This window comes from Psammomys obesus, unplaced genomic scaffold (assembly GCF_907164565.1).
Source record: "Psammomys obesus unplaced genomic scaffold, mPsaObe1.curated_primary_1811, whole genome shotgun sequence".
Classification (NCBI taxonomy): Eukaryota; Metazoa; Chordata; class Mammalia; order Rodentia; family Muridae; genus Psammomys; species Psammomys obesus.
In genome coordinates this window covers 463,942-535,155 of record NW_026585580.1, presented here as the reverse complement: position 1 = coordinate 535,155, position 71,214 = coordinate 463,942, and the positions used below count along the sequence as shown (strand labels likewise).

General features: G+C 42.7%; 3 protein-coding genes across 8 annotated transcripts in view; 1 reads left to right on the top strand and 2 right to left on the bottom strand.

Moving 5' to 3' along the window:
* Positions 1–9,526, bottom strand: part of LOC129675813 (glutathione S-transferase alpha-5) — a 20,888-nt gene extending 11,362 nt beyond the window's left edge. Inside the window, exon 1 of one of the 3 annotated variants that reach the window (XM_055605916.1) lies at positions 9,385–9,526. Coding sequence is in view for 1 of the 3 variants with exons in the window: in XM_055605896.1 (XP_055461871.1) it covers positions 2,844–2,913 (70 nt within the window). In the remaining 2 variants the exon portion in view is untranslated. Of the gene's footprint in view, positions 1–2,843; positions 3,070–4,423; positions 4,489–9,384 lie in introns of those variants that run through there. The other 2 variants (XM_055605905.1, XM_055605896.1) reach the window with 2 other exon arrangements.
* A 12,570-nt stretch (positions 9,527–22,096) lies between these two features.
* Tmem14a (transmembrane protein 14A) lies at positions 22,097–36,668 on the top strand. Of its 4 annotated transcripts, none has more exons than XM_055605882.1 (5): positions 22,097–22,270; positions 28,564–28,649; positions 32,772–32,873; positions 33,434–33,521; positions 36,090–36,668. In XM_055605882.1, exons 2-5 carry the CDS (start codon positions 28,580–28,582, stop codon positions 36,127–36,129), a joined length of 300 nt encoding a protein of 99 aa, XP_055461857.1. In that variant the 5' UTR covers positions 22,097–22,270; positions 28,564–28,579; the 3' UTR covers positions 36,130–36,668. The 4 variants fall into 4 exon arrangements, with proteins under 4 accessions (XP_055461857.1, XP_055461843.1, XP_055461851.1 ...); XM_055605868.1 differs by having other exon boundaries at positions 22,249–22,327; XM_055605876.1 differs by lacking the exon at positions 22,097–22,270 and adding an exon at positions 22,334–22,591.
* A 1,330-nt stretch (positions 36,669–37,998) lies between these two features.
* LOC129677195 (glutathione S-transferase-like) lies at positions 37,999–55,559 on the bottom strand. Its single transcript, XM_055607871.1, has 6 exons — positions 55,473–55,559; positions 46,508–46,559; positions 45,373–45,505; positions 42,518–42,659; positions 40,033–40,164; positions 37,999–38,169 (listed from the first exon to the last, which is right to left on the bottom strand). The coding sequence occupies exons 1-6, from the start codon at positions 55,557–55,559 to the stop codon at positions 37,999–38,001; spliced, it is 717 nt and encodes a 238-aa protein (XP_055463846.1).
* Positions 55,560–71,214: the final 15,655 nt, after the last annotated feature.

The following is a 71,214-nucleotide window of genomic DNA, read 5'->3' as shown; positions in this document are numbered from 1 at the left end:
ACAGTGGTGCCGAGATTGGGGAACTCTGTCCCAGACACCTTTCTTCTGTGTAGATGCTTGAATCCTACAGAGAGGATGCCACTGGTGATCTACTTAATTAGTGACAAAGACAAGGTGAAAATCTGCTACTCCTGACTTTCGAATGAATTTTCATATACCAATAAATCTCAACTTGGATATTCCTAGCCTACATAGTTGTATATTGTTTCTGGCAGTGGAAGATGTGGCTTTAATGGTGCCAGCAATAGCAGCTCAAGGTATTTTCCTCAGAGACTCAACTCAGTGAAAGCTGACATTCTTGGGACTTATGACCCAGAGAAGTCTTTCAGGATATATCAGCATAAAGCAAAGTTGTAGTTCAGTTAGAGAAGGTCCTGCCTTCTACTCATGATTCAGTAAGAACAGGTACAGGGAACTCACAAGCTAGAAAATGGAAAAAGGTGCTCTGAAGTGCAGCCCTCTTGACATCACATAGCTATTACACACTTGAACTCATAGCAGCATGGTTATGTGCACAAAATCAAGCCAGTTAAAATGCCACTATTGGAGTTAGGAGGTCTCAAGGGTCCCATCCCTAATTGAAAAGCTATTGATAGCTCATGGCTGCTAAGGCAGGGAGAGTAACCTTCCCAACCCTTGCAGGGGTGGGTAGGTTGGTAGGTTGGTAGATTGGTAACAACCCTTGGTAGGTTGATCAGGACCCACTGGATGATTCTACATCCATGTATATTTGGGCAAAATTAATGGGACTCGGTAGTAAAGCAAGAAGATGACAGGGAGTCGGGAGGGCGATGTGTTTGAGAGGGGAAGCACATGGAGTTGGAAGGAGAGGTAGAGGGATAAAGTGGACAGTGAACATGGCTAGGATACTCTGCACACATATAATGAAAAAATGAAACTAAAATAAACTGAAATGTCACTGCCTAAAATGTTTTGTTACAGATTTAACTAGAAAGAAGGAGAGGAAGATGAGAGAGAAAGAGAGAGGGGGTGGGAAAGGAGGAGGCAGGGAGGGAAGAAGAAATAGAAAGAAAAGTGGAGGGAGGCAGTGGAGGGAGGAGGATGACTATTTTGGACAAGGAAGGAGACTAGCAGAAGAGAGAGGGCAAGAGAGAGTAGTAACAGGGATAACTAAGGTCAAAGTATAATGATATGCTCAACTGAAAGTATCTTAATGAACTCAGTTACTCAATTTTTCTGAAAAAGGAAAGAATAGTATGTACCCAAGTGTGGACAGAGAGCGAGTTAGGGTAGGAGGTAACTGTCTTAGCAGTAGCTATCCATACACAGTTGTGCTAGATTTGTAGTTATACCCATCCAAAGGATATAAACATTAGGCAACATGCTTAGGCATGCTCACTTTTATCCAAAGAGTTTCCCCATAAAACTAGATTGTGCGTGGCTCATGATGCATGCCGTATTGGTTTAAAGGCTGATAGGATAGAATGCAAGTCAAAAAAAGGTCAATGATCATGACACATGTTTTGACTATAAACATAATTCATAATCTTAAATGACAGCCAGTAGAGGTGAAGAGCTCATTTTTCTTCCTCATCTTTTTTAATTTTCCTTGTTCTTACTTCTTGTTTCGGCAGCACAATTTGCAGCTATGCATGAGTAACTTTAAGCCAAATATCACTCCCACCCCTCAGCTCTCCCACATCTTTCTCTTTGGAATCACAGACTGCTTTAATTCCTCAGGGTCACACCTTGTGGGCACACTGGATTCCTCAGACTTCATTAAGAGCCTCACCTGAAGCTTCTGTTTGCCACCCAGCCCCATGTCTGCATGCTCACAAGCCTTGATTCCCTTCGGCACTTAGGTTTCCGGCAGCCTTCCCACTGGGTAGTCTAGTACTTGTGCTCTGGTGTTCCTTTTTCCAAATTTAGGAGTGGTACCCAGTGAGGAACAACTGCCAGTTCCCAGCGCAGGGCTTACAGCAGCATGGCAAGCGGTGTGGCATGGCAAAGGACTGGAAAAGTGTGACTGGCTACTTCCCTAACTCTCTACTATCGGTTTTCCTCTCGGTTCATCCACAAACTCTAATGAGTGGCTCAGACCATCCTCCCCCTCCAGGGCCAATTAGACTCACTGGCTGCCTCGGTACTACACAATCGTCAGGGATTAGATTTACTAACAGCAGAAAGGTGGTCTTTGTCTCTTCCTCCGGGAGGAATGTTGTTTTTATGTCAACCAATTGGTTATATTAAAGGAGAAGGTCTGACAACTCTAGACAAATCTCCAAAAAAAACCATGAGAAACAGCTGGATGCCTTTGGCCGATGGATCACTGATAACCCAATATGAACTTTCTCCTCCTTTTCTTAATCCCCCTGGTTGTTCCCTGCCTTATAAACTTCTTGCCTAGATTTCTTCAACAATGGATCTGAAAGATTTCTAACCAGACTTTTAATCAGTTGGTATTACACAATGAAGAGTTCCTAGCTATGGAGCCAGAGGCCTGTAACTCCTGCCTATGCCCTGATGTTGAAGATTAGAATTGCCCCAAGAACGTTGGCATCCCCAATCAGCAGAAAGCAGTCTAAAGATAATGTTACCCCCTTTCCAACCTCTGGTTGTTCATTAATAATAAACAAAAAAAGAGGGAACGTAGAGTAAAAGGTCCAAACCCACTTCTGCATAAAAAAAAAACAAACAAACCAAAAAAACCCTTACCCAAACTCACCAATCCCTGAGCACAAAATCCCACCAATCATTGGCTTGCCCTAAACTCAGGACTTGAAATCTCACTAATCTCTAGAGTGGAAATGTCCACCCTTGAAAACTTCCCTCCAAAACCCAATTGAAACCTGTCTCCTGCTCAGGTCCCTGCTGCTTCTCACCTGGAGCAGAGGCAGCCACCCTCTTGTATGTCTCCCTCTCCTGTGTGAGGTTTGGGCAGGGTGACTTCATGGTATTCTGGCATAGCCATATCCACTGGAAATGGTGAGAGTCATGAAGCCAGCACCGCTGCTTGACACCGAACCAGCAAAGAAGAGCGGGTTGCTTCGATGGCTGTCCTTCTATCTGTCACTTATGGGTTTTGGTCTCTGCAGTTTGCTTTACTGGGGACCTTCTGCATTATGATTCAATGTATGTCTTTTCCTGAGAAAAATTCTGAAATTAACTTTATCTGGCCACTATTTGGAAGTCTTCCTTACACCCTGGAGATCATTAAGCACAGATAAGCACATAGCTAGCTGAGGCCATTACTACAGGAATTTTCTTGGGTTATCTGTCCCTGAGCTAACTCAAATAGCATAATTGTTGTCGGGTAAACAGACAATTGACAAACTCTGACCGGCCAGGATAGGCCTCTTTTTATTATAGGCTAAGAACTCTCTGTAAATGTAGCCCTGGAGGAATAAAAATTAGTAAATAAGATTGGCTAAAATAAACTTTTCTTACTTTATAGCACAGACGATGATACATATAGTAAAAGGAGTTAGATATTGGTATTTGCTATTTAAAAAAAAAAAAAAAAGAGTGGTTCAGATATTTTCTGTTTATCCGGAGTACTTTCAAACAGCAAACATGTCAGCCTAAAAGCAGGCTGTCATATATTAAGTGTGTTTGTTTTGGAGGAGCCTTTTTTTTTTTTTTTAAGACTCTTTAAATTGTAGTTGTGGGTAAATAATAACAATAAGAATAATAACGATAATAATAAAATCTGTTCCATTTGTACCTTTTAATTGTAACCGAACTGTAACCCTGGACATGTAATGAAAACTCGAACAATTACTCTGTACCACTTGGATAATCATTGGTATTTGCTCTGTGAATCCTGATTGCTAGAAAGTCAGAGCCACAGAAATGGCCTGATTGCTAAAAAGTCAGAGCTACTAAATTCCCTTGACCATCGCCTTACTCACTCCCTTCTCTGGCCAGATCCATACCTCCTCTGCCAGCAACCTCCCTCCTACCTGAGGACCCCCACCCCCACCCTCAACCCCAAGGGTCCCAGCAGTATTCTTTGGTTCCAACTGCCAGGATGCCTTTCCCTTCTGAGCTGCAAATTTTCCATTGGGGAAATCAGAGCTATAACACTTGCCTCAGGGAAACCTCCCCGCTCAGAGCTGTAACACATGCTTCTCTGCCCTGGACATAACTGCAGTTTGTCAAGGTTATTACCTACTATTGTCTTCTTATGAAGTTAATTTGTCTCTTACCATTAACTTTTTGTGTCTTCTAAAGCCTTCATTTTCACATGTCTATTACAATGTATCCAGCAGAGATGGGATCAACAATTCTTAGACTGCCCTGAATGCAGCACACCAAAGTCTGCACAATATGAGTATAAAATAGATGTTTTCTTGTGCTAAATTAGTTCCTACCAACTTAAAGGGTGTGAGTGTGTGTGTGTGTGTGTGTGTGTGTGTGTGTGTGTGTGTGTTAGGAAAAATGGTTTGATTTCAGTACTTACCTTGTTAAAAAGCCGTTCCCCCTAAAAAGCTCCACAACACTTAAGACTACCTGATGTTTTATAAGCATTTCTTAATTTGAATAAGCCCTTCCCAGTTAAGGGAAGACAATCCAATAAGGGAAAAGCTGCTCCCACAGGGTCCAGAGCCAGAATAGATAAGAGATTAGAAGAAAAATGCAAAGTCATGCCTGAGTTGCTAAAGGCTTAGTTAATGTGTTTCATTTTCAGTGCTGCAAAGTGGAAAGGAGGAAAAACAGAAGTGAGTCAGCTTTAACCCTTTGGTTAAAAATCCCATCAGTGAGGATGGGATTTTGTAAGAAATTCCTGTGAGTTTTACATGGGTACAGGCAAGGGCTCCTTTACTAAGCCAGGAGATGCTAAAAAGAGCAAGCAGGTGTCACTAGGGAGTATTTCTGTAGACTGAGTCACCAAGCAAGGTAAAGAACAGACAGCTGCTGCTGTTGCTGCTGCTACTTCCTCCTCCTCTTTCTTTCTTCTTCTTCCTTCTTCTTCCTTCTTCTTTCTTCTTTTCTTCCAAGCCATGGGATGGAACCTAGTACAATGTACATGCTAACCAAGTGTCCTACCACTAAACTGAACCCACAGCTCCCAAAATGTAATAAGATAGTAATGCCATCACATATGTGTTCATTAATGATAGTTCTAATTCCAGAATAGTATGCATAAATTGTTTTATCTTTTGTTTAAATCACATTTAAATTAGGATCTCAAATTGTTATAAGTCTTCTGAAGTTGTTTTAATGTACATACTCTTTGGTGAGTAAAAATACAACCATTAAATTAAGTATATTCATATATATCTTCAAACCTGAAATTTTTTATTTAAGGCATAACCCTAGAGAGATCTTGCAGCAAAAATGCTTTCCCATTGGTATGAGAAAAGTTAGATAGATTCACTTTTAGGACTAAGATGTCCCAGTCAGAGTGTGTCTCTAACATAGCTATAGCCAAGGGTGGCCAGGTGGACTTCATCCACAGCAACCGTCTCACCCTTTTTCTTGCACATGCATAAGTACGTGTATCAGTGGGCCAAACCATGCTGGCATAAATGCATGTCGTGAGGAATGGTTCAGCAGTATCAGCTCTACTAAAGAAAGCACTCTGTGTCTTCTGTATGGCAGGTTAAGAAGGATTTCTGAAATGCCTCCCCTAGTACAAACCTATTAATAGCCAATCTGAGTTTTATCAAACAAGGCTTCTGTATTTGTGGGATGAGGTATGACTATCCTTGGCAGGCTCTCAGGTGAGAGACTGTGGTAATAACGAATGTGAGGATTACTGGGATGAAAAAGAGCTGAAGATGTGGCATTTATTTCTAAACTCACCTTAATCCCACCTTAGGGCTAGGTATTTCTCACTAGTCTTTGTAAAAGTCCGGTGAACTGTAGGCATGCCTCACTAAAGATCAAGACAATTGCTACGAAATGGTCCTTGTACCCATTGTGTGAACAGCATAGAATATACTTCTGAAACCTAGGTGGAGGAGGTCAGAGATTCCACAGGGCCTCTTGATATGTACATTGGGGAGTAGTTAACTCAACATGCCACCTGCTGGCAAAGCCAGCTCAGTAAGCCTTGATTTACACAAGCAGAGTTACTCTTTAAACAACAATGAACAGTATGTTATAGCAAATACACAAACTAAAGCCAGTTGCCTACTGTCTTTGTCAAATGTTAGGAATTGGGGCTGGAGAGACAGCTCAGCAGTTAAGAGCACGTTTTGCTCCTACAAAGGACACGGATTTGGTTCCCAGCACCCACATGCAGCAGCTTGCAAACATCTATGATTCCAGCTCCAGAAGCATCTGACATCTTGAATCCCTACATGTTCCTACACACACACCCTCTGTCTCACACACACACACACACACACACACACATACACATATATATGTATAGTCATACATGGGGATGTGCACATATACATAATTGATCATAATAAAACTCTATCTTTAAAAAAGCATTTTGGAAACTGGAGAGATGGCTCAGGTGTTAAGAGCATTAGTAGCTTTTTCCAAAGATACAGGCTCAGTGTGCAGTACCCACATCCAACTCATGACTGTATCTCCAGTTCCAGAGGCTCTGACACCCTCTTGTGGACTCTGTGTGCACCAGACACAGATGTGGCATTCAGACAAACAAGCAGGCAAAACATTCACACACACAAATGCCAAACAAATCTTTTAAAATTAATGTGTTAGGAATGGCACATAATTGCACACTCTATATTTCTATAGAAAGCTTGGTGGATCTATTTACACTAAAATTACCACAAGTTTGAGCTTGATGTGCTATACTTTAAAATGACTAAGTTGTATTAACTGATCAAAAGTGTTCATCTCCACTCTAATTGAACAGTACCACTGTCAACTGAGGCTCGTCATGGGCTGAAATGTTATCAGGTGCACCGCCACAGTTATTGCTGCCTCCATCTTGTAGCTGATAGAGCTACATAAAGAGAGGGAAGAAGCAAAATCCACCCTACACACCTGTCACTTACGTACATGAATATTCACACCCTGGGTTCAATAGTAAAACAATGGCAGATTTGGGACTCACAGAGGCCAAGGCTCTGGGAACCAGAGGCCATCACTGAGGTCAAGGGTGAGGAGGAAGCAGTCATTCTTCAGCTCTTGGCTGCTAAGCCACACTTGAGTCAAAGTTGCTAATTCCCAGCTCATGCAGGAGACCTGTGTTCCATCTCTAGAGGATGTGCTTCACTTAACGATTTAGGAACAATAATGTTCCTGAACTCACTTATGCTTATTTGGTTGCGTAGTTTAATAGGATGAAGACAACATTAGCTATGTTAATCAGTCATTAATCAGTTAATCAGTCATTAACTGGTCGGTTTCACAATTTGCCTAGAATAGTCAGTGAAGGTAAGGACTGGCCTATTAAGTAGAGGCAACTCATACTAGGAGGGAGGAGGAGTCCAAAGCCCAGGTAATGGCTAGGGAAATGGTTCTCAACCTGGGGGTCACAACCCCTTGAGTTTGCCCGTCAGACATTTGCATTACAATTCATAACAGTAGCAAAATTACAGATATGAAGTAGCAACGACATAATTTTATGGTTGGGGGTCACCACGACATGAGGAATCATATTAAAGGGTTGCCGCATTACCACTGGCCAAGGCAAAGGTCATCATACTGTTTGCTGGATCAATAGAAAAAGAGACTGAGAGATTGAAGGCAGGGGTCTCACCTAGGCTCTTCATTCAGCTTCCAGATATTCTTATTCTATGTGTATGAGTACCCTGTATGTATGCCTGTGTACCATGTGTGAGCCTGGTACCCAGGGAGGCCAGAAGGGGATACTAGACCCCCAGAACTGGATATACAGATCATTGCAGCCACATACGTGTGCCGGGTTCTCCGAAAGTGTAGCCAGTGCTCTTGCCAAGCCGCCTCTCAAGCCCCTACAAAACTACTTTCGCCACATAAAACTACTTTAGCTTTATGGGTTTTATGCACGTGAATGTGTCACGGGAGCTGCTGCATGGGACTCATAAAGCACCAAAACATGGTGGTTAATTCCAGTGAAGGAGTTCAATAAACGTTCTGTCTCAGCAGTGTGGAAAGTGGGACATAACAAAGAGCCTGACAATGAAAGCCAATGGCTCCAGTGGCATGGTGGCTTGAATAGAAACACGGGGACTTAGTGGAAGTAGCACTCTCAAGGTCCAGACTCAGCTAGAAATGGTTACACAATTCCCCACACTGTTACATAACACTCCAAAGTACAAAACTGTGCTTAGAAAACTTCCAGAAATTTTCTTGCAAAGTTAAATTGTGCAGAGCTCTGATTTTTTTTTTATGATGGTCCAAATTTCTTTCTTTTTTTAAATCAATTTAATTCGTTCTTTGAAAACTTTATATATGTGTATTACGCATTCTGTTTGCCCTCATCCCTTTCACCCCCGATTATCTCCTCATCCCCTTCTCCCTACAAGTGCCATTCCACACTCATGCCCTTTTGTTTTGTTTTGTGACCCAGTGGCTTTAACCAGAACCAGCAGTGTGGCCATGGGTTTGGAACTGTCCATTGGAACCTGGTATGCTGAACTTTATGGGCATCAAATACAACTGAAGACAGATAATACCCCTTCCCCAGGAACCACCCTTCGCTAACAATTGAGCAGCTCCCTTGGCTCTTGATAGACCCAGCTTTGTGCCAGTCTGGTGCAGGAACTGCACTGCTTACAAATCAGGTTTGCAAATGCAGTTGTTTTTTTTTTTTAATATAATATATTTCTACATAACCAGGAGGAATCTCTAAAATAAAAAAAAAATACATGACCATATTTTAAGAATCTGTATTTTTTTAAATGTGGAACTCTGCAGGTTTAGTGCCTTTTTAAAGAAGCATGCCACGTTAGTAAAGAAATAACAAATGTGTACGAAAATGAGATAGTAAACACGTATTGATAAGCTAGAAAACCCAACCCCAGTTTGAAATAAGACATGCTGCCAACAGACCCAAAGAAAACAAATAACAAGGAGGATCCAAGGGAGGATACATAACTCTCACTCGGAAGGGGAGATAGAATAGACAGAGGTAGTGGCTGAAGAACAAGGTAGGAGAGGAAGCACAGAGAACAAGGTAGGAGAGGAAGCACAGAGAGTTAAGAGGGTGGAGATCAGACCTGGGGAGGATGAGGGTGAGAGGAAAGAAGGCCTGTAGGAAAAGAGAGAGAGAGAGAGAGAGAGAGAGAGAGAGAGAGAGAAACGGAGGGTGGGGCTATCTCTGTGACAAGCTGGAGACCTAAGTCAGGGTAGGCTCTGGGGAGGATTTAAGGGGGACTCAAGCAGTGACTCCTAATAGCAGAGACCATAGAGACTGAAGAGGACACCTTCTAAGTAGACTAGACTCCTAGTAGAGGGAGGGGAACACCAACCCACCCACAAAAACTTCAATCCCAAATTTACACGGCTTACCAGATGTGCCAGGATCAAGATAGAGCAGAGACTGTGGGGATGCCGAACCAATGCCTGGCCCAACCAAAGACACACCCTCTGAGAGAGTGCCAACCCCTGAAACTATGAAAAATACTCTGCTAAGCTTGCAGACAGGAGCCTGTCAGAGTTGTCCTCTGAGAAGCCCTACCCAGCAGTGCCGTAAAACAGATTCTGAAACTCACAGCCAAACATTGGGCAGTGCTTAGGGTATCTTGCAGAAAAGTGGGAGGAAAGAGAAAAATAGCTGGAGGTGACAGGAGCTCCACAAGAAGATCAACAGGCCTAACTAACCATGGCCCAGAGGTGCTTGCTGAGACTTAAGAATCAACCAAGGACCATGCACAAACGTGACCTAGGCCCCCTACAAAGATGTAGCAGATAGTCAGCTTAGGCTTCAAGTGGGTCCTCTAGTAAGGGAAGTGGGGACTGCATTGGATACAGACCCACTTGCCAGCTTTTTTATCACTTCCCCCTGCCAGGACTGCCTTTCCAGGCCACAGGGGAAGAGGACAGGCTTGGTCCTGATGTAACTTGTTGAGCTGGAGTGGATGGGAATAAGTGAGGGGGTAGAGGGAAGGGAGGGAGGGTGGGACTGGAAGGAGAGGAGGGATGGGGCTATAACCAAGATGTAAAGTGAATAAAGAAATACATTAAAAAATGTTTAAGCGGAAAAACACAAAGACATGCTGCCAAGAATGAATTCAGAAAACGCAAGCAGAAGTTCTCTATGTTCTATACAGTGATAGAATAAACTTCTATGTAGAAAAGGGAAGTCAATATGTTTTCATTACATTTGTTTGTTTGTGTGTGTGTGTGTGTGTGTGTGTGTGTGTGTACCTCTGCTTGCTGTGGCATGTGTATGTAGGTCAGAGAACAACTGGCAGACATAGGTTCTCTCATACCCTGAGGCTCTGGGGATTGAGCTGAGGTTATCAGTTTCAGCAGCAAGCAACTTTGCCTGCTGAGCCACCTTGCTCTCCCTCAAAGATTAGAAAACAAAACACAACAATAACACAAACACACACAAACATTCATGTTCACTGCCCTTTGGTAAGAGTCCAAGCTGCAACGTAGCTTCAGTGAGCTTCTAAAAGTTTCCATAACTGGGATATTTTACAGATACAGTAAATACTTCTACAATCAATTATGTGATTCGCCTTTATTTCAGTGTCAATTCCCTTGCCAGCCTGGCCTGTGGCGGAGGAAGCAAACAACCTGCCATTTCTAGCCAGGAAGTGGTGTCTATGGCATGGCTGGGACCACTGGGGATTTTTCTTTTGTTTTTTAAAGGGGATCTTTAAAAGCATACCAAAAAATTTATATGTGTTTTCTATTCATTCAACTAGTAGGTTTGCTTTCTCCCTCCCTCAATTCCTTATGGCTGAAAGTTTAACCACCTGCTTGTAAGTCAGCAGAGGAAGCACTCCTGCCTACCAAGCCAGTGTGGCTGCACAGTCCACTTACATCTCCCTGGGGTGCCAGGGTGCTGACTGGGAGGGGAGCAGGGAGTGGGAGAGTTGGCAGGGACAGGGGACAGGAACTGAGGGGGGTGGGGGACGAAGACAAGATCAACCTTCTCCAAGGATGACACAGCAACTTTTACTGATGATATTCAGTAAAACAGCTTATGCACACCGCACCTTTATTCCAGGTTGACGAATCGAATCTCTGTATGAACCTTGTGGAGTGCAGAGGGGTTCCTGGATTGAATGTATTTCATTGGCTGGGACTAAGATGCTCTGTTTACATGGGGAGGAATTCCAGATGTTGTGCTATCTGACTGGCTACAGGTGACCAGCTTGTGGGTTGCAGTGCTACATGCTCAGAGGCAGGCACAGAAACAGGGAGGGGGCGGTCCCTCTCCCGCTGTCTCAGGTTGAGATTTTTAAATCTCAAGTTTGAGATTCCCAGGGTTTGAATATGCTCTACCTCTCCAGTTCCCCTCATGGCACAGTCTACGTGGCCCACAAGCCAGCAGCCGGAGCTCTCCACCTCTTCCCATGTCAACAAAGGCTGCAGCTTGAAGGACTGAAGCTGCCAGCCTAGTGACCTGGAGGGCAAGCTAACCACTAAAACCCCTAAAGGAAGAGAAACTGAGTCCTCAAGAAAGGGACAGAATTCCCAGAGACCACACCAGCCAGCAGAAAATGGGCAGGGATCTCCAGATTGTCCACCTGGTCCCTAAAACTGCCTAGGACATTACAGGCTATAACTGCTCTTAAAATAGAGTGGTGATTGTACAGGGGACGGGCATGGAGAGAGATGCTCCTGAGAAGTATGGAGACCTGGTGTGAACAACACTCCCCTGACATCCTTTTTACTAACAGTGAAACATGTTACATCAAAGATGACTGGGTGATTGAGTTTTAGAAAAGACAAAAATGAATGAAAAGGTTTAAAATAAAATGTATTTTATTTGGATACAGAATATGTTCTATTAGGACACTGATGTGCTGAGAATACAATTCCTTCAATGCAACCCACTCCTCCACCCCAACAATACAAAGAAAATCCCTAATGTACCAAAGAGGTAAACAAGTCATTAACATTCTCTGTGGTTCACTCCAGGAAACCCATTATCTGACAGGTTGCAGTTTAACTAAACTTATTTGACTTGAGTCATAAGTGTCTGGAATTGTCAAAAGCAGAAAACAGCCCCCAAATTTCACATATAAAACAAGACAAAGCAAGATCAACTAATTAAAGACCAGGATTAACCAATAGAAACAGATAAAATATGTTCTTTAAATTAAAATAAAATGCTTCTAATATTAGGATGAAAACATTATTTTTGAGGCAATGTAAGACATTTACCACTCTTTTTAAGTTGCTCTTTTAAGCAACTTAAAACCTTGCCTGCCAGGCACAATAGAATGATGGGAGTTTGGCTCTTGACTCCTCTAGATGCTAAAGTCTCGGGATCATCATGAGGCTGAGTAAAAAGAAGAGGAAGAAAGAGAGAGGGTCACACTGATGGACAAGAAGGCCATGTTCCTGTCCTGCCCTGTTCCTATGCTGTGGCCTCTAAAGACTCTATCACAACTCTCCTGAAAGCAGGAGGGAATTCACTTTTCCTGTGTCCCAACTTTCCAGATGCAACTTAAAAATATCTCCTGAACAGATGAGAGGACCCCAAACTGGCTGTTGGGAAAATATCAGAGAAGAGCTTAAAAGAGAAAGGTCAGAAAGAAATATAAACTTGCAAAAGCTACCGAAGAGCAACTCGGAAGAAATAATGCAGGGGGCTGGAGAGATGACTCAGCAGTTAGGAGCACTTGCTGCTCTTCCAGAGGTTCCTGTATCCATACTGGGTGCTGTAGTAAGTGATATGTAACTCCAGCTCCAAGGGGTCTGATGACCTCTTCTGGCCTCTGTAGGCACCTGTGCGCTCCGACATCGAAGCACGTGCACACACACACACAAGTAAATTTTTTAAAAGAATCAAGAAGTAATTCAGTGGGGGCCATTTATTACAGTATCAAGAACTGGGATCCTCTCTTCATTATTACCCCCATTTTTGATCATTCCCAGCATCAAAGGTCATTTTGAATCAGAAATACAGCTGGAAAATTGTCTTCCGCACCTCCTTCTCACAAATAAATACTGAAAGGGTTAGACTAACCTTGTGACCTGTATGTCTTCTCAAGCCTATAGTTTTGAGTTTTAGGTTCAGGTTAAGCTAAAGCCTCTTAGTACCTTTCCAGAGAATGGAGAAATGTGACCCTATCTGTGAGGACAGATATAAAAAAAAAGCAAGCAAGCAATGACCTTCACTCAGCAAAAAGAATGACCAGACCCTTATCTTCAAGATAGTGTTTCTTAGCAATGAACCCAGATGGCCTCAATCCTTCTTCTGAGTAGCTCCTGACCTCCAGCCAAAGGATGAGCTAACCAACCCCACCTTCAATTGCAGCTGAATCCACACTTGGCAGGACTGGCCAAGCTTGAGCACCTAAGACTAACCAATTATCTTACTTTATAGCTTCCTCATCCAATCCTAAATTGCCAAGACTGCAACTTCAAATTTCCCACAATTTTTCTTTTAAAAACCTAAAGGCCTTTGTCTCCCGGCGCCACTCTTTGCTGACTGGCAGGGGTGACCCCATTGCACAATGGTTAAATTAAACCTCTTGCTTTTACAAGGAGTCATGGTCTGGGGGAGTTTCTGGGAAGGGTGCGATCTTGAACTCCTGAGCTGTGAGACCCCAGGTCTTACAATATCACCACACTAGATAAACAGAGAAGCATACTAGAAAAGTCTATAGTAACAAGAGGAACCTAAAAATGAGCCTTTTCCGCCTTTTTCCCCCTGATCGCAGCCAAGTGATCTCTAATGATTTTCAAGAGGTTTGTGTAAAAACAACAACTTCCTCTTAAAGCCACACAATAACCTCCCTGTTTTACATAGAACAGGTCAAGTGCCCTTTCACATTGTAGAGCTATCTGAGCTGATGAATCTACCTGTTGGTAGATCTTGGTCTATTTGGTTTTAACAGGCACCTTTTTCTGGTATGCCAATAGGCACTATAGGTAATCATTTATCCCCTTTGTAGGGAGTTTTCTTTGGACCTGACATTTCTAACATGATTGAGGACAAGGGGTATTGTACCCTCTTCTGTTAGTACTTCCTGCTGAAATTAGGATATTGTTATCTGGGCTTAGGATGGCTGAAATGCTAGTCAAAGGGATTCAGAAACCGGGCATTTGTCAGAAACATCTGGTTAGCTGACCCAGCTGAATAGACAGGAAGCAATCACACTGGCCTGAATGGTTCACCTCAGCTTTCAGTAAGTCCAGGTCATGTAACCATTTGGAGCTCATTTCTTGATGGGGTCTGTCAGCTGACTGGAAATCTGCTGGGACAGATATAGATCAGGGATGGAAGTTAAAGTTTAGGAACTTAAAGGAAGATCTTACATTTGGATCTTCCAGGTCCATGGTTCTGGTAGTTGGGAGAGGGGAGGAGTCCCTAGACCAGGAAGGGAAGAAAGGAGCAAAAGAGAGGGAGAGAGAGAGAGAGAGAGAACCCACTCGCAGAAATAGGCTGTTGGCTGATAGGAGTAGTTATGTGGAGTCCGTTTGACCTGTGAGAAGTGAATCCAAGTCTTATGACTCCCTTAGTTCACATGATTTTTTTAGTGTACAAAAAGAGAAGAAAAGGGGCACAACTACAATCTAGACAATTCAAAATCAAACTTCCCAACAGTGCAAGCGACTCAATGATTAATATCCCGGATTCATTCATGAGGCTCTGGGCTCCCTCAAGGGGCCCAGTCACCGTCCAGGCCCCGCCCTCAGCGGCACATGCAGCCTGCCTTCTAGGTTCCATTCAGCTCCATTGCCTTGTGTCTGTAGTTTACGGTGGCCATTATGTGGCACTGGAATCTCCAAAACTGCTGGGGGTCCCTCGCCTGAGCTGTCTTTAGGAACTCCAGCCCTGTCCCACAACACAGTACCAAGCCTCAGCTGCTCTCAATGATCCCCACTTAAATTTGTTAAATTTAACTGTAATTTGAGCACAAAGATGGGGGCAGAAGAAAGCACACACTGTGCATTTCATGGGTAACAGGTTAGAGATCTACAGTATTGTCAACTTTTGTACCCTAGAGGTTGTCTCTACAGATCTTAAGTGGGTTAATGGATGTCTACCCTTCAAAACACCATCATCATGGTCAGAGAGACCTCTGGACATTGCCCCATGCTCAATCTCCTCCAAAAAGAATAAAGGCAGCTAGACCGCCACATGGAATTACATGATGACCCACTCACTAATTGTGTGGTCCCTGGTCATCCACGGGTCTCAGAATAGCTACAGGGAGAAGTTGGCAAAGGCTATCTTCCTTCCTCACAGGGTACCTGCAAAGTGCAGTGTAAGTGTGAGGGGATAGGATGGCCTCTTCCTCTGAGGTAACTGGATATCTGCCCAGTCTCAGGACCCTGTGCCATTTCAAGGCTTGACTTCCTTGTCTGATTGTGAAACAACACACAAGCCTTGCCTTCAGTCTTGTCAACACAGGGTTTCTGTGTATTAAGTCCTGGCTGTGCTGGACTCTCTTTGTATAGCAGGTTTGCCTTAAACTCACAGAGATTCACCTGCCTCTGTCTCCTGACTGCATGAGTCACCATGCCCAGTGTGTGTGTGTGTGTGTGTGTGTGTGTGTGTGTGTGTGTGTGTATGTGTACATTATATGCCTGAAGTACCCGTAGATGCCAGAAGGGGAGTTGTATCTTTTGGAGACAGAGTTATAGTTGTGAGCTGCTATATGGGTGCTTGGAATTGAAGCCATGTCCTCTGAGACAACCAGCAGGGCTCTTAAATGCTGGGCTATCTCTCAGCCCTTCACCTGCATTTCTAGACTCTATCTCTTCCTCTCCCACTGTCTGTCTGTTATCTTCAAACACGATTTAAGCCTCAAAAATCACCTATAATAGAAATCTTCCTTAGATATCTCCATAGCCTTTAAAAGATAAAAGGGTCCAACGGTTATTCTTTCACATAGGAGCCACATTTAAGCTTGATGCAAGTTTGTTTTGCAGTGGAGTTGAGAACCTGAAAGGCAGGACTCACAGCTATCTACGTGCCTTAGTCATGAGCTATTCCCTGCCATACACCACAGGCAAAACAAATGCAGCAAACAAAAATTAACAAGAAAGGAGGTTAAGGAACCTAAGGGTGTCTCCACAGGACCTTGAAATACGAGCTCACGTTCGGATTCTTGTGTGTATAATACAACATTAAATTCCATCATTTTATAAATCAATTAGGTATTCAGAGGTATCCTCTCATGGTGAATTCTTGTTAACAGGTAGGAGAAAAGTCTGTGCATGGGATTCGTCAGGACTGGGGAGAAGGATACAAAGATTTCCTTCTCATGATTTGGAGCAGCCAGTCCTGGTCACAATGGCCACACAGCCCGTGCTGTGGATTCTGTAGCAATTCCTCACTTTGTTCAGTAGGCTCCTGTAAACCAAGACGAGTATTATATATAGAAAAGAAAGAAGAGAGAGAGATTTGAGAAAATGAGAGTAAAAATATAAGACAAGGGGGAAAAAGCATATCAAAGTAAAAGAGAGGAGAGGGAAAGGGCGTTGGTTGGTTTGGATGAGAGGAGGTTGGGAGAGATGAACCACAGGTTCTCTCTACCGCACACTAGCTCTGGTAATGTTGTCATTATCTTGCCTGAACAGATGTGTGAGAACTTGCACCTATTCATTATCTCACATGAAAATGAAACAGGTTTCTATCAGTCTCATCAAAAATCCTGGCAGACACCGCTCCTGAGATATGATTTTTCAATAATGCAATGTGTGTGTGTGTGTGTGTGTGTGTATGTGTGTGTGGGGTGTGTGCAAAATCTATATATGAACACACATATAAACTCGGGCTGGGAAAAAAAAAAGAAGAAGGTGAGATGTGCTTTCCTTTGAAGCTGCAAAGTTGCACTGCTCCAGGAGGTCTGGCTTTAAAGCATACTCAACTATGAGGTGCCCTGTCCCTGTGGCCTTGGCCTAGAGCTGGCCAGCCATCATTGCTACACTGTACCCCGTGCTAAGGGCTCTGTCCTCTGAAGCAGCCCCTCGCTGCTCTCACCTCCCCTCACTCCAGAATCATTCACAGCTTCCATGCCTTTTCCTCGGTATCTGCCTTAACTGTCTCTGAAATGTACAGTTCAAGGAAAGAGCATATTTGTTCTGAGCGGAACGAGGCTCGGGCAGCCTGCAGTCCAGAGGAGGAGTGGGCACCATTTGTCTCTGAACTAAAGCTATGCAGTATGCCTGTCCCCCATAGCAAACACCACCTTCCCCTGGGAAGGCAGCCAAGGCCTGGAGCCCCAGGTAGGAAATCCCCTGTGAGAGGCCCTTCCTGAGCTCCACAGAAAATGGTTCTTTTCATACTCTCTGATACTCCTCCCCTTACAGCTGTGAATGTCTACACTACATTGCTTGGCTTCTATACACAGTTTGCTTGCTGCTACAAAGATACGTTTAGGGACAAACTCTTGCATTAATATACCTTTAACTCTCCCACAGAGCAAATCCAGGAGCCTGCCATCTTCACAAGGCAAGGTGAGGATGCTGAAGTGTTTCTGTCTGCCCTCTTGTCCTTGTAAACGTGCTCTTTGACTTGAGCCAAAGCATAAAAAAATTGGTCCTTCATTTTACCTTCTTAAGCTGTGAACCTAAACCGTGTGGGCTGAAGAGTAGGGTATGCTCACACCTCAAGGTTTTTCCTTCATGAATCTGCACAGCCCGGCTGAATAAAATCCCCACACTTCCTTTGTCTGAAGAAGACATTAAGTCGGAAATAATTCAGCTCCTCTGCCTGCCAGCAACAGATAAATCTTTCTTGCTCCTATTTGCCTGTCTTGGGGTCTTCATCCTCCATGATGCAAACCCACTGAGTCTCTAGACTCACACGTAAGTACTCCTAGCAGGTGCCTTTTTGCTCGGGGTCATCTCTATGTGTCTGTGCCTCACCCACTTCCACTCTTGTTCCCAGTGTCCTCAGAAAGACTCTTTTCCCACTTCTCCAGCTGGGCTCTCAGCTCTCCCTCTGAGATCAACATTAGGGTAAAATTCCCAGAAACAGGGAGTCCCTATGCTCTAGGCTCTGCCCTGAGAAGCTAAGACAAGTGCTTCAAGACTGGGAAAGGATCTTTATCAATGATGTGATACCAGAAAGCATGGAGGTCCTGTGTGCTAAAATCCGTCTACAAACTGCATCAGTGTGACAACGTCACACTGGAGAGCTACAGGATAGGTTTCTGGCTGTGTTGGTCTAGACGATCATCACTTGAGCCTTCACCTCAGGATCTACCCCAGGGCTTCTTTGATGACCACCAACTCTCTGGTGCTTAAGTATTAGTTTTAGCCTTTTGTCATAAGACGACCATCAGTTAGCCCCATGGCTTCTGAAACCCAAGGCAACTATGGGGAAGAGAGATTCGGGAGAGCTCAGAAAGAGCAGAAAGAAATAAAATGGGGTAGGAATCAAATCCACATAGCCAGACCATTCTGAGTCTTTCTCAGAAGCCCCGAGGAAAGGACAAAGGAGCGGAGCTCTGTCCTTGCTCAGGAGCAGACTTGGCAAGGCTAGTCTGGGGCTGAGGCATGGACCTTGAAGGGGTTCACTTGGCTTTCTCCCCGTGAAGAGACTGGAGTTACCAGTCCCAAGGCTGTCTCAAGCTGTCTCCGACAGCTCTTGAAGTACCCTGTGTTCCCTTTGTGCAACAATATTTAGTCTCCCACTCCTGACTTTGTCCCATAGTGTAACACGGTCTGTCCCATCTCTCCCCTGGTAACAGGATATAAAAGTGCCTTAATTATTAGTAAGTTTGCTTGGCATAAGACCACGCCTGTGCTGGACCTTTCACCCCAGCTCTTATCTTCTCTACCTTTCTCATCCCCTGGCACCTCCAACTCAGGACCTGTCACTGGAGAAGGACTAGCTAGTCTATGTCAGTCCCGCATCTGCTGAACAACAAGCTTCAAGAGGCTGAGAGAGGAGTCACAATCTGTCGTGTAGACACAGTGCTCCGCTCTCCAGGCACGATCAGAATCCTTGCATTGAGGCGTCCCCGTACCAAAAGCAACAATGCAAGCTCTAAGCCTGACTTCAGGGTTGGTGTGGGGCTTTTGGTGGTGGTCGATGGATATTTTGTTTGAGACAGGGTCTCAATATGTAGCTCTGGCTGTCCTGGTTCCTGCTACATAGAACAAGCTCACCTTGGATTCACATAGATTTGTCTGCCTCTGTCCCACAAGTACTGTGATTAAAGGCATGCGACATCACACCAGGCATCTTCCTGGTTCAGAATCCCAGCTCCTTCTCTTGACCCTTATAGGGAGTTAATGTTAGCATCTAGTTACCGTGCAGACTGCAATACACACAGCAGCCTTGTGATGGCTGTCGATTTTCAGGAAGAACTCAGACCCACCGAGGGTATACTGGCACCTCTCCCAGGAGCAGCAAGTTCTAAAATATCTCCAGCATGGACTAAAGATGGCCGCCTGGTTTAAGATCACAGCATAGATCTTTGGAATCAGCCCTATAGCAGGCATGGTCTGGGCCATTCTCACTCTGACAAGTTTTCATGATCACACATGGTGTGGCTGGCAGCCCAGACAGACATGGCTATTTTGGCTTCTGTTGACTGGATTTTTCCTCTATCGTGAGTTATGCGCTCCAGGGCCTGGATATCAGCTCATCTAATTGGAGGTGGTGGCTGACTGTATGCCCTGTCAGTGCCCGCTGGCATCCCCTGGTGGACGATCAAGGTTAAGCCTACCATCTGGGTCAGGAAGGAAAAGATATGGTTAGGAAGGGAACAAGGAGCTGTGTGGATCTTCCTAGCTGGCTTTAGAGAGTTGTTTTGTGAATCTCCCTGCTGTCCCCCCCCTTAGGCAAATGATTTACTATGATGTAAGAGGTGGCATTGAACACAACAGCTCTGACCTTCAAATGGACTCAAAAAAGGCCTGACTGATCAGCTGGACTATTGTCCTGCCTCTCCATTGCTCTATTTCTTTCTGTACTTATTTTATGAAAACACTCATTACTAAAGAACTAGATTCTTTCCTTTAGGATCTGCAATTCCAACATGGTCTAAGGGTTGGAATCAGGCAGTGTGATAGTCAAGCCGAATAAAGAAATTTGTGTTTTCACTAACCTCTCGCTTAAGCTCCTAATGTCCATTAGGAAAGCAGACATCAAAACATGGCAGCACTAATATGTGTCTCTTATCACTAGAGTCCACAGACAGTCCCATTACAGATACCTTAAATTGCAGTCGTACGTACACGGCTCTGAAACTGTGCCAATAGACACAACCCCAGATACTGTACCCTTCAAAAACTGAGCTTCCTTTGAAATCTTACACATTTTATTTGGTGTATTTCTCCAGAAAGCCGAAAGCACATGTAATTTTGCAGTTCTGTTGCTGTGGATCATCAGTAGACAGTCTATCTTAGGGTATCTGTTGCTGTGATGAGACAGCATGGCCACAGCAACTCTCATACAGAAAACACTTCATTGGGCTGGTTTACAGTTCAAAGGTGTAGTCCATTGCCATCATGACAGGAAGCATGGCAGCCTGCAGGAGACATGGTGCAGGGGAAGGAGCAGAGAGTTCTACACTCAGATCTACAGGCATCAGGAAGAAAGAGCAACACTGGGCCTGGCTTGAGCTTCTGAAGCCGCAAGGTCCACCCCCAGTGACACACATCCTCCAGCAAGACCACACCTACTGCAGCAATGCCACACCTCCTAACTTCCCATGAGTCGTTGGGGGCCATTTTCAATCAAGCCACCACACACACAATATTGCAAGTTGTCAAAGGTATGAGGTTTCCCTACACCCTCATCCTGAGCTCCACCCTGACCATCCACTAGGGCAGGTGGCAGCTGATGGCTCAAGTAACAAGGTTCTTCTACCTACGAGCAATCCTGTTCCACATATGTGACAGCACGGAATCCCGATGTCACACAGAGAGATGTTCTCCGAGGTCATTTAGAATAACTGATCAGGAGCACATTGGGGCTGCTTCCATCTTCTGAAACTTCAGGAACAGAATCTCAGAGCTTCTAGACTGAGCCACATTTTCACCCTGCCAGAGGGCCAATGCTGTGCCTTGGTGGCAGAGTGTTTAAGAGCTAGAGTGCACGAGAGGCTGTGCCCCAGTTCACAGCACCAACCAAACAAGAACAAAGACCAAAGTGTGTAAATGCAGTGTGAGATCAAAGGAACCATCATGTACTCAGTCATGTCCTAAGAACAATAAAGCATTCCAACACGGACCTCATTTTATTTTGAGTAGGGAAAGTGGTCTGTGAGTCTGAGGAGAGAGAGAAGGCTGGGGTGACGGTGGACAAGCAGGAGGTGGGAAGGGGAGTCAGGAGAACGTGGAAGCAAACTTCAGGATGCGAGGAAAACACATCCCTCCGTCTGGCTGCTAGTGCTCCTGTGACTCTCCCGGGGTTTAATTCCCTAGGACCAGTTTAGACTTCCCAGTTCTCAAGGTAACAGTCACATTACTTCCCCAAATACTCGTGTGTGTGTGTGTGTGTGTGTGTGTGTGTGTGTGTGTGTGTGTGTGTAAGGAGATTTAATGCATATATTAGGTTCATTTGTGTTGGGGAGGGGATCCTGTTATTCCCCACCCCACAGAGTTCTGGGACCTTCCTCAATACCTGGACTGTTGTATAACAGACGGCAGTTTGTCCTAGGAACTATTTTCAGCCTAGAAGGGAAAACTGTAGTGGCGTGAGGACAATTTCTTGTCAACTTAAGTTTCTTTCTGGGAGCTGATTCCCCTGGACTCGCAAGACTCAAATTGCTTCCCAACTCTGGCGTTCCGTACCATTCCTCCGGGACATCTAAGGCTGGCTATCCTGGTCTCACACATGGTAAAAGCAGACTCGTGATGCTATGCCCTCTTCTGCCGAGATGGTGAGCTGTAAGGGCCCTCGGACTCTGATTGTGGAAAGAGCTCTTCACCTTTTGGACCGTCCCCTACATCTACTGAAAATGGAAACAATCTGTACACTGCCTGATGTTGTTTACCTCCCTAAAAATCTTACCGCTGCTTGGGTGTGTGTGTTGGGGTGCTCTAAACCGAGGGGTCCCGCTGCAATCGTCGGCCCGGCCGGGAGGGGGCAGCAGGTTCCAACCCTGCGCTCCCGGGGCCGACGCAGCAGAGGCGAGTTCCTAGTGTCTTGGCTACTGCAGCTCGCACCCTTCTCCTGGACTGGGGACAGCCTAAGGACGTGGGATCGGACCAGGCTTCTCTCTAACCAGCTCCCGGGAGGACTAAAACGCAGTCGCAGTGTGGGAGTGCGCCGGCGCAGTACTGCTTCCTGAGTGAGGTACTGCGCTTGCGCGTCTCGCTCTTTTTCCGCCTTCCCCAGCTGCAGCAAGGGCAGGTGAGCTGTACCTCCGTCCCATTAAGGAAACTTTTCTTGCAAAGGCACGAAAATAAACGGGTCTTTGCTGAGCATCTGCCCTCTCCTTCATTCTCGTCTTCACAACAAAAAAAACAGTTCAGAGGATCTGAGGAAGGAAGGAAGGAAGCTGTCCTCCTAGAGATCTTTGCTGGTGCATCCTGCCAATATCCTGAATTTCTGCCTTCCTGGGGCCCTATAACTCATCTGCCTTCTACCCTCCCGGAGGTGGGGTGTGGTGGTTAGGTAAGGGTCATCCAGACTTCTTCACTAATGGCTTTCATGCCCAGGTTGCTCAGAGGTAGGCAACTGTTTTATTTTTGTGTGAAAATGCTTTGTGTATAATTACCCACAGATCTCTTAGTGGGGTTGACTAGATTCTGGAGGACTTGGAATAGGGCAAGGCATGGATTTGTCTTTTAGTTTTGTGTGTTAGCAGTCAATTATTTTTTTTGCTGCATTGCGCACGGGATGCTTTCTGGCCCAGTATCAGAACCAAGCCTTAGTCTATTGCAGGAACATGCAATGAACTTTCCTCCTTCGAACCTCATTCCCTTCATACTCTTACACCCTTAATGCTTTCTCGTGGCTTAGGCTTTTCCTCTGCCACCCAGAAGAAGATAGAAAGATCATTGACTTGTGAATTTTCTCAGTGAGCAAGGGTTGGGAATGGATTTGTGTTAGCCTCTTTAGAACAACACTCTGTTGTCTGTGGAGATGAAGGAATTGTGGGGTCCCTGACAGTGTAGCCAGGGGTGGAGGGGAGAGTAGACGGCTACTGCGGCTACTGTGTAAGTTCACACAGGGTGTGTCTCTGAGCCTCCCAGTCACTCATTCACTCAGGGCAGTGGGCTCCCTGCTGTGCGCAGATGAGCTAGTGTGGGTTTGCCCTCCGTGGGCTTGACTGGCTGAGGAACGAGAATTGGGCAGGCCGCACACCACAAACAGTTTTACACCAGATTAAAGGAATTTGTCCCTAAGAGGGTCCCAGGAGCAACTGGGAGACTCAAGAAGGTGAAATCACTTTTCACACTTTTGGTAAACTTAGAAGAAAGATTAAGTCCTCAAATTATATCCAATGATGAATGATCTGTCTTACCAGCATTGGACTTGTAAAGATGGGTGTGTTCCTGTGAGACACCTCATTCTATATCTCAAATCCTACACACACACACACACACACACTTACTTGCTGCTACCCTAGGGCTGTGACTCAGGGAAAAGCATTAAGACCACCCAACCCTCCATCTTCTAGAGGCCCAAGCCAGGGGCCAGTAGGAGAGTCATCCTTGTAACTTCCCTGCCTTTCTCTTACACCCCCAGGCTGTGTTCTAAAGGCTGAATCTCTCACCACCCTGCTCTGCTTTCATTGTCCTTTCTCTAGGGCAGGTGGCCCTCATCAACCAATTGGTTTAGTGCATTCATGCAACCAATATCTGTCCCTGCCTTTCTTAGGGTCCACTCTCACAGCTAGGAAACATTTGCTAGAATTTTAGTCTGTAAGGCTTGCTTACTTAACCCTTCACTGACCTTGGCACAAGAGCCACAGACCCCCTTTACAGGGCTGATGTGAGTGTAGGTAATAGTTCTGAACAGATGCTCTTTTCATAGTCTTTCGGTTTTTTAAGATTGCCATTACTTTTTAACTATATGTGTCTCTGTGTGGGTTTGTGCACGTTGAGAGTACTTGCCCTCGGGTATAAGGGGTTCAAAGGAGGTCATCAGATCCTGTGAGGCTAGACTTACAGGCATTTGTGTGTTGTACACCGTGGGTGCTGGAAACAGCACAGATTCCTGACCAACTCTCTCACCCTCCCTCTATTTGGATTTGATTTTATTTGCAAGCATGCCTCGAGTTCTAACTCCCAGAAGTCTTTGCACAAGTTCATTCATCTGCACGGAACAGTTGGCCACTGTGCTTATTCCTGCTTTTCCCAGGATCCCGGCTGGGACCTTGCCTTCTCTGGACATCCTTAGGCTCCAATGTCCATCGTACCTGTCCTCCTGGGGACTCTTCACCTGGTGCTTCTCCCTGCTCTGTGGTACTGTAGAGAAGCCTGTGTCTACAACCTTTCCAAAACTGCTTCCTCAGTACAGAGATAGCATGCATTGATAATGCTCGATAAATACTTGTTGAGTGGGAAGGGAAGGGAAGACAGTCTTCACTGACTGTCCAAGTGACAGATTTCTTCTGCATCAGGTGTTTTCCTGGTGTACTGAAACAGTAATGGGCTTAAAAATAGGAATGACAGTGAAAGAACATTACTGCACAGCTAGTATTTGTTTTAAAGGGCACCTTTATGTTTAATTGACACACAGTAATTGTAGTACATATTATGGGATAGAGTGTGGCATTTCAGCATCATGTATATAATGTTTAATCAGGAGAGTAGGGTAACTGGCATAGCCATTACCTCAGACGTTTATTATTTCTCCTTGCTGGGACCTTCCAAACTCCTGTGTACCTCCTGTTGAGGAATCTGGTAGTTGCCAACCACAGCTATCCCACTGTGCTGCAGGACATGACACACTGTTCCTCCTTTACAAGGACACCGTGTACCCCTTAACGTCTCCCTCCTCAAACCGTTTCCAGGCTTTCATAACTATTTAGCTTCCACGTGTAAGTGAGAACACATGGGATTTGTCTCTCTGTGCCTGGACTAATTAACGTTTATTGAATGCTCAGCATGTGCCAGGCGCTCTTCTGGTACTGTAACTCATTCTGAAGTGAACCATGCAAGCTAGACATTTATAGTTGTGAAATGGAGGATTCGGTAATGATGGGGCAGTTGAGCATGCTCCTGCTTTCACACAGCTGGGGAGCCTGGGTCCCGGCGAGGCCGAGGCATGTGGCCTGGTTTATTCCTGTGTGGTGGTGAGTGAGTAGACTTTCTGGGAGATGCTCGTCGGGCAGTGCAGTGTGAGTCACGGGGGTGGGGGTGTGTGTGAAGAATCCACTTCGGAAGGGCTCTGAGGCACATCTCTTCCGATGCCTGTTTGCCGTGTCAAGACCAATAACTCCGTTCTCGGCGGTGGTAGTGCCTGGCCTCCAGCACCGGGACTTCCCTCACTCTGCAACCTTGGCTGTGTGTGGTTCGGACATTGCTTGCCTTCTCCGAGCCTCCGTTTCCTCACCTGGGAAACCCAATGATAGCAGCTCCCTTGTCAAGTGTGTGTGGCGACTGACTGGGTGATAGAGAATCAGGTGCTTCTGTCTCCGAAGAATTGTCTTTGTTTCACCCTGAGTTCCTGTTTCTTCAAAAAAACAAAAAAAGCTTTCTCCATTTGTTTATTTGCTTAGTTTTCAAATTTTATTCTAGTTACTTAGGCACTTCCTACCCGCACAGATGGGGGTTTCACTATGGGTGTCCTGGAACTCATTGTGCAGACCAGGGAGGCGTCAGACTCATGTATATTCACCCACCTGGGGTTGAAGGTGTGTGCCACTATGCCTCACCTAATACGTTCTATTTGGGTGTGTGTTTGTGTGTGTGTGTGTGTGTGTGTGTGTGTGTGTGTGTGTGTGTGTGCGTGTGCGAGTATGTACTTTTATTTTTATGTTTTTGTTCTGTTTGGATTTTACCACAGCCTATTTCTTCTCTAGTTTTCTGAGGCTTTTGTTTTGTTTTGTTTTAATGTTTTGGGGTATTTTGGTATATGTATGTTTACACACCAAGGGAGGGCCTGATGACCACAGAGGCCAGAGAGGCTGCATTAGATCCAGAAGGGGCTGGAATTAACAGACAGTCATGTGTTGCTCTGTAGGTTCTGGGGATTGAACCCTAATCCTCTGGAAGAGTGGTCTGCTTTCTTAATTACTGAGCCTTCTGTCCAGCCCCTATCATTGTCATCATTATTTCTTCAATACTTGTTAGGCCATCAAATATTTTTGAACTCGGGTCCTTCCTATATGTTATGCTCCTTGGTGCCACTTCTTGGGCACAGATGAAATCTGTGTTAGTTCTTTGTGCAAATATGAGGATTCTTTCAGTGTTGCCTTATCTTCTGTGACATCCTCTCTTTCTCTGTGTTTGTTTTTTGGTGTTTGTCTTACTCTGTAGCCTCACTGGCCAGGAATTCAGTATGTAAGTGAAGTTGGCCTTGAACTCCTGGAAGGCCTCCTAAAAGCATAGACCACAAGCATGAACTACCACACTTGATTCTAAATGACTCTGAGATCAGCTTGACACCTTCCCCATTCTGAGTCAGTCTTCTGAGAATGATTGATCTAAAAGAAGAACAGTGAGACAATTAAAGCAGTGCACGAGAGAGCTAGGGATAAAGCTCAGCGATGGAGCTCCTGCCTGGTATGTGCAAGACCTGGATTAAATCCCCAGTGAGCACACACACACATTTTCACATGCGTACACACACACACAGAAAAGTGGCACAGGAAACTTAATATACCATTACCTTTTTCATATTTACTAACATCATTTTTCCTATGGAAAAATAGATGTAAAAATGTCAAAAGCCTGTGATTACAGAGGTCTTAGGCGACAGGGAGAGTTTATTGCTGTTATTCTGATAAAAGGACATGGTATTAAGTGGCTGCTAATATTTATCCCTGTACCCATAGGTTATCGTAGCTTTCAACCCCCTTCAGGGAAACTTCTCACAGTAGTCAGTAAGTAACACAGACTCACAACTGGTCAACATGCAGAGAATAAGACTGAGGAACGCTAAGCACTGAATGGGATGTCTGTCATACCCCTCCCCCAAAGGCCCAGGGATCAGCTAAGAAGGGGTAGAGAGACTATTAGAGCCAGAGGCCGCTGAGGACTGCAAACAGTGTTATCCAGACACAGCAGGATGAACCCACAGCAATTCTTACAGCATGCATGAGGCCTGGGCCAGCTCAGGCCAGACAAAACCCCAGTATGGCGGTGGGGAGATGGATGGACACAAATTTCTGCCCTCACCTGAGGAGCTGTGAGCATGTGATTGCTGCTGGGAGGGAGAGTCAGTCAGTTTTCTTAAGGATATGACTCTTGGTAGGTCAGCCACTTTCTAGGCCTCATACCCAAGATTATTTTACACAAATTGGACTTTATGGGAGGGGGTGTACAAAATTGGGTGAGTAAAAAAGCTGGTGGAGCTGGGAGGAGCTGGGGGAGGAGGGAATATGTTAAAAATACATTATGTAGGATACTAATACATTATTATTACTAATACATAAAAATATGTAGGATAGTATTTAATAAAAATACTATTTAAAAAGCATCCATTAATATAGAATTTAACAAGCTGAAGAATTACATCACATCTCATCTACATCCCTTGCTTGGAGAGACATGGGAGACAAGGTCATGGCCTATGAATCCACAATCAGCTCTAACAATGGTTCTCAAGCTTTCTAATGCTGTGACCCCCAACCACAAGTTATGCTACTTCATAACTAATTTTGCTGCTGTTATGTGTTATAATGTAAATATCTGCATCTGCAGGTGGTCTTAGATGACCCCTGTGAAAAGGTCATTCACCCCCAAAAGGGTAGTGACCCACAGGTTGAGAACAGCTGATCTAGAGGTAAGATTCCTTATCTCCTGAGGCCATCTTCTGTTGCATTTTGGGTAATTGTAGGCAGGGTTTCAACAGAAACCTCTCCTTACCACTGGAGCGTCTCTGCCTGTCCAGTGATTCAGAGCGAACAGTTAACTGTGGGGAAGGGCGTCATGCTAAGGCACAGTGATTCTCTGTTGATTACAAGTGAATGTTGTAGTCACTGACTGGGAAGCAAATGGTCAGAGTGAATCCTTATGTAGAGGAGGCAGAAGCCACCCACTGCAAAGCTCTCGAAAGACCAAGTCCGAAGAGCTGGTGAAGATGTAATTAAGAGCAGGTGCAGAGGACGGTGGGCCCAGGTGGTGGTGTGTCTCATAGGTTGAGGGGAAGAGGGCCTTGAAAGCCAAGAAGCAAACAGGAGCTGGAAAGTCTAGTCAGCCCCCTCAGAGCAGGTCTTATTTTGAAACTGTAAACAGCTCAGGGCATGGCAGGTCTTGAAGATGGGCAGCATGAAATTGGCTAAGGTCCACCCCCTACGTGTGTGTGTGTGTGGTGATGAGAAAGGAGAGAGTGTCTGGGTGCTACAAGAGGTCAGAACTGAACCTCCTTTCTTTGGGGGCCAGAGAGATCCCATAGTTTTGTGGGATACCTCTCATTCATGCACACATTTGGTCTTCAAAACACTGTATAACGTGCCCTCGCCCTTTCTTTAGGCTTGCATCCTCACCAATGGACCTGCTTGGTTTTGGTTATGCAGCCTTTGTGACAATTGGAAGTATTTTGGGATATAAGCGAAGAGGTAAGCCTTTCCCTCTGTCCCTCTCCTCCTCCTTCTCTGCCTTCCTTCCTGATACAGTGTCTCCTGTAGCTCAGGCCAGCCTCAAACTCACTACTGACCTCCCAAGTGCTGGGAATACAGGTGGCCACCACCATGCCCTGCACACATTCATCGAAGGAACTTAGTGCAGAGTTGGTGACCGTAGTGGGGAGTTATTGGCTGTGTTGCACTCTCCTGAGGATCTGTGACCAGGACAAGAAGCTAAAGATGGCTCAGAGGTGGCTGAGAACCAGCATGCCTTAGGAGAGAAGGGAGTTACATGGGACCAAGCGTGGCAGAGCATTCTTGTTTTTCCACAAAATAATTTCACTAGCAATTATAATTAATCTAAATAATTAATATAAATAATTAACTAATTAATCTTCTTCAAGGCAACTTGCTCTTCACCCCCATTTACAAAAAAAAAAAAAACATCTTACTTAAGGATACTGTACTTATAAGGATTCTATACTTATAAGGATACTTACTAAGGATATTATAAACAAAGAAGATGCAGAAGTTACAGTCTTTTCTGGTCCTAAGAATGTTATATTTCATAATGTAGCTACTACTAATGTTATTGTTTTTATATAATTTATCTTACTTCTATTTATTCTGGAAAATAATAATGGATCTTTTAGCCTCTGAAGGGCAAATCATAATTTCTTAACCCACAAAATAAATAAAAATATAAAGTACTTAATTACTTATATTTTATAGTTATAAATATTTATACCTTTCTGAGCTTCACTGTCATACTTCTGTGGTTTTATAGGCAGATTCTTTTGTTAATAATTAATTGTTTTTTGTTTTTGTTTTTAGAACAGGTCTCACTATGTAGCATAGCTGGCCTAGGACTACTATATAGATCAGGTTGACCTCGAACCCACAGAGATCAGTTTGCTTCTGCCTCCTGAATTCTGGGATTAAAGGTGTATGCTACCACACCCAGCCTAAAAAGTAAGAGCATTAAAAAAAGAATTAATTATAGGCAGATCTAGTCTGCTTGTGGAGTATTTTAGAGAGTGCCCTGTGGTCTAGAGAGAAGAATGTGTATTTTGCACGTGTAGGATAAGATATTCTGAAAAACTCTATAAAAATCCATTTGACCTATGATGGTGTTTAATACGATTCCTCTTTGTAGTCCTGGCTGTCCTGGAGCTCACCGTGTAGCCCAGGCTGGCCTCAGATTCACAGAGATCCCTCTGCCTCTGCCTCCTGAGGGCTGGGATTAGAGGTGTGCACCACCATGCCTGGACTAACTCTTAGGCATTTGGGATTGTTTTCTGACTGTGGTTGTCTTTTGTTTTTTGTCTCCCCTGACAGTGTGGGGGGTGGGGTTGCTGGTGTGCTGTTGGATGAGATAGATTCCTTCCCAGCTCTCCTTGTTCATCTCCTCCTGTCATGAAGCTTATCCTTCCTTTGTGACTGAGCCACCTTCTTCCTCCTCTGTCCTATAACTGACAGATTCTGTCCCCCTCTCCAGACTGCCTCTGAAGATGACACCTGGTCACTGCTCTCCAAGTCATAGAATGACAGAATGGGATTCCTCCTTATTGCTGTCTGTGTGACAGAAGAATCAGTGTCCCACCAAAACTTAGAACTAGGTTTGAGACCTGTGAGGACACTGGGCTTTCCACAGGGCTGCCTGGCTTTGATTCTGTGTTGTAAAATACATACATATATATATATATATATATATATATATATATATATATATATGTATGTATATATATATTTACTGTTGATATATCTTTTGATAAAGCAGCTGTTAATCCTAAACAGCTGTCTAATCAAATCACCACACAGAGACTATGATTTATTTAGTTAACCTAGATCACAATGCTGGGCAATAGTTAATCCATCTTAAACCTCTAAGCCCTCATAGTTTCCTAACATTTAGATTCACCCATTATACTTGCTTTTAGTGAAATCTTAGGTCCAGTCCATCTCTCCCAGCGTCGCTCTCCCAGCTCTCTCCGGCCCTTCTCTCCTCCTCTGTCTCCCACACCTTCCTGTCCTGTGGCTCCTCCCTCTCTTCCTTTCCATTGCTCAACATTGTGGCTGGTTGCTTTATTTTGGTATGTTTACACAAAGTTGAGACAGGTGATGCTTAGAATAAGTATCACAATGCAATGTCTGGGTTGAAACCAGAGAGTTTGGGAGAGAAATCAGCATTTGAATGAACAAAGGTAAAGTGTATACATTCCAAAAGAACATTATACCAACAGTTCTGGATGAGGCTTCTGTTTTCTTTCACCCCTCCTGGGAACCATGTGACTGGGACAGTGGCGGCTTGGCTTACTCTTGAGTGTGTCTCCCATTTTCCCCTCTGTGCCTTTTGAATGTCTTATCACCATCTCTGTGAATTCTCAAAGTTCTTCTCTGGTTCTCCTTGGAATAAATTATTTATTTCTTTTTCCCTCATTTGGTTCTTCTCCTTCAGTAGGTCACACAGAGGTAGCTTCAAGTCTGCCATCTTACCCACAATTTACTTGTTTGGACACAAGGATTTTGGTTGTTTTTTTGTTTGTTTGTTTGTTTTTGTTTTTTTACTTACATAATTGTTTAAAATTATGTTTAGTACTATGTGTTTCAAAGGAAACATTCTCTCTGCTCTTCTTATTCTTACTGTCTCTGTCCCTGTTTCTCTTTCTCTTTCTCTCTGTCTCTCACTGAGCCAAAGGAAAGCTTTCTTCCTTTACATGGATTTTTAAGTTTTTTTTTTCACCATAACAGGAAACTAACTACTAAAAACCTGAAATTTCATAAACCATGGTAGAATTACTTTTGAAATAACTTTTCTCGAAGATGTGTCTAAATTCTTCTATTGCAAAACAGAAAAGAATATCTGAATATTTCTACCTTCTTTTTTAAAGGGTGGGTTCTCTCTCTGTCTCCTTCTTCCTATCCCCCTTTGTATGTGTCTGTCTGTCTGTCTTGTGTCTGTCTGTCTGTCTGTCTGTCTATTGTGGGGCATTCACCAGAGAAAACTGCTTGGACATGGGTTTAAGCCAAAAGAAAGTCTTTATTAGCCAGCGGCTACACTGGGTATTTGGGATCCCATTGTAGCTCAAACCTTTCTCAGGGTGAGCTTTTAAGCACAAAACAAACAAACATAACAAAACAAAAGCCCACATTCTGGGTTGACATATACTTCAGTTAACAAGAACAGTTAGCCAGAAGTGGAACTACAGAAGCCAGAAAACAAGGTTAATTAAAAACCTTTGGAGACTTTTCTAGAACTATGGAATTTGATGGGTTAGATTTTTGTTAACCTTTTCGCAGGTGGTTCTGTCTATATGCTGAGTTTTACATCCCAAATGGCACCTCCATCGCAGAGTCAGTTGTGCTAATGTGTTGGATGGGGCTTAGGAGGTGCTGGTAAGGTCTTGGGCCCTGTTATAGTACATCTGTCTGTCCATACCTATATGCATGCACGGATGGCTACAGTTTGTAGCCATTTGCCTAACTGAATTCCCTATGGGTGTTTAAAACATAGAGATAGTTTCACCTTCCACCCAGGAGTAAATCAGTTGAATTCTCTAAAGCACGAATTGCATGCATATCATCCACAATGTCTCCAGCGTGCAGCTCACTGTCCAGAGCATAAGAAGTACTAAGTTAGCATTTATCACGGTGCTTTGCATTGGGAGGCTTGACTAGACCAGGCCGGCCGTGTCTTCTGCTCTCTCAGTGTAGTCTCCATTGGTTGTTTTGAGTGCCGATATCTTGAGGCTAGAAGATAATCATTCAAGGCAGAGCCATCGATAAGCATACACAGAACTTCTCTCCTTAGCTTTGTAAGATGAAAAATACTCATGAGACCCATTTCCGATAGAAGAAGAGAAGCGACTAAGGAAGGCTTTCTTACTCTTCCATGTGATGCCTACCTCTGCATTGCTGGGTACTCATGTTCCTCTGACGTGTATTTAGGGTTTTGCATGAACTGCCTGTGAAGATGTCCATACTTAGTTTGCCTTCATGCCCTTATAATGCCCAAGTAAGAACATGTATGTATTAGATTTAAAATGATGGAATGAATTCTTTTCATTTTCAGCTCTCTCTCTCTCTCTTTCCCCTCCCACCTCCCCGCCAACACAGGTGGAGTTCCATCTTTGATTGCTGGTCTTTCTGTTGGCCTTTTGGCTGGCTACGGAGCCTACCGTGTCTCCAATGACAGACGGGATATCAAAGTGTCACTGTGTAAGTGAAATGTTTTCCCCAGTTCCAGAGGATCGACCTGGAAGATGCCCCCTCCCAGATGCTTACTAGAAAATAAACTGTCAAAGTTAAGTGTCTGTGAGTCCGTGTCAAGATTGAGCATAACTCTTGTTCCTTTCTACACAGAACTAAGCAAAAATAATAGCATTCACAGCCTTCTACCTCATGTTTTTTTTTTTTTTTTTTTTTTTATAACATTGTTACTAGACACTAAATCAGAAGGGTGTAGGATTATGACTAGATTTTCTTTTACTTTCTTAGGTGTACATTTAATGTGGATTTCAAGTTGCCATGAAAATACCTTTATGTAGCCTTACATCATTGTGTTTAGACCACAGATCGCTTTTGTGTACAGCTATGCCTTATTGCTGTGTAAAAGAACAAAGCTGGCTTGTTTCTAGTTTCTTTTTCCCTACTCTTAGTAGGAGCTTTCCTATTGTTTAACACTCCCCACACCAACCCAGGGTACGTGGCTTTAGACTTTTGACTAGCAAACATTTCGATAATGTTTGAAATTCTAATTCTTGGTATTTGGGTTTCAGTTACAGCTTTCTTCCTGGCCACCATAATGGGTGTGAGATTCAAGAGGTCTAAGAAAATAATGCCTGCTGGTCTGGTTGCAGGCGTAAGGTAAGATCCACCCTGAGCTACGCTTTCCCACGCCAGGATTTCAGAGAGGTGACAGTCCATGGCAGTGCCAGTCCTGCCAGAGTGCTGATGAGTTTTGTGAATAATTAATTTTCCTGGGTCTGGAGAGTTGGCTCACTTACCGCTCTTGCAGAGAGAGGACCCGGTTTGGTAACTCCGGAGGATCCAACACTCTCTCTGCCCTCCGTGTGCACCAGGGCCACACATACATGCATGCAGGCATTGTTACACGTGAAATAAGAAAAACTTTTAAAAAAGGAATTCATTTCCATGGTGGAGGGGTAGCTCAGAAGTCAAAAGCACTTGCTCCTTTCCTATCAGTTTGGTTTCCAGAACTCACGTCAGGTGGCTTACAACCGCCTGTACCTTCAGGGCCAGGGGATCTGGCAATGTCTTCTGGACTCTGCAGGTACCCGCACATATACACACCTAGGATAAATATAAGCATAACAGATGTGAGTCACCATGGTTTCAGTCAGTCTCTGGTGTGACAACATTCCTCTCTGTTGCACTTCGTAGTGTTCAATCAGAGGTACATATTCATCTTTATCCAAATGAAGAGTTAAGTTCTCCTCAGTTGCTTCATCCACACGTAGCAGCAAACTCATTCAGTGCCCTTTTAGAGAGCTGGACAGTGATGGTCTGAGTCATTGAATTTTCAAGGGAGATAATTAAAAAAAAAAAGTAACCAACCAGGTGCGGTGGCACACGCCTGTAACGCCAGCACTCAGGGAGGCAGATGCAGGTGGATCTCTATGAGTTCCAGGCCGCCTGGTCTACAAAACAAGTCCAGGGCAGCCAAGGCTACACTGAGAAACCCTGCCTCGAAAAAGCAAAAACCTACATAAGCAAATACATAATAAATAAATAAATAATCTTAACTAACATTAATTTCATTTATTTGATTTTTCATTTGGTTGGGTGTTGAGTGTATTAGTTGCTGCTCTGTTACTGTGACAGAATGCCCCTACATCACATCAGGTAAGGCACAGCAGCCCTGGATGAGACAGGCCTGGGAACCAGGAAGTGGAATGACTGCATTCTGTCCACACAGAGAGAACAGGAAGCCAGACAGACTATAAAACCTCAAAGTCCACCCCTTCGTGACATACTTCCTCTAGCCAGGTTCTACTCCAAACAGGAGCCATAACCTTCCTGGACTGCACCACCAGCTTGGAACCAAGTGTTTAAATATACGGGTCTCTTTAGAGAATGGGTCTCTGTTACCTGTTACTGTTTCAAAGCCAAGGCCTGACCCCAGGGCCTTATACATGCCAGGCAAAGCCGTCTGCCACTGATCTACGTCCCTTGCCCTGATCCTGTGATTCTGTCCCTGAAATTAAATATATTTTCGCAAACAAAATATAGAGAAAGTGTTTCTAATTCCTCCTGGAAGCCTTTGTGTGTTGGAAGCTATTAGCATTGCCTTCCTTTGGTCCACATTTTAATTTTTTTAGAAACTTTCAAAGAAGAGGTACACAAAGCCCAATTTCCACTGTGGCTGTATTTCTAATAGAAAATATAATAAGCTGGTAATAGAAAATATAATAAACTGAAAAACTAAAGCTGCCTAGAAATTCACCAGAAAAGTAAGTATATTATCACAGGCATTTACATATCATACTTTAAAAACCAGTTAGTGTCATTGGAAATTAATGATAACATAATCAAATATAAAAACAGGATCAAAACATCCCAAATAAAGTTGGAACAGATGTATAAGGATGACTGTGGCAAAAAAAAAAAAAAAAAAAAAAAAAGGATAAAACATAAATACTTAAAGTATCAGTATTATTTTGCCCTGGGTTATGGCTTCCTGAATAGTTTTATGGTCTTTGTTGCTCTAGAATTTTCTAGTGTGGCTATGGTGATTTTTTTTTTGTGTGTGTGTGTGGAGGGGTTGCCAAGGACAACATTTCAGCTATGTCCCTGTAAAATGATCTTTGATGCTGGGGAGGATGGAAAGTAGGGGTTAATGATAAAGAGAAGACCTCAGTTCCTGACCCTGTAATAAATGCCCTCACTGAATTACTCCTTGATTCTTCTTCTAAAAAAAAGATGTGTGTGTGTTTGCCGTGAGTGCACAGGTGCCTACAGATGCCAGAAGAGGTCATCAGACCCATTGGAACTGGAGTTACATATCATTTATTATGAGCTCCCGCTGTGGATACAGGAACCAAACTCTGGTCCTCTGGAAGAACAGCAAGTGTTCTTAACTGCTGAGCCATCTCTCCAGCACCCTGGATTGTTTCTTCCGAGTTGCTCTTCTTCTGTAGCTTTTGGAAGTTTATATTTCTCCCTGACCTTTCTCCCTTAAACTCTTATTTGATATTTTCAGAACAGTGGGTTTTGATTTCTCTCCTCTGTTCAGGGAATGGTTGTAAGTTGCATCTGGAAAGTTGGAACACAGGAAAAATGAATCCCCAACCCCCACCCCAAGGAGTGCTGTGATAGAGCCCTCACAAGCCACAGCATAGGAACAGGACAGGAACACGACCTTCTTGTCCATCAGCGTGACCCTCCCTTTTTCTTCCTCTTCTTTTTATTCAGCCTCATGATGATCCTGAGACTTGTCCTGCTGTTGCTTTAGCACCTAGAGGAGTGAAGAACCAAACTCCCATCATTCTACTGTGCCTGGAAGGCAAGGTTCTTGCACTTAAAAGAGCAACTTAAATAGAGTGGTAAATGTCTTAATGTTGAAATGAAAATAATGTTGTTCACCCTAATATTTAAAAATAATTGTCAGTGTTTATTTGACAATTTTTTAAAGCACAAATTTTAGCTGTTTCTATTTGTCAGTCCTAGTCTTTAATGAATTGTTATGTAGTCTTTTTGCTTTGCGTCGTTTTATATGTGGAATTTGGGGGTTGTTTTTTGCTTTTGACAATTCCAGACACTTATGACTCAAGTCAAATAAGTTTAGGTTAAACTGCAACCTGTCAGATAATGGGTTTCCTGGAGTGAACCACAGAGAATGTTAATGACTTGTTTACCTCTTTGGTACATTAGGGATTTTCTTTGTATTGTTGGGGTGGAGGAGTGGGTTGCATTGAAGGAATTGTATTCTCAGCACATCAGTGTCCTAACAGAACGTATTCTGTATTCAAATAAAATACATTTTATTTTAAATCTTTTCATTCATTTTTGTCTTTTCTAAAACTCAATCACCCAGTCATCTCTGATGTAACATGTTTCACTGTTAGTAAAAAGGATGTCAGGGGAGTGTTGTTCACACCAGGTCTCCATACTTCTCAGGAGCATCTCTCTCCATGCCCGTCCCCTGTACAATCACCACTCCATTTTAAGAGCAGTTATAGCCTGTAATGTCCTAGGCAGTTTTAGGGACCAGATAGACAATCTGGAGATCCCTGCCCATTTTCTGCTGGCTGGTGTGGTCTCTGGGAATTCTGTCCCTTTCTTGAGGACTCAGTTTCTCCTCCATTAGGGGTTTTAGTGGTTAGCTTGTCTTCCAGGTCACTAGGCTGGCAGCTTCAGTCCTTCAAGCTGCAGCCTTTGTTGACATGGGAAGAGGTGGAGAGCTCCAGCTGCTGACTGGGTAGGCAGGAGTGCTTCCTCTGCTGACTTACAAGCAGGTGGTTAAAATGTCAGCCATATGGAATTGAGAGAGGGAGAAAGCAAACCTACTAGTTGAACGAATAGAAAACTCATATAAAGTTTTTGGTATTCTTTTGAAGATCCCTGCAAAAAAAAATAAGGAAAAATCCCCACTGATCCCAGCTGTGCCAAAGACACCACTTCCCCAAGCCGGGCTGGAAATGGCAGGTGGTTTGCTTCCTCGGCAATAGGCGAGGCTGACAAGGGCTTCTATTCATGCTGTAATTGACACTGAAATAAATTGTATGATTTGTTAAGTAAATATTTACTATGTCTGTACGATGGATGGAAACTTTTAGAAGCTAGTTGAAGCTATGCTGCGTCCTGGACTTTTGCCAAAAGGCAGTGAAAGCGAATGCTTGTGAATGGTGTGTGTGTACGTTGTTGTGTTTTGTTTTATAATCTGAGGGAGAGCAAGGTGGCTCGGCAGGAAAGGTTGCTTGCTGCCAAAACTGTTGACCTGAGTTCAGCCCCTAAAGTCTACAGGGTATGAGGAGGGAACCTATGCCTGGCACTTGTTCTCTGACCTCCTCCACACATGTGCCACAGCAAGCAAAGGCACACACACACACGTAATGAAAACACTTTGACTTCTGCTTACTACATAAAAATTTATTCTAGCACGGTATAGGAAACAGGCCTCCTGCTTGGGTTTTTTGACTCATCCTTGGCAGCATGGCTTATTTCAAACAGGAGTCAGTTTTCCTAGCATGCCAAAGAGCTTCCCGTAGTTTATTTATTCCCATCTCTTATTTCTTTACTAAGACAGCTTCAGGATGCTTTTCTGGTCATTGATCCAAATGCACTGGGAAGTGTCTACTGAGTAACTTTGGCCTCTGTGTTGTTAATACTCAGCTACGATGGTGCTCATGTTTTTAAGAAACATGCCTTGTTCAAACTTGAATATGTCCTTTGCAGTCCCCATGGATTCCTCATCCAGCGGTGGCTTCCTCTGGCTTCCAGGTTGGAGAAATCTGTTAATTGCAGGGATTTGGCTGGTTCTGACCTTGAAGTCCTACAATGTAAAGGGCCACAATCCATGAAAAAAAAAATGTAGCAAGGTAATACAAAGGAGGCATGTTCCAACAAATGAGGGGAAAAATGTAGAACTGTGTATTCCCTGGAGAGATGGCGTGTTGGGTAAAAGAGGACCTGAGTTCGGTTACCTCCTCGGGCGACTCACAATCACCTTAACTCCTGCTCAAGCGGATGTGACATCCTCTCCTGACCTCTTCCAGGACCTGTACTCGTGTGTGTGTGTGTGTGTGTGTGTGTGTGTGTGTGTGTGTGTGTGTGTGTACTGGAGTGTGTAAGCACACTTGTGTGTGAGTGTGTGAGAAAGTGTATGTGTAAATTTGTGTGTGAGTGTGTATGTGTGTGCGTGTATAAGTGTGTGTGTGTTAGCGTGTGTATGAGTGAGTATATGTATGTATGTATATGAGTATGCGCTCGAGTGTGTGAGTATATGTGTGTATAAGTGAGCATGGGTGTTTGAGAAAGAATATGCATAAGTATGTATGTGTGTGAGCATGTGTGTTTGAGGTCTAAGTCTGTGTGTGCACGTAAGTGTATGTGTGTAGGTGAGTGTGATACATACAAATAATAAAATTTGTATTTCGCACTGTGGGAAAGGAGGAGGATCATGGAGTTGTCCTGCATTGTATATTACCAAGTGGTACTGACCTTGTACAATGCAAGTTGCAATATTTTATGAGTATCAAAATATTCATAAGCTATAACTGACTGATCTCATTTTAAGAATGATACTCTAATGTCTTACATGTGTAACAGCCCTGACCTGTAATGGTGCTGTTGACGCATTTTCTATAAAGGCAAACATCAGAGCATCACAGTAAGCGCCACTAGGGGGAACCATCAGTGTTTTTCATGTTGTTAGGTGATCTTTGGAAACAACTTTAGGGAACTGCATACATTTGTACAATGGATGCACTCTCGTTTGTATTCCCATCTCTCGGATATTAGATGCTTCTGGTTTTCACTACTTAAAATAAGCACAAGAAATGCACCAGTGTACGATCAGGAACATTTCCAGAAATACAAAATAGGCAACATTGAAGAAAGCGAAGTGAATCAAATAGCAATTGCAAATAAGTTTATATACTGTTAATATGAACTGAAACAAAACAAAACACTGAGGTTTCACAATTGTGATAAGTCTCCAATACATTAAGATTCGCTTTGAAATTATAAAGTTTGAGAGTTCAGCTGTGTAATCAGAGAAGGTTTGGGTCCCAGTCCTTGCACCAACTCTGAGTCCTGTCTCTCTACCTTGAGGATGGATTAATGAAGGAGTAAAAGTGTGTTTGGTTCTTGGTACAATGGGCAGTCACATGATAAGCTTCATCAGTGGTCACTGTTGTTGTTAAGTCATAACTATGTTACATGCTATTATCTAAAGCACCCCCGATGCTAACCCCGTAGAAACAAAGCAACTTTGTTCTTTGTTCTATGTAGCCGGGGCTGGCTTTGAACTTAAGATCCTCCTACCTCAGCCTCTACAGAGCAACAACTACAGGTGTGCACCACAGCCTTTTAAGGTCTGCCACCTCCCAGGCAAAGTCTTGGGGATTCAATTCCTGCAAGAAGCCCCCGGCAGGTCCCTGAGGTGGTTCAGGTAGCACTTACCTGCTTTCTCATGTTTTTAACCTAGCACATTATATGGAAGGTACCTGCCTATGTGCTTGCTTTCTGGACTTGCTGTGTTTAATGGTGGCACCTTTATATTTCTAGCACAGGTTGTAGCAGAAAGATGACAGTGGATAATCCTTAAACAAGAATGGATGACCTAGTGAAGGAATAAGGAAGCAGCACACGTTCATTCTCTCTGAAGTCCCAAGGCGCTGTGAGATAGCATTACCTGTAGCAGAGGGAAGCCTGAGAGAACACTGGCTTCACATTCTTCAGCCATTAAGATGACTTCAAGTAGTTGTACATCAGCCCAGCTCAGCCGATTGCCCACAAGAAAATCTTGCCCGTGGTCTTTTAGGGCCTGCATGATGGTTGGGATGGAAGAGGCAGAAGGTGAGAGCCACTCTCAACATAGAAATGAAAGTGCTCTTGGTTTGGTAGAAGATCTTTAAGAAGCTATACCTTACTGTTAATCCATTCTTTGCCACCAGCTAGCATCAAGAATCACCCTGTGTCTTTTAGGCCTTCAGCTTAGTTTAAACCCTTAAGTCAGGTGAACACTTTTTACTTATCCTTCTTTGCTTCTTTTTCATCTCCTTACACCTACTCTGTGAGTTAGGCAGCATCCTCGTCTGGCAGCTCTTCTTGGTATGTAGTGATACTCTGGGTGTCCTTACTCCATCTCTAGACAGTCACCTTAGGTGTACCATCTTTAGAAGGTTCCCCGTGTACAGGGAGAATATCCTCACAGGCACACATCCATTTTTCCCACAATTGTTCTTCTAATACAGTTGCAAATTATGTGTCATGTTAAAGTTGATTGAATACAAAAAAAAAAAAAAAAAGAAAAGAAAATGTGGAATAGGTCTCACTATTCTAGCCCCAAGGTTTATGTTGTTTATTAGAGACTTGGACATGCAATCAATATATATGGATCTATGAATGCAAGTTTCGATTTTTACCAGCTATATGCCATTGGTGAAGTTATTTTAAGTTATGATTTCCTCATGTATATGTAGAATGATAATAACTCTTTTTGGAATTAATGAGTATTAAAAGGTAGTACTTGCAAAATGCATATGGCTTCATCTTTGTCCCTCTGTAGAGATGAGTCATCATTGTTATTGATGTTGGTAGAAATGTTGATATTATTACTATTTTTGGCCTCTGTGTTTCATGGCATTATAGCGGAAACATTTGAAAAGCAATATTTGAGGATATAGCCTTGTATGCATAAAGCCCTGGGTTTTATCCTCATTACTGGCACAAAAAGACAGACAGACAGACATAGTGGTGTTAGACATATATGCTATTCACTATTTTTAAAATTAGAAAACAAAATGTTCTAAATTATGTGCTAACTACAGATGAATATACTTTAAGTACCTTTGAAATAAAATTTGTATGGAGACCAGCCTGCAGTATATAGTATTTATAGTTTGATATGTTTTGGAACAAAAAGACTGAAAACTTTTCAAACGTAAGAGAAAAATATAGCTTAAGAAGGTTGGGTGCCTGTAATTCATGACAAATGCACAGTAACAAATAATAGGCGCTACTTGATATGTTCATGAACAGTACATTTATAATTTATGCCCTAATCATTCCATTCTAAGCTTGTCATCCAACTCAGAAAAGGTAATGAAACCAACATTGCTGCCAAGTTTGGAAAATGCACAGGATTTTTTTTTTTTTTTTTTTAAGCAAGAGTCAAGTTTTTGTCATCCACTCCCACACTTGTATTTATGATAATGATTGCACCTGGAAGAAAGAAAGCTCATGTCATTTAAGATCCACCCAGTTCTGGAGTTAGACATGCTGCTTTAAATATGTGTTTAAGGCACAGGGTTTCCAGGAATCACTTTGCACATGTGAAACAAGACACATCATATAATTCACAGAGCAGTGCTAACCTAATAAACTTCACGAAGCTCTGGTGCTGACTAGAACATTTGAAAAATAAACGTTCATCCTCACTCCACCAGTGTGGGATGTCCTGAGGGATCTTGTTTAGAAGGTACTATTTTACTTCAGATTTAAATAAGGTAACTGAAATTCTATCAGCACCAGAACCACAAATAGCACTGGAGTTACGCCTAAAATCTTTGAAAACAAAATAGAATCCAGAAGATTTCTGTAAGGGATGGAGAGAGGGCTCAGAAGTTAAGAGTGTGTCCTCTTAAAGACTGGAGTTGGAATCCCAACACCCACACAATAATTGGGGCACTGCCCAACACCTGTAAGCTCAGCTTTTACAGGGATAGATACAGAATATCACTGAGGATGGCTGGCTCCCAGCCTAACTGTGAAAACAGGTGTTCTAGGTTCAGGGATAGCACCCTATCTTGAAGGAGTAAGTGCAGAGTGACAAGGGAGGACACGTGATGTGTCCTTTCCTGGCCTCTGTGTGTTAATCTGCACACTCACACAGACACATACACACATGTGCATAAAAAAAAAAAAGAAAAAGGAAGGAAGGGAAAGAGAAAGGTGTGAAGGGAGGGAGGGGGAAGAAAGAAAGGGAAAGAGGATAGGGGGAACCTCAGTGGAATGAAGAAAAGCAGGTTTGTTTCACACAAGTAAAAGAAGAACGTCAAGTTTTCATAGAGGGTTTAAATTCTTTCATCCATCAAAGTTCTGTTTTCCATTTCATTTGATGTTTTCTTTTTTCCTCTTTGATGCAAGCCATAAAAGAGGCAAAGTTCATTGCTCACCTTCTCATAAACAGGAAAGAATCTTGTCGTGGCTCGTTGGAGGATGTACTCAAGGTTCATGGCCTTCTCTTCCGGCAGAGAGAGTGGAAAGAACATTATCATGTCACTCAGGTCCCTCAAGCCTTCTACATACATATCAATCCTAGAGAAAGGGTAATTATTAATCATCAATACAAGGAATAACATTTTAGGGATCAGTGACACATTTTACACAGTCTCCATTTCATCTGCCCGGTTATCAGGGGTCCCCATGGCGTATTGTTTCATGAACTCCAGTCAAGTACTTAAACCAGCAAGTGGTTCATTGAGGGTATTGATAAAGCTCAACCTGAAACCAGACACCGTGGTACAAGCCTGGAATCCTGGTGCTCAGGAGGCTGGGGGAAAAGGATCCTAGTGTACATAGTAATCTTCTGGCCCCACCCCCAGGATTAATCTTGGAAATAAGAATTACAGTACCAAAGTGTGTGAGCAATTACATGTATGTTCATAATAATGATGTAGCACTGTTACTAATAAATACAATATGCTCACATGAACTGGTAAATAACCATAAAGTAGTACACTGAGTAAATTATGGTATTTATGGTATTTGTCTGGTTAAATACAGTAGACATCTGGTCCGTGCAGGCGCAAGGGTATCTGGGGGACCTCGGTCCTGTCTAAAACATCCCCGTGAGGATCCAAGACTCAACTGCTCAGAGCAGCATTTTAAAGAGCACAGAATTTGCTCCACAAGCCCCTACTTGGTGCTACCCACAACTCTACCAGAACAAATGGGAGAAAAAAAAAAAAGGACACCAAGGCACAGTGAAGAGACCCATGCAGTCAGACGGTGTGTCTCTGTCCGATCCAAGATGAATCTCTGATCTTTTTGAAACACAGGTTCTGCCCCTTCATCCTGGCACAGCACCGAGTGTCTTGAAGGATGGTCTTAAATTCTTGCTGCTTCTGCCTTAGATTGCAAAGGGCCTCAGAGACTCTTGGACAGGGAAAAGCAGGGACATGGTGTCTTGCAGCATCTGCCAAGTTGTAATTTTACATTTGCTCTAAGGGCAGCGAGATGCAGCATAGGAAGTCCACCCTGAGCATCACAGGATTTGAGGAAGCCTCATCCAGCCACATGGAAAGAGAAAGAAATGCTGGGCCACACCCATGTGTTAAGATTCTCCCAGACCAGGGAACAGACATAGGAGAGCACCATTGCATGAGGAGGTCTGAGGAACCACCTCACAGAACTGAGAGAATGACTGTTCTGTAGTAGATTTCCAAGAGTATCACTGAAAGTGTTTAGGGCCATCGTGGGATTATATAGGCATAAGAGTTGAAAGTGCAAAATAGCACATACAAGGCTTTATCATTGTGATGGTGAGAAAAGACTGAGTCCAGATATGGAACAAGAGATGTGCAGGGCTGATCTTGACCATCAGGTAAACACATGAAGGAGTTACTTGGGGCCATCATGGTAATGTGAAATATTCCCAGGAGTTACTCAGCCCCATTGGCCAAAGTAGGACATTTTGAACATAAATGAGAATAACAACTGAACTAAAATAAAATATATATAAAAAAATGCTTACAGGGATTGGCACACAGTGACACTAAAATAATAAACATTAATACAGAAAAGTAATAAAATAAAAATTGGTTACCATTAGAGAACACTAGTGAACCAGCTCATTTTGTGAAAAACAAGTAAATAAAGGACACACCACCAATGCTTTTATTGTTTTATATAGGAGACTATATCTCCATGTACTAGATAGTAAATGAGGGCAAACCTTTTTAAATATAATTACTCTAAATACTAAATATGAAAGAAATGATAACACTGAGGACCAATAGCTACTAACAGCATAAAAGATGGATACACAGACAGTTTTTACATCATAGAGGAACAGGGTCTGGCAACACCCCTGAATCCAAAGTCTGATAATCTCTCCAAATGCATCCAACAATTCACAAAAATACAAAGACGGAGGAACATGGTAAATAGCCCTGCGAGGGTTCAGTCAGAAGAAATTTAGCAAAGACTACTAGAAAATGGGGAGCCCTTACAGTGAATGCTTAAAGTGAGGTCACTCTAAAAATTGGCTCCGTGTCAATTTTCTGGACATTTTTTAAAATGCATTTTGAAATGAAACAATGTCATGACAAATTTATTTAAAATATACCCCATCTAGTATTCATAGACTATTTTTTCCCCAACAGTGTTTATCAAATTCCACACAGGAAATTTCAGCTTAGAATTGCTGCTTTAACTTCCAGGTAAGAGATAAGCTTGGAGTTTAGAGGTAGGACTGCCAATCAAAGATGCTCAAAAATTTAGATCGTGTCTAGGAGGCTGGGGGCAGGGAGAGCAATTGGTGTAGAGAGGCAGATGAGATGAGATGGTTTCCTACCACCATTTCTAGTCATGGTTTACAGGGTTAGGTGAGCCCCTCTTCCAAGGTAAGTGTCTAAGTTAGTGTTCTTGTGGCTTATTCTTGTGCCCCATTCTTACATGGTAGAGGCAACACAGATTCATTAGAAAATAGCTAACTTTCCTCTACTAATGAAATCCCAAAAATGCAACTAGAAAAAAAAAATTGAAAACCATAGTAGTTTCCCAAATTAATTATTGCTGAAGGTAAATGTTGTGGAATGGGGCCTATAATGATAGTCTTCCTCTTCAGAGCTTCGCATAACAGACTCTTCCAGTCAAGAGCAAACGTAGGCTTTGTATCAATATATCAAGATCTATACTATGAATGTGGCTTCTAAGGACTCTAAATGTTAGTGTTCTGGTTTTGAGTGTTGTTTCCTCCCCCACACTCCCCTTAACTCTTGAACTAAGTGACAAAGAGTCTTTGTACCAGGCTTGCTCTGCTCGGTTCCTTCCATACAAGTCGTACTTCGCAGCTATGTATCTTAAGATGGCTCTGGTTTGCACCATTTTCATTCCATCGATTTCAACCATGGGCACTTGTTCGTACATCAGCGCTCCACCTTGAAGTACACAAAGGGAAACTAAATTGTTTATTGGTCTTCATAGTTGTAACTCCACTTCCTTTCATTCTAAAGGCTCTATGAAACAGGACCATATGATCCATTGATCAAAGTACGTGGAGAAATATGTGTGTATTCATCTACAAATTATATAGAGTACAAAACATGATATTTGACAATTTGGATCAATTTTTGGATATTTGGGGACATTTTGGATACATGTGATACAGAGCATTCCTGTGGACCAGTGTTGCCCCGTCTACTTTCTTAGTGTCTTTCCTTATGGCCATGCCACTCATTTAAACAGCCTTTACCTTTGAACCCTGACAGCACCCTCCATGGTAATTCTGAGCCCAGGTGTGCCTTCTTACCTACCCCTCCTCCCCATCTGGTTGCCTCCTAAAATCACATGCCACTGTTTACATCCTTCACCATTGCTCATCAGAAACAAAACAAAACAAACAAAAAAGAAACAACAACAACAACAAAAAAAAAAACCATAAATAATGACCCTCACTTTGAATTCAAAGTCTTTTTTGAAATTTGCTCTTTTTATACCTCTACAGGTGAACTCCTAACTGGGTGACACTCATTTTCATTGGGCTTCTTTCTTCAACTTTCCAAGATGCTTTGTAGCAAAACAAACCAAACAAGAAATCACAACTAGATAAGGAATGCAATTAAGAATACCATCTATCTGTTTCTCTTTCCCACTAACTCACTCACTCATTTCCCCTTCTCTACCTCATAAAGGCAGTAGTGAGGCTTGCCCTACACTTTTACAATCCATTTATAATCATTGAAGTTGGGTGAGTTGGGTGAGATTCAGGCGCTGCCTTCCTTATGTAGAAATAAGATCCTGGTAGTTAATGTCCACATAACTTCCACTGCTTTCTTGGAACACTAGAGAGAGGAGGAGAACAGCCTCCTCCTCCATTCACAGTAGCGAATGACCATCTCTGGTCTCAGGCAACACTGGGAGTAAAAACAGTTTTTGCTCACCTTGGATTAACTTTTCAAATTCTTCACGGGTTTCAAAAAGTTCTTCTTCAAACTAAAGAAAGAGACAAAGAACATAGAATGTGTTGTTTTAGCAGATTTATTGTTATTGCTATTGGAAGCATGAGAAAGTTAAACAGGAAGAGAAACCTAGTCTCCTATTAGAAGAAGATTTCAAGTATACCAGGAAGTGACCGCTTGCTCAGCATTTCTGAATACTTGGATAGTGCTAATCTTCAGTGTCAGAATAAATCACCTTTACTTCTGATTCCTGAGGACGAGTGGGAAATCTGAAATCCAACAGCTAGACTACGGTTCTGGGGAATTCTACCACCTTTTAAAATGAAGACAGATACAAAAGTCCACCCTCTCATTTGCTTAAAATATTAACAATACTTTTACACAAGGTATAGAATGCATTATAGAAAACTATACTTAAAAACAGGTATTACTCCCTAAAACAATTGGAGTGGTTTTGATACCTAAGTATTGAGTTTACTTCATCAGCTATGCATGCCTTATATAATTTCATATTCTAAAGAAAGAATCCACAAAAAATAAGGTTTAAAATTATTATTAAAATATTATTAACCGTTCTCTCTAACACATACAGGCACAAACTTTATTCTCTTTAATTATATGTAACTGTATCATTATCCAACTATACATAGATAGATCTCAAAGCACACACACACACACACACACACACACAGTACTGAGCATAAGAAGAAAAAGATAAAATGGCATTGAAAAGGAGTCATTTACATGGATTGTTCCCAAAGATACACAAGAACAGGTTGGGGATATAGGCAAAAATGCAAAAATATAAAGGCTGGACTGATGGCACAGATTTATGGTCACTGAAGTGATGGTCCTACAGAATTTTTGGTTTTATTGTTAATATTCCTTTTATAAGAAGGTTTTATTTTTCTCTACAGTCTATGAGGGTGGAGAAGGTTAATAGGAATGAAAGTGGGGACTCCTTATGTGCCGGGAGCCAAGGCCAGCTAGTGGAAAGTTACAGACAGCTGCAACAAGGTCTAAAAAACTTGAAGAGTTTCCAATCTGATCAAAGGAGTCTGGGGGACGCCCCAGATCCCGGGGAAAGGGCCATGGGGGCTCTGCTCTTTCTGGAATCTATGTGTGTATGTGTCTATATGTGGACTTAAAATGATGATATTTTAAAATCTGACTGATGATATTAATATTTTTGGACATGAGACAGTTTAAATCAACACCTCTAAATTTGGTCCTGGACCATCAGAGTTAAACTCTACAAAACATTTTAAAATTTATTAGGTATTTTAAAATAATAATCCTTGGACAGTCTAACAAAAAACTTAAATACAGTTTCTCAACCCTTTGTGGGAGGTCAAAAGACCTTGGTATTTATTTTATTAATTTTACAAGTAAAACCAAGCCATGCTGTTTAAGCCAATTAAACAAAAACTGCAGTTATTATAATATATCATGTAAAAAAACCCTATAAAATATGTTGTTCTTCATTTAAAAAGGCTGGAGATTCTTCAATGCAAAATGTTTACTTATGTTCTTTTACAGGACAAAAGGAGTACAGTTCCATGTTAGCCCACTGTTATGCAGGGTTATATTCAGATCATTGTTAACCATTATATAAAATATATTCCTGGCTGCCAGTACCTAAATAAATGATTTAATGCTCTTTCTTTCTGGACTATAGATTTGGTATGGCCAAAATAATCTATTTTTGCTAAAGGCTGCAGGCTAAGTATAATTCTCTGTTTAATACTAAATAAAACTTTTGTTCTTTAATTTTTTTGCTGTTAAGTTTTAATACAATACGATAGGATTCATAAGATTTGCTAGCCCCTTTATAAATTATGTTTAATTAAAAATTTTTGCTTTGATTTTAGTTTAAAAAGAGCAGATTTAAAGTTATGCTAAAGATTATAGTTGAGTACAAATTAAATTTTACCTAATCTCTTTGTTTAGGTTGTTTTTTTAAGGTTAATATTAAAATGGGTAACCATAAAGTTTGCCTATATAGATCTACCTAATATTTGGTTCTAAAACATACATTTAAAATATACGCCAAAATTTAAGATTATAACATCCTGTTTTATAGGATGCAGTTTAGAGCAGATGATAAAGGTAGAAAAAGAGTAACTCAAATATGCTGGCTCTCAGACTTGTCAAAGATCTGAAAAATATGGCATTTTAACATATGTAAGCTTATTATGACAGAATCCAACCTGTTGAGCCACAAGAAAACAAATTAATTCAGTTTTTAAAGGTACAACCTATAGTTTTTCCATTTAAAACAAAAGATATTCCAATTGTTGACACTTTAAAGGTATTTACTGATGATTCATTATTTGGTGTTGCTGCCTGTGCTTATAAAAAGAAAAACAGTTTCTTTTCAAGTGTCTAGCACATCTGCGCAAATAGCAGAGTTATCTGCAGTATTGGCTGTGTTTCAAATTTTTAATAAGCAGTCTTTAAACATTTGTACAGATAGTGCATATGTAGCTCAGTCTTTGCCTAGGTTAGAGACTGCAAGTCAAATCCAGATATTTTCTCCTGCTAAAATTTTATTTTTACAAATTCAAAACTTAAAAAAAAAAAACACCTTTCCCTTTTTTATAGGACATTTGAGGGCTCATTCTAATTTGCCAGGACCCCTGTCTAAAAAAAAAATGCAGTGGCAGATAAAGCCACCAAAGTTTATTGTTCACAGTTTAAAAGAGCCCAGGATGCCCATAACATGCATCATCTTAATAGTCAAACCTTGAGACTTAAATATGTGTTGACTTAAAAACAGGCGCATACTATAGTCGAGGCTTGCAGTACTTGTCCTCAATTTCAGCCTCTTCCTCATTTGGGAGTCAATCCTAAAGGACTGATTCCAAATCAGATTTGGCAAATGGCTATTACTCATATTCCTAAATTTAAAAATTAAAATTTGTACATGTTTGCACTGATACCTATTCTGAATTTATTTTTGCCACTCCTCAACCAGGAGAAGCTGCAAAAAAATGTTATTACTCATTGTCTACAGGCTTTCAATGTTCTAAGATTTCCTAAGCAATTTAAAAACTGACAATGAAGCAAGATATAAAAACAAAGCTTTTAAAAGATTTTGTCAACAGTTTCAAGTTTCTCATATAACTGGAATATCTTACAATCCTGAAGGACAAGGCATGCTAGACCATGCCCATTAAACAATTAAGATTTACTTGCTGATAGCACATGCTGGAGAGGTTGTGGAGAAAAGGGAACCCTCCTCCATTGCTGGTGGGAATGTAAACTGGTTCAACCACTCTGGAAGTCAATCTGGCGCTTTCTCAGACAACTAGGAGTAGTGCTACCTCAAGACCCAGCTATACCACTCCTAGGTATATACCCAAAATTTGCTCAAGTACACAACAAGGACATTTGTTCAACCATGTTCGTAGCAGCTTTATTTGTAATAGCCAGAACTTGGAAACAACCCAGATGTCCATCAACGGAGGAATGGATACAGAAATTGTGGTATTTTTACACAATGGAATACTACTCAGCAATCAAAAAGGAGGAAATCATGAAATTTGCAGGCAAGTGGTGGGATCTAGAAAAGATCATTCTGAGTGAAGTATCCCAGAAGGAGAAAGACAAACTTGGTATATACTCGCTTATATAGACCTACAAGACATGATAAACATAATGAAATCTATACACCTAAAGAAGATAATCAAGAAAGTGGACACAGGCGAAGGTGATTAATCCTCATTTAGAAAGACAAATGGGATGTGCATTGAACTTATGACAGGAGTCTACCACAAAAGGCATCTGAAAGACTCTACCTAGCAGTGTTTCAAAGCAGACACTAAGACTCATAACCAAAGCCTCGGCAGAGTGCAGGGAATCATATGAAAGAAGGGAAGTTAGTATGATATGGAAAGGATAGGAGCTCCACAAGGACCAAACATATCTGGGCACAGGGTCTTTTCTGAGACTGACACTCAACCAAGGACCATCTATGGATATAACCTAGAACTTCTGCTCGGATGTGGCCTGTGGTAGCTCAGTAACCAAGTAGTTTTCCAAAGTAAGGGGAACACGGACTATTTCTAACAGGATCTCAAGGGCAGGCTGTTTGACACCCCCCCCCCCAGGGGAGGAGCAGCCTGTTAGGCCACAGAGGAGGACTTTGCAGCCAGCCCTGAAGATACCTGATAAAACAGGGTCAGATGAAAGGGGAGGAGGTCCTCCCCCCTATCAGGGGACTTGGAAAGGGGCAGGGAGGAGACCAGGGAGGGAGTGTGGGGTTGGGGAGGGAACGAGGGAGCGGGATACAGCTGGGACACAGAGTTAACAAAATGTAACTAAAAATAAAAATAAAAATAAAAAAAGATTTACTTGCAAAAAACAAAAATGGGGGAGCCATTCCCCTGAATACCTAAATTAAAAAAAAAAATTAAATCTGAATTTTTAAAATTTGGATAAGCATGGTAAATCTGCAGCAGATAGATTTTGGCATACAGAAACCAAAAATAACTTTTGCTAAAGTAAAATGGAGGAATCCTTTGACAAATCAATGACATGAACCCGACCCTGTACTCATATGGGGATGAGGAGCTGTCTGTGTTTTCTCCGCAGGAAAATGATGCAGCTTGATGGCTACTGAAACACCTGGTGTAACAAGTAGATGAGGAGTTTTCTCCTGATAATGATAATGATGACAAAGAAGACCCTGCCAGTCAAGATGACTACTATGTGCTGCTCTCAAGGAAGAATGTTGTTTTTACATGGACTATTCTGGGGTTGTGAAAGATAGCATGGCTAAAGTTAGAGAGGGCTTAGAGAGGAGAAAAAGACAGAGAGAACAAGAGGAAAGTTGGTTTCATAATTGGTTTTCAACCTCTCCCTAGCTCACCACTCTCCTCCCTTCAATCTTGGGACCCATGGTGGGCTTCCTTCTCATATCTTTCAGCCCATGGGCCATCCAAAGTCTTACTAGCTTTGTAAAACAGCAAATTGACTCCCTGGCATCTAAACCCATACAAGTTCATTACCACAGACTTGATTTGGCTGACAGAGGCTTAGCCTGAAGAAGACTGGTGACAGTCCATCACATGGGTCTTCATTGTGTTTGGCTCTCAGGAGAACAGCATAAAACTCAGATAAATGCTTGCCTAATGTGGCATGGGCACCACAGGGGTGCAGGACAAGGTACCGCAGGGGAAGGACCCAATTGTTCGCTTCTGAGTTCCCCGAGAAGCAAATCTGATTGCACAGAGGTTGGTGTTTGATTACCCCTAACCACAACCTGCTGGGGATGCCCTCAGGTGTTGATGGAGTCTTCCTCTCCTCCCCCAAAAGACACCCAAAACGGCTGCAAAATGCCCTGGGAGGATCAGGTCTCTACTTCCCCCCTCTGGTTAATGCCCACTGTCTTCAAAAAACCTCATGTTCGTAACCTACCTGCTAGCCTCTTAAATTATTTGAGAAAGGGAGAAGATGCCAGGAACCAAGGCCAGCTAGTGGAAAGTTACAGACAGCTGCAACAAAGTCGTAGGTGAGAGATTTACTTTTCCAGAACCTATGAGACATCTGTGTGTCAGGCTAGACATTTTGAGATATCTTAGCTGACATTCTTGTAGTATCTCTTTTAGTAAACATTCTTGTGGTGTTCTGCATCATCATTAATCACCCTGTTATGTTTTGTAAACTATATTGCTGACACATTTTCCCTTCCTGCCTTCTCCCTATAAAGTTGTGTGAAATTTTTCAAATAAACGAGAGCGAGATCAGATTATAGACTTGCTCTCATTCTTTGTGTCTCCTTGTCTCTATTTCATTCTTTTCGCCCCTCCTTAGGAACTCGTTGAACTCCCGCTGGACGGGACACTTATGTCTTCCTAGATCAAACAGCAGAATAAGAAACACTGGCATTTATCTGGCTTTGTTACGTTTTGTTCAGTCTAGAACCCCAGTCCACATTCGCTGTCCACATTCAGGGTGGATCCCACACCCTCACTTAACTTTCCCTGGGAACACTGTGACAATCAGACCAGAAGGTATGCCTCACGAATGCCCTAGGTGTGTCTTAATCCGAACATATCACTTTAAACCACCTCACGCTACCCTGACCCCTAAAGCCTCATGTTGCTCTCATAATGCAAAAACCCATTGATCCCATCTCCAAGTATCAACAAATTCCTAATAGTTCAAATATATTCTGAAGTTCAAAGTCTTCAAAGGGCTTTGAAGACAAAATCTTAACTGAGGAGCACATAACAAGCATTTCCACTCTAAAGGGGGAAAAGACAAAAAAAAAAAAATCAGACCAAAGCAAGCCTGAAACCCAGCAGGGTGAACATCAAGCTCTGCAGTCTCATGTCTATCAATGAGGTCATGGTAGCATCCTCTGGACTCCAATGGACCTGTGCAGTCGTGCCTCTTCAGTCCCACCACCGACCTTACATGTCTCTTGTGGTCCATCCCATACCTTCAGCTTCCTTCAGCAAAAGTCCTACACCTCTGAACTTTCCAAACTCCAGGGTCTTCATACCAAATGGGTCTTCCTATCAGAATGCCCAACTTTACCTCAATATAAAACCAGACACACTAAACCTGTTAGAAGAAAAAGTGGGGAAGAGCCTTGAATTCATAAGCAAAGGAGACAACTTCCTGAACAGAACACCAACAACACAGGCTCTAAGAGCAACAATCAATAAATGGGACCTCATGAAACTGAAAAGCTTCTGTAAAGCAAAAGACACTGTCATCAGAAAAAAAATGGCAGCCAACAGACTGGGAAAGGATCTTCACCAATCCTATATCTGACAGAAAGCTAATATCCAGAATATATAAGGAACTAAGGAGTTTAAACAGCAACAAATGAAGTAATCCAACTAAAATATGGGATACAGAGCTAAACAGAGAATTCTAAATAGAGGAATATTGAATGGCAGAGAAACACTTAAAGAAATGCTCAACATTCTTAGCTATCAAGGAAATGCAAATCAAAACCACGCTGAGATTTCACCTTACTCTCATCAGAATGGCTAAGATAAAAAACTCAAGTGAGAACACATGCTGGAGAGGATGTGGAGAAAGGGGAACCCTCCTCCATTGCTGGTAGGAATGTAAACTGGTACAACGACTTTGGAAATCAATGTGGCGCGTTCTCAGACAATTAGGAATAGTGCTACCTCAAAATCCAGCTATAGCACTCCTAGGCATATATCCAAAATATGCTCAAAAAAACAACAAGGACATTTGCTCAACCATGTTCTTAGCAGCTTTATTTGTAGTAGCCAGAACCTGGAAACAACCCAGGTGTCTCTCAGTTGAGGAATGGATACAGAAATTGTGGTACATTTACACAATGGAATACTACTCAGCTATTAAAAACAAGGAAATTATGAAATTTGCAGGCAAATGGTGGAAACTAGAAAAGATCATTCTGAGTGAGGTATCACAGAAGCAGAAAGAAACACATGGTATATACTCCCTTATAAGTGGATATTAGACATATAATATAGGACAAACATACTAAAATCTGTAGATCTAAAGAAGCTAAGGAAGAAGAAAGACCCTGGGTAAGATGCTCAATCTTCCTTCAGAAAGGCAAACGGGATGGACATCAGAAGAGGGAGAAAACAGGGAACAGGACAGGAACCTACCACAGAGGCACTCTGAAAGACTCTACCCTGCAGAGTATCAAAGCAAATGCTGAGACTCATAGCCAAACTTTGGGCAGAGTGCAGGGAATGTTTTGAAAGAAAGGAGAGATAGTAAGATCTGGAGGGAACAGGAGCTCCACAAGGAGAGAGAGAAAAAATCTGGGCACAGGGATCTTTTCTGAGACTGATTCTGCAACCAAGGACCATTCATAGATAACCTAGAACCTCTGTACAGTGTAGCCCAAGGCAGCTCAGTGTCCAAGTGGGTTCCCTAGTAATGGGAAGATGGACAGTCTCTGACATGAACTCAGTGGTCTGCTCTTTGATCACCTCCTCCTGAGGGCGGGGTGCAGCCTTACAGGACACAGAGGAAGACAATTCAGCCAGTCCTGGTGAGAACTGATATACTAGAGGGCTAATTGGCTTTGAACTTGCAATGTAAAAGAGAATGACCTTAAACTCTTGATCCCCTTGCCTCCACATCCTAAGTGCATAGTTTACAGATATAGTTCATGGCTATTCCTGTTTTCTGTGAGATGTTATATACTTTTAAATAAACTAGCAGGAGGCAAGCAAGTCAGTGGGGAAAGGTGCTTGCTTCCGAGTCTAACAACCAAAGTTCAGTCTCCAGGACCCATGTGGTGGAAGAAGGAAACCAGCTCCCACAAGTTGTCCTCTGACCCCCAGATATGTGTGTCATGTTCCCCCCTCCCCACACAAGTAATGATAAATGTAATAAAAATGAAGTATTTGTTTCTCAGTGCTCTTGAGGCAAATGCAATTAGATCATGGTCTCACTAAGCTGCTATGAACGAACTGAGAAAAGCTATGACGCAAAAAGAGTCCCCTTTCTTATCTTTCCTTCTCACCTTCTTATCTTCTTTTTTCTTTTTTTGAATTTTATTTTTTTCTTATCAGTTACATTTTATTAACTCTGTATCCCAGCCGTGTCCCGATCCCTCTTTCCCTCCCAGTCCCTCCCTCCCTCCCTCATCTCCACCATGCCCCTTGCCAAGTCCACTGATAGGGGGGACCTCCTCCCCATTCATCTGATCCTGTTTCTTTTTTCTTATTACTCATTGGAGAATGCTATTTATACTATCTTGAATAAGCTTAATATCCATAATTGGTCCCCACAGGATTTGAGCACCTATTTAAAAAAAAAAAAATGAACTCACCAGCAGCCCAACATTTAAAAAGAGTATTTGTCAAAAGGTATTCTTTGTTTGGAAAGAGTATTAAGTTTTCTCTGACTTTTAACCAAGTAAGTCCCCAGTGAATGACATGGAAGCAAAAGCAACAACTCTAAGGCATCTTACCTCTACACCAGCTGCTGCCAAGAGCCACCGGATAGACTCCATTCTGCCTCTTCCATTGAAGTAGTGAAGCACAGGCTTCCCAGTCATGCTAAAAGATTCCTGACAAAAGACAGAGAGAGACAGAGAAACAGGGAGAGAGGCAGAGAGAGAGAGAGAGAGACAGGATGACACACAGAAAGGGAGAGAGTCTCAGAGTTTACAGAGCAGAAGCACAAGGCTAAGAAACTTTGACTCAGAATTTTGGTCCTAAACCAAGCTGTCCCTCTGCCCCAAACTGCCTTTATTCTGTTCCTCTCTATCAATAAATTGTATCTCTACAGACCCAGATTTCCAAATGCCTTCCCAAAACCTAATAACTGACAAAAAGAAGAGGAAGACAAGTCTATGCAAGCCAACAGATGGGAAGAACTCAAGAGCAAGACAGATTGGCCTCTCTTCCCATGGCAGGTGGCTCAGATCAAGTTTGCTGAGCATTTCTCTGTCTTTTTATGGCTGGATTCCTTTCTTCCCTCCCACAAAAACAAGCCTAGACTGGAAAAACAGGGTGAACAAAAGGGTGGGATTGCTAGTATTTTTTTGCTTTTCAAATTATTCTTGATAGTTTAATCGTGCTGTTCTCTGAAGCCTATGGCAGATTCAATAATTTGTGGGGATTTTAATAAAAAAAGAAAGTATACAGGTAAGCCAAGGGTTCCTTTCTTATACTATCTTTTTCCCTGGAAAGCAAAATTTTCTTTCAGAGACCTAAACTTCATTTTAAGAAGTTCAAATAACACACAAATCTAGACATGTCCATGTCTCAAGATAAACTATGGACTATGGAGTTGCGGACTATGAGTGGCAGGTTTGTCCAGGTGATAGATCCTGGATATCAGTGGTATCTTGCAGTATCTGGACAGAGGGTGTCAGAAATCAAAGGAGGCTTGAGGGGGGAGGATAATGTCTTTATAAGCAAGGTGGTCTTTGTGATTTAAGTGGGGAATGATTTGTTTTATAGCATATTAACTGACTCACCTTCAAATTCCAAATCTCATGAAAAGCTTAGTGAATCAAATATAGAGAAAAAGCTCATGAAAATCACTATTCTGAATTTCAGAATTAAAATAACAGTAATAAGAGGTGTTGCAACCTAACGAATTATTCAGCCCTAGTGCTTCATATCAATTGACTGAGGGTTGAGATACATGCCTTTTTCTTCATCAGTTGTTGGTATAATGTTCTTGTGGAATGTATACAATTTACCCTGGTTCATTCACATGCTGATTTCTCTACCCCACTATCTGGTTTTAATCCGGACATTGCATTGTGATGCTTACTCTAGGAATCCCTTCTCAAGTTTGTGTAAACATGCTACCATTTGTTCTCTGTATTGCCAACAAAACAACCTGTCAATGCTGAGTAATAGAGAGAATAGAGTGGGACATTCTGTTCCAGAGGGGAGGAGAAAGAAGTGAGTAGGAGGAGTCAGGAAGAGAGATTGGAGAGGAAAGGACTTGGAATCATCAGGAGAGATGAACTTGATAGTGGGGTAGAGAAATTTGAATGAACAAGGGTAAATCGTACACATTCCACAAGAACATTATACCAACAATCAGCAAAATGGGAAACTATAAATTTTGTCCCAGTAAAATGTAATCTTCTGATAAAAAAATATATTGACATTGCTGATACAGTGTTTCTCGTCTATCTTTAAACAGTTTTCTGAGTGTCAGGGTGCTACATTAATATTTACCAAACTATTTGGAAGTCTCAGGGACACCTAGACATTGTTTCTCTGTTATTTTATAAACAGGTGACATGGCTATACTTTAGCATTGATATGCAGTGATCCCAATCTTCAGTGTAATGGTCTTTGGAGGAAGGACTCTGAGAGGTTATTAGAACTCAAGGAGACAGCTGTCCTGAAGAGTGTGCGTGTTCTCGTGAAAGGGATGTCAGAGGTGCCTGATAACCATGTGGTGATACAACCGGGTTTCAGGAATAGGAACAAAGAATCAGGCAGAGTCTGCCAAAGCCTTGACACTAAGCTTCCAGCCACAGGAATTGAGAAATAAGCCTCTACTCTATAAGCACTATTGTTAGGGGTATGTTTTCAATTCCAGCCCTAACTGCCCAGATGCCCTAATTGAACTGCAGCCTCCTCTGAATTCTTAGTATTTTTGAAAATGAAGCAGCCACCACTGAACTTTTTTTAAAAGGTGGGGAGATAGAGGCTTCTTACTTTCTCTCTGATCTAGTTAAAGCTAGCATCCTTCTCCCAAAGTGAGAAGAATCCGTGGGAAAGAACCATTCCTTTATTATCTGCATGTGTATCAGTCCTAAGAAAAATGCAACGACTCTGTCAGGTGCCTGCTCGGACGTTATAGTTTAAAAACCTAAGAAAACAGAACTGCACTTAGTGCTAAAGTAGGGAGACCTTTCTTCAGCTACAATACTCAGACTTTTATGCATGCGCTAACATTTATTTTAGTATTATTTACCTGAGGGGTAAAAGAATGTCTAAAAATGTGCATGTGTGTGTGTTGTATGTGTGTGTACAAGTGTCTGTGGAAGCAGGCCAGAGGTCAAAAGTACTGGGTTCCTGAACTCTGTTTTGTGCTTATGCAGCACTCTTGACCCAGCTCCGTTGTCTGAAAGCCTTGGCCCTGTAACCAAGTACAGTTAGAGTGGGCATCCAGCACCAACTCCAGAGGTAGTCATGTGAGAACTGGCAGAACTACTCCACACGACCACAGAGTCCACAATGGACTTCGTTCTCTGTATTGCTTGTCCAGTGCACAGGCATGCTGTGATTGATTGCTCCTGTGTTGTATTTTGCTGTTATTATTTATTATTGATATATCATTCAGTAAAGCTGTGATTAATCCTAAAAAGCTGTATAACCAAATCACCACACAGAGACTAGGATTTATTTTGTCTACCTAGAACACAATGCTGGGCAATAGTTACTCCATCCTAAGCCTCCAAGCCCGCATAGTTTTCTGCCATTCAGATTCACCCATTATACTTGCTTTTAGTGATATCTTATATCAGGTTTATTTCTTCACGTTGTTCCAAGACCTCTCCTCCAGCTTCTGCTCTCCCTGCTTCTCTTCTCTTCTCCATCCTACTCTTTCCTCTCCTCCTGCTTCCTTCCTCTCCTCCCACTCTGAACCAGGATGTCCCACCCTATCCTCTCCATTGCTCAACATTGTGGCTGGTTGTTTTAACTGACAATTTAGAGAACAAATGGTGGCATGTTTACACAAACTTGAGACAGGTTATGCTTAGAATAAGTATCACAATGCAATGTCCTGATTGAAACCAGAGAGTGGGGTAGAGAAATCAGCATTTGAATGAACAAGGGTAAGGTGTATACATTCCAAAAGAACAATATACCAACACTCCTGCTAAATGACAGAGTCCCCAGTCCACTTCTCAGATGTGTTAATTTCTCCTTCTCATTTTCTTACACAGCCCAGAATCATTTTTGTAACCAATATTAGAAGTCCTCCCAAATTCCCGTAGAACATAGTTTCATAACACTGTCTACAAGTTTAGCTCAATTCTAGTCATGTTTCTATTTCTTTTGTTTGTTTGAGACCAGATTCCCAATAGGCAGCTCAGTCTTCATGTTGGTCCCCTAGCATTTCTTACTTTCTTAAATTGAGGACTCTTCTAATCTTATTTATTTATTTATTTATTTATTTATTTATTTATTTATTTATTTATTTATTTAAACAATTCCATACAATGTATTTTGGTCATATTCTTTTTCCTCTTCCAACTCGTCCCAGATTCTTCCCATCTTCCTACCCACCCAACTTGATGCCCCTTGCCTCTCAAAAGATAATAACAAGAAAAACAACAAAAATGAAAATAGACCTAAAGAAGCTAAGAAAGAAGGAGGACCCTGGGTAGGATGACCCAGGATGAGTTGAGACAGCAGATGGGGCTGCCCCTCCTGAAAGGGAGGAGGTGTCCTTGATGCTGCCTCAAGGACATAACCACTTGGTAACCCCTATCTTGGCAGAACCTTGCTGTGAGCGAAGGAAAATACTGAGAAACAGGTGGCTTCTAGATTAAGGGGAAAGTAAATGTTTTTAGGACAGTCTGAGCAAGCCAGGACATAAACATAAATAAAGTTTGTTTTTGTCTTGACCTAGAATAACTTGCCTTTGTTTGCAAGTGCTATAAAAGTTTATGCTGAATTACTAAACTTTGTCATATGCCATCAGAGCTGTGGTCCGTCTGCCTCTTTCATCCATTCTCTCACAGGAGCTTGCTGGCTGGCTCTAGCAGTGTTAGATGAAGAGATCTGTGTAAGTCTTTTATTCTCTGCACAGTGCCCAGCTGTGGATCTCTGTTGTAAGCGGTGATTAATATTTACTGTTGATTTATCTTCTGGTAATGCTACTGTTAATCCTAAGCAGCTGTATAACCAAATCACCACACAGACACTGGGTTTATTTAACCTAGAACACAATGCTGGGCAATAGCTACTCCATCCTAAACCTCCAAGCCCTCATAGTTTCCTAACATTTAGATTTCCCACATTAAACTTGCTTTTTGTGCAATCTTAGGTCTGGTTCATGCTCGATGTCCTCCAAGATCTCTCCTAGCTACTCTCACCCTTTCTCCTCCCACTCATTTCCTGCCCTCTAGCTCCTCCTCTCTTTCCTGTCCTTTGGCTCCTCCCAGCTCAACATTGTGTCTTGTTGCTTTATTTGGAAGTTTACACCAAGTTGAGACAGGATGCTTAGAATGAGTATCACAATTCGATATCCAGATTGAAACCAGAGAGTGGGGGCAGGGGGGAGAAATCAGCATTTGAATGAGCAAGGGTAAGGTGTATACATTTCAAAAGAATATTACACCAACAGATCTCTGTTAATTACCAAGTACTATAAGAAGAAGCTTCTCTGACAAGAGTTGAGCCATACTCTCATCTATGGTATAGTGTTATGTTATCAGAAGACATCTTATTTCTGTGCTCCTTTAGAAGAATAGTAATAGTTGTTTTTCCTTTAGACAAAAGGCTTATCAAAACTTGGGTTCTTGGCCACCTTAGCCTTGTCAGGTGTGGGTTCCATCTCATGCAGTGGGACTTAATCCCACAAATGTTGCTCCCATACCATTTGTGTCACCATTGCACCAGTGTGTCTTGCAGGTAGGTCAGTGGTGTAGGTTGCAGTGTTAATATCTGGGTGATGTTGGTGATTACTTTTCTCCCTCTGTAATGTGAAAAATACCTTCCAGCACCATGAACACTAGTCAGTAGAGGGGAAGCTTCTAGCTGAGAACCAGATTGATTTTTTTTTTCATGTTCTATGATGTAAAGTAAGTTGTGTGTTCAACAATAGGGCCTTACTATCAAGTTATGGAGAATAACCAGAAGTTTTGGTAACATCTTGTAATGTTTGCTGGGGAGGGTCTATGGGACCCCTTTGGTCGATGAGTTGACAAGAGATAATCTTTCCTAGATCTGAAGGTTTGACATGGTGTAAGATGTCTAGTTGGGGCATTGTCTTCCCCATTATATGGTGACTCCATTTAAATTCCTTTCATGTATGCATAAGTTTTAGGAACTTCTCTACGGTAGAAGGTTTCCATATGGCTTTTCTGAGAACCTTTAATGTTAATTAAATGTCCATCCACATGTTCTGTCCTTTACCCTGCCCTCTAATCCTTCTTCCCATTTAATCTTCTTATTCTAGTTTCTGCTTTATCTTTTCAGAGCACTATACTCTACCTCCACTTCCTTTTCCTTTGAAGACATGTGCTTATATTCCTTTAGACCCTGAACAAAAATATCTCCTTGCTCAGAACAATTCTCTATAGTTACAGCTGTGTACCTCATTAATTTCCACCTCTTTTCTGTTCAAATCGTCTTTCAAAGCACTTTTTTAAAAAAATTCTTTATTAATTACACTTTATTCACTTTGTATACCCCCTGTGGTTCCCTCCCTCCTCCCATCCCAATCCTTCCCTTCCTTCATCCTCTGCATGCATGCCCCTCCCCAAGTCCACTGATAGAGGAGGTCTTCTTTTCCTTCCTTCTGATCCTAGTCAATTATTTCTCATCAGGAGTGGCTGCATTGTCTTCTTCTGTGGCCTGGTAATGCTGCTCCCCCCTCAGAGGGAGGTTATTAAAGAGCAGGCCAATCAGTTCATGTCAGAGACAGTCCCTGTTCCTATTACAATGGAACCCACTTGGATACTGAACTTCCATGGGCTACATCTGTGAAGAGAGATATCCCAGAAGCAGAAAGATGCACACGATATATACTCACTCATATAGACATATAATATAGGATAAACCTACTAAAATCTGTACACCTAAAGAAATTAATCAAGAGGGAGGACTCTTGCTAAAATGCTCAATCCCTATCCAGAAAGGTAAAGAGGATGGACATCAGAAGAGGGATAAAAGAGGGAACAAATCAAGAGCCTGACACAGAGGACCCCGGAAAGGCTCTGCCCTGTAGACTATCAATGCAGATGCTGAGACTTATGGGCAACCTTTGGGCAGAGTGCAGGGAATCTTAGGAAAGAAGTAGGAAACAGTAAGATCTGAAGAGCACAGGAACTCCACAAGGAGAGCAACAGAACCAAAAAATCTGAGCACGGGGGTCTTTCCTGAGACTGATACTTTGAAAGCACTTTGAAAGTAAAATACATACTGACACACAGCACATACTAGAATTGTCACCCCCCCCCATCAATGGTTTGATACATTCATAAAATTCTTCAGTTATTGACCCTCGGGCCCTGGAGCACCCTCTTCACCTTGAATGTGATGACAACTGTGACAAACCCCACCTCTATGCTTTGCCAGCTACTCTCCTTTCATTCCCTCAGCTGTAGCCAACCTCTAATCTACTTACTGTTTGTTGGGATTTAAAGGGTGTTGATTTCTCACAGAGGTGAACCACACAGTACAGGCACTTCTTGCCTTATTTCTTTTATGTAACATGGATTTTCGATGTTAACCCATGTAGCGAACTCCCTTGCACTGCTATAGAACATTTTCCTCACCTATTCATCTATTGACAGATATTTGGTTTATTTCCAGGTTTTTGAATGATGCTGCTATAAGCACCTTTAAAGAAGTACTAGAGAGGGTGGGTTTTCCTTTATCTTGGGGATAGTGTTGGTGGTGAGTTTTCTGGGTCGTTGGTAGTTCTATTCAATTCATTGAGGAACTTCCTACAATTTTGTACATTTTGTTATCAGTCAAGGAAGACAACCACATGCTCTGACATTATGGAAGCATTCTGGATGCATCAGTCTATTAGGAAATCCTCCAGGTAAACCCTGAGTGATGCATTCGCCTGTAAGGAATGCTGTCAACTTGAGCAGTCCATATTTTTGTGGTCTTCATTCGTGAGAGGCCTGGAAGTTGAAACTCAACTAATCTAACCTCTCTCTTCCCCAGTCTGGGTGTCAAGACAATCAATCACTCTGTCCCTTGGCCAAAGCTTTTGGCTCGATCCTAGCCTCTAAAGGCTGAGCCCTTGCAGTTAAGACTTTAGCATCCCTGTTATTCCTACTGATAAGTTTGGGGAAACCTCTGTCACCATGCTTCATACATAGGCTGCATCCAGTTCAACACAGACACTCATCTGCATCTACTATGCAATCTGAGAATGACTTTTGGGGAAGCATCGATTGACTCAATATTTTATTTTAAACTCCAGTTTCTTTGTATGTGGGGGGGGTTTCACTTCCTCTTTTTCCATCTGATTTAAAAAAAAAAAGATGAAGCAAATTACAGGCACCACCTTACTTTGGTTACAGTTTGACTGTGAAAAGTCCCCTGCCCGTTCATGTATTTGGACCCCTGTTCCCCAGCTGATGGTGTACCCCAATGAGGTAGTGGAACTCTGGCTGTAGTGTGGATATTTGAAAATTACAGCCTGGCCCTGCTTCTAGCTTTCTGACTCCTGGCCGCCCAGATGTCATCAAGCCCTACAGCGAGCTCCCACTGCCACACTGGCTATCACGCCTTCTGTACCAAGACAGACTGAAGATGAGTTAAGACAAACTTCTCTTCACCCCTTAATTTGTTTCTTCCAGTTGTGTGCCAGAGAGACAAGAAAAGTAATACACTGCCTGAGCCTAAAACATCTATGACTCCCTCACGAAGCCAGACTACGCTGCTCTACCAAACCAAAAACTGTATTCTCCCTTAATTTTAACCACTACTCAGTGCTCCCATTCTTTTGGATGTCTCTAAGAATTTTCTCAAAGCCAAATCATTTGCATCAGGATTCAAACAAGGCCCACATGAACATCACGGGTGAACATGAGGATGGGGGACCTGAGGCCCACTTGGGCCCTTGGTCATACTAATAACAGTATTTAAAAAGGGACACTGGGGAAAACAGAGGAGTTTGTTAAGTCAGAAGGTCCTGAGGGACAGGCTGGAAAGGCTCCTGTCTGAGCAAGTTCAGACAGCTGCCTGAAAGAAGGTGGTGAAAAGTTGGACTCCCTGGAGGCAAGACCTGGCAAGCTCAGGGCTGAATGTCAACAACAGCTCCCAGAGAGTGGGCTCTGAGTTTAGAGGTATAACTAGCTAAGGGGAAGCCTACTCATCCCACCCCATGCCTACTCATGCCCTCAAGCATGACGTCTTCCTTCCCAGCTTTTGGCCTAGGCTGATCGTCTCTCCGTCCTAAATGGAACCCAAGGAACTAATTAGTTCCCTCATTAGTTCCCTTTCTTGCTATCCGGCCTTCTAAAATATCTATCATAGAAAATGGACCAGTGAGCGCACATCTCAGAGACCATGGGAAGGAGTGGGGTCGGAGTCCATAAAGATGTGAGACAAACAACCACTGTCAGGGGCCGCGTCACTTGAGAGCAGCTGAGAGCATCAGAGCTGGGTACTCCTTCATCCCCAGAACACTGGAGAGTCTATAACAGGTAGCATAGCTTTCCTAAAACTCATCCATAAGGGTCAGTTTTTATCGCAGGTGTGCGCATGCACATGCGCACGCACACACACACACACACACACACACACACACTCACACAAAGACTCTCCATGAAAAGGGCAGGAGAATCCATAAAAAAGGTTGTTCTGTGCACACCTGAATCTGTTGGAGATGAGCTCTGTTCCGTACCACGGACGTTGTAGAACAGGTCTTGGCAAAAGATCGTGTAGATCATTCAATCTGCCTTTATTGCTGAACTTAATTCTAAGACAGTATATGGAAGCCTGACTTCATTTCTGACCTAATCCAAATCGATAAACTGTAGTCAATATGGAAATAAGAATTCCATATATAGTTTTAAAGATTTTTTTTAAAGTTTTTCTTATTCTTTATTTTATGTGTATGCGGGTACTGCCTGAGCAGTACTCATTTTTGTGCACAGCATGAGTGCCTGGTACCTGTAAGGGCCAGAGGAGAGTGTCAGAACCCTTGGAGCTCAGACTGCAGGCGGTTGTGAGCTGCCATGTGCGTGCCAGTGCTCTTAACCGCTGAGCCATCTCTCCAGCCCAAGATTTTTATTTCATTTGATTGTATGAGTGCTGCCCTTCATACCTGGCTATACCACATGTGTGTATAGTACCTACAGAAATTAGAGGGAGGGTTCGGCTCCCCTAGAACTGGAGATACAGATGATTGTAAGCCATTAGATGGGTGCTGGGAAATGACCCTAAGTCCTCTGCAAGAGCAAGTGTTCTCCCTTTTTATTAGTAATTACATTTTTTACACATTATATTTTGATCATAGTCTTTCTGCCCCCCCCCACAGCACCTTAAGCTAATTGCTGAGCCATCTCTACAACCCCAAATGTAATTTTTAAAAATGTTATCAGCTTCACAATTGCTGTGATCAGTGTTTAACTAAGGAGTTCTCTATTTCCAAACTTAAGAGTTGGCTTGTATGCACATGGTATGCCTATCTGCTTTATTTAAAAACTTTTAAGAGTTTCTGATTCCTTTGAAGTTTCTCTCAGCCAGCGGGGCTTCCAAACTATAAAGACCCACGCTCACCAGAAGGAGGCTGCGGATTCAGATTTGGAGACCTGCCATGCAGGAAGTCTCAGCCACACAGTGGAGCCAAAACAGCCTACCACCAGCACAACCGGGGAAATCTCAGCTTCTCCTAGACAAACAGGAGCTGAGTCCTGCTTCAGCTCCACTTGGGAAGCTAGAAAGAGAGGCCAGTGAGAAATGAAGATCAGGAGAAAGAAATCTGGCTCTGCAAGTCCTTCATGGTGCCACCCACTGGGAGACCCTGCCATGATCCCGTTCTTCCTGTCTTACTTCTCACATTCTAATCCTGCATATTCATTGCTTTGGCATAGAACAAGAGAGAATGATGTGTCTATCAAGTTGAAGTCTTCAAACATTAAAAGGAAAAAACAAAGATACAGAAAACCCAAGCTAGACTTTGAGAGTGAAAAATTACAAAACACACATTACAGGGCAATCAAAGGCAACTTTTCACAACACAACAAAATGAAGTAGGATTGGTCAGAGGCCCCCAATTTAGAGGAAGTTCCATTTGTTTGTTACCTTTTTCCTTCTTTTTCTCATGGAGAGGTGGGAGAGGCGGGGCTGAGAAAATTTGAGACAAGACCTCACGATCCAATCTAACCTGGTACTTGCAATGTAGCCCAGGCTGGCCTTGGCCTTGCCCAAATCCTCATGCTTCAGCCCCTTGAGTACTGGATCACGAACATGAGTCTGGCTTGAATTTGAGTGCTGATAGTTAGAAACCTTTACCCTACCTCAGTAAGAAACGAAAACCTAGATTATATTTTAAAACAAACAACTGGGTCTTAACAGTAACATAGAGGTGGGTCTCAGCCAGGGACAGGCAACTACCTGAACGAATCATCTCTCGCATTATGCCGTGTCCAAAGGCAGGACCAGTCAAACAATATTCTTCTTGTCTTTGCTGTTGAGGCTGAAAAACTCACGTTTGAGTCACACTCTTTAAGCCTGTTCAGGTTTGAACTGCTGCCCAATTAATAAACCGTACCCTTTCTTCCCTCCAAGGCTAAAGACTGAAGCCAGGGTTATGCACATACTAAGAAAACTCTGTAACAGTGCTGCAAAACCAGCCACGAGTAGTCGTACCATCCGAGGCTCAAATCAACTCTGTAAATTCAATTGGTTTGAAATTTTCTAAGGGCAGAATTGCCAAGAGATGCACAAAACCAGAAAGCTGGAGGTGAAGAAGCCGAGGATGGGCAATCAGGTGGATAAAGATCAATTCAAACAAAGTAAGGAAAAGCTCGGGACCCTGTGTGGTGTGGGACAGCGGGATCACAGAATCGGGAAACAGGAGCCGCAATACAAAAGGAAGCTTACATCTGAGTCTTTCCAAAGCAAAAGACAAAATAAGAGGATGGTCGACGGCTCAATGGGCAAAATGCTTGCTGCATGAGCAAGGGGGCCTCAGTTTGTATCCCCAGCACCTCTATAAAAAGGTAGGCATGGCAGGAGGCTCCTATAACCCCAGCTCTGGGAGGCAGAGACAGGAGGATCCTGGAAGCTCATGGACTAGCCAGATAGCCAATCTGTGAGCTCTAGGTTCAGTGAGGGACCCTGTCTCAAAAAGTAAGGTAGAGAGTGATAAAGGAAGAAAACAGATATTGTTCTCTGCTCCTACACACACACACACACACACACACACACACACACACACACACAACAATTTTGGAACGAGCCCACCTCAAATTTCCATGGCATAACCAGAATCTCTACAGAACTCAGAGTAAGGGTCCAGGGGCTGGAGAGATGGCTCAGCGGTTAAGAGAAACAGATAGTCTTCCAAGGACAAAGGTTCGATTCCCAGGACCTGCATGTTGGTGCACAAACATGTGTAAGTGCAGTCTCAGGGGATCCAGCACCCTCTTCTGGACTCCACAGGCACCACATGGGCATGGTGGACGAACATACATGCAGACTTAAACATAAACTATAATAAACATAAAATATAACAAGAGGAGCATAGACTCCAGAAGCTGATTTGGGAAGCCTGGAAAGGGAGAATGTGTCCGTCAGACTTACCCGATTCTGACCAAACCCCTTAGTTAATCAACTTTTGGCTCACAATTTTGAAGGTTTTGGTGTAAGGGGTTTGTTCTGTCGGCTTGGGTGTGTGCTGGCACACCACGGTAAAAACTATACCTTAAAGAGAAAAAAAAAAAAAAAAAAAAAAAAAAAACAGATGAAGAATGAACTTCCCATTTGCTCTCTTCACAACCCCTGCCCCCATCACATGTTAGGGGCTGGAGAGAAAAACTTAGAATGTTCTTTGAAGAATGCTCTGAGGAGGAGATAGTCCAGGAACGACTGGCTACTTCAACCTTCCCAGAACAGGAGTCCAAACGTTAGATTCGGTGATGGGAGAGGTGGGGCTGCATTCCTGAGGGCGGGGAGCTGATTCCCTTCTACAAGAGAGGTGTCTGGAAGGCTGGAGTCCTGCTCTTTATGTGGAAGATAGCTTACCACGTTAAGGTAGCCCTGCCTGGTCTTTGGCCAGCAAAACACTCTTGCTCGAAGCTCTTAAACATCCAAAGAATTCTCAGGGTCAGAATGATAAACTGTAGACTTGGACCCCGAGTCTCCACCAGTCTCCCAGTCCGACTGTCCCCAGCCTAATTACAACCAGGAAGTACCACCAAACATGGAATTCTAGACTGGAGATTTTTGCTGAAACTTTTAAAAGGGGTTATAAGTAGAACAACCGCTACCCACTGTCTTCTGTTGAAGGATGAGGCGTCAGGCTGTTACACTGGTATTCACTGGGGCTCACTGATGCGGTTCATGTCCCGTGAGCAGGCATTATACTACCATCTGCTGACATGAGTTCTTAATTCACGGCATCACTAACAGTTTCAAAGGCAGAAAAGTAACAAACCGTTCTCTCTCTGATTAACGTAAGCCTGGCATCTTCGGTCAGATGGTCAAATTGGCAGAAAAACAATCATACCTCTCACATCCTCTCCTTACATATTAACTCTCGGAGAGGAGAACAACCAGTCCCCCACAAACCCTGTATCCTTGGGAGAGAGTTCATCGTTACTGAATACTAATACGTGGGTGATTTCTGTGTGTATATTGTACAGTTAATCCTTAGAAGTACACTAGGATGATAGATGTAAAACACACACACATACACACACACACACACACACACACGCACACACACATTGTATGAGCCAGCACAAACCCAAGGTTTTGAAGATTATCTTAGACCCCACATGACTTGCTCATCCAATAACTCACCTCCCCGTCTGTGTCATGTCGCTCTAGACTCATTTGCACTGCTGATGAGTCTATCACATTACGTCTTTCATGGTAAAGTTTATTTTAAAGATTTATCTCTCTTTATTTTATGAGCATGTGTGAGTACCTGTAAAAATGTATTACATGCCACCTGCATGCCTGCGCTCATGGAAGAGAGAAAAATGAATCAGATCCTCTCGAACTAGAGTTATAGGTGGTTGTGAGCTGACTGATGTGGGTCCCAGAAACCAAACTCAGGTTCTCTGGAAGAACAGGAAGTGCTCTTAACCACTGAGCCATCTCTCCAGTGCCCAAATTTCCCTTTTTTTTTTAAAGAGTATAAATTTGTGGTGTTTAATCAATGCACACAAATCTGAAATCATCACCACTCTTTACTTTGAGACTATTCTGTTGCCCTGAGATGAAAGCCGTGTGCTTTTTCTCTAGTCCCTACTTCCCTGAACAGCGACAACCATTATTCCGCTTCCTGTCTTTGCAGATAAAATTGCTCTGGGCAGGTCACATTAAAGCAATCAGAAAATATGTTTCATTTTGTATCTGGTTTCATTCATGTAAAATAATATCTTTTTTTTTTTTTTTTCAAGACAGGGTTTCTTCGTGTAGCTTGACTGTCCTGGGCTCTCTTTGTAGACCAGGCTGGCCTCGAACTTACAGCAATCTGCCTGTCTCTGCCTCTTGGAGTGCTGGGATTAAAGGTATGTGCCATCATGTCCAGCTGTAAGATAATATCTTAAGCTTCAGCAAACTGTACAATGAATCAAAACTTCATTCATTTTCAAGGATAAATAATATTCTACTCTTTGGCTACAGCATCTGCCTTAGTTAGGGTTTCTATTGCCATGAATAGACGTCATAACCACAGAAACTTTTATAAGTGAAAGGTTTAGAGGTTTAGTCCATTTTCATCATGGTGGGAAGCATGGCGCCACACAAGCAGACATGATGATGGAGATGGAGATGAGAGTTCTTCATCTGCATTGACAGGCAGCAGGAAGAGAGAGGAAGACACTGGGCCTGGCTTGGGCATTTAAAACCTCACCCCCCCCCCCCCCCGTGAGACACACTTCCTCCAACAAAGCGACACCTTCCTAATAGTGCAACTCTCTACTAGCCTGTGGGGGCCATCGTCACTCAAACCACCACAGCTCCTTCAGTTCTTCCATTTACACATCAATGGGTGGTTCAGGCCTGTTCTCCTTCTTGAGTGTACTGAATGATCTTCTTGTGAATACTTCATGCAAATATTACTGTTGATGTTTTTTCATCAATCTATTCTACACACCTGATCAGTAATGGAAAGGCTAAGCTTTTGATAATGCCCACGTGTTGCATTTTCTGAGGAACTGCCTAGTTCCCTGTGAGATTTTATTTCCCATCATGCAGTTTCCCCAGAACTGGAAGGATAACCCCAGCTTTGTTGATGTTGACTAAGTCTGAGTGCCTCTCAGTACTGCAGGAGCGATTTCAGGCAGTCTCCATTCATGGGTATGTGCCTTCCTAACCCACTAGGTGGGGCAGTCCACAAAAGTTGCTGACAACTTATGCCCCTTAGCTGAATTTTTTAATGCTTTAAGCCTTGAGAATTAGTTTTTCTGAAACATTTCTTTCCCCAACCTTCTGTTATAGACACACAGGTACATTACCCTTTGTCCACAGCTGGTTTTTGTTTGTTTTGTTTTGTTCATATTCAGGAATTTTAATTTTTTAATTAATTAATTTTTTATTAATTACAGTTATTCACTTTGTATCCCAGCTGTAGCCCACTCCCTTGTCCCCTCCCAATCCCACCTTTCCTCCCTCATCTCCTACCATGCCCCTCCCCAAGTCCACTGATAGGGGAGGTCCTCCTCCCTTTCCATCTGACCCTAGCTTATCAAGTCTCATCAGGACTGGCTGCATTGTCCTCCTCATTGGCCCCACAAGGTTTCTCCCTCCCCTCCTCAGGGGGAAGTGATCAAAGATCTAGCCACTGAGTTCATGACAGGAAGAGCCTGTGTTCCCCTTACTAGGGAACCCACTTGGACACTGAGCTGTCATGGGTTACATCTGTGTAGGGGTTCTAGGTTATCTCCATGCTTGGTCCCAGGTTGGAGTATCAGTTGCCCAGATCCTTTGGTTCTGCTGCCCTCCTTGTGGAGCTCTTGTCCCCTCCAGGTCTTCCATCTCCCCCTTCTTTCACAAGACTCCCTGCATTCTGCCCAAAGTTTGGCCAAGAGTCTCAGCATCTCCTTTGATACCCTGCTGGGAGAAGTTCTTCTACTCTGTGGTAGGTGCCTGTCCTGTTCCCTGCCCTCTCCCGTTTCTGATGTTCATTCCGTTTGCCTTTCTGAGTGAGGCTTGATCATCTTACAGAGGTCCTCATTCTTGGTTAGCTTCTTTAGGTGTACAGATTTTAGTATGTAATCCTCTATTATTTCTAATATCCACTTATAAGTGAGTATATACTGTGTGTGTCTTTCTGCTTCTGAGATACCTCACTCAGGATGA

What these genes read in the sequence shown, in the direction of transcription:
- Tmem14a (XM_055605882.1), top strand. Translation starts at nt 28,580, where the DNA reads ATGGACCTGCTTGGTTTTGGTTATGCAGCCTTTGTGACAATTGGAAGT. An exon ending in TTTGGGATATAAGCGAAGAG is followed by an intron (nt 28,650 to 32,771) that starts GTAAGCCTTTCC and finishes CCGCCAACACAG; the next exon opens with GTGGAGTTCCATCTTTGATT. An exon ending in GGATATCAAAGTGTCACTGT is followed by an intron (nt 32,874 to 33,433) that starts GTAAGTGAAATG and finishes TTTGGGTTTCAG; the next exon opens with TTACAGCTTTCTTCCTGGCC.
- LOC129677195 (XM_055607871.1), bottom strand. Translation starts at nt 55,559, where the DNA reads ATGACTGGGAAGCCTGTGCTTCACTACTTCAATGGAAGAGGCAGAATG. An exon ending in ATTTGAAAAGTTAATCCAAG is followed by an intron (nt 45,506 to 46,507) that starts GTGAGCAAAAAC and finishes GTGTACTTCAAG; the next exon opens with GTGGAGCGCTGATGTACGAA. An exon ending in CAGGCTTCCCTCTGCTACAG is followed by an intron (nt 38,170 to 40,032) that starts GTAATGCTATCT and finishes TTTACATTGTAG; the next exon opens with GACTTCAAGGTCAGAACCAG.